Raw genomic sequence first — 72,089 nt, 5'->3', positions numbered from 1 at the left:
GTTTAGGAAAACGGAATAAATACAAACGTCACATACACTTTAGCGCACTGCCTTTGTTTATACGGGTCACGCTGTATGTTTGGAAATTGAGTCATGGATTAAATATATTCACTTGCTTTATTCTGTACTCTTAGACGCCTCCTTGCACGTACATACACGTACGCACACGCACACGCACACGCACACGCACATGCACACCCCAGCTTGTTGGTCCCTAGCTTACTAGACTGATCTTAAAATTTCAGTCGGTACACACAGACAATGATAGCAGTTTCCGGGACTTGAGGGTATTGTCCTCGATTTGTCCACCATTTATCTGCTGTGACTAATTTGACTTTTGGCTATGTTATGTAGGTTACATTTAAAGGTCATTGAAGTACTGGAAGGTTCCTGCAGCGAAGTGTGCCAGTGTGTCTGTAACACAAAAAGGCGTCAACGAAAATACACCGTGTGTGATCAATACTTAACACACATTCATTCACACCCCAAAACTTATTTTTCTATCCTGACATTAATTACTCAATGTAATAAATGAATGAAATGACATGTTCGTTGAAACACCGTTCAGTCCTTCATTAGGGCATCATTTTTACTTTCTGTGTTTCTCATCGCCCGACCGACGCTTCTAATTTTTGGGCCAATCCCCTGTTTCACATCATCAAGTTCACAGTCCGAGCGTGGTGATTCTATACTTATTTTTTTAGAAATTACTAAGACAAAAAGCTTGTGAGTCCCCTTTAAACCAGCAAAATAGAACACAGACAAGTTTATGATATTCAATGATATATTGAAAAAAACAAAAAAAGGTTACAATGAATGACAGTACAGGTTTCCGATACAATACAATTGAGTCACAAATCTAAAATATTGGGTCACAAATCTAAAAATTAACCCACCAAAGTATCGATGTTCCCATTAATAACGGATGCACTGATTGAAGATTGTTTACTTCAGTATAGACGAGTCCTCTTGAAACGTCGATGTTAGCAGACAGACGAGCGTAAATCCAAAGTAGTAGTCCCTCTTACATCTCAGCAGTCATCCCTTACATACCTCTTATAGACTTTTGTTTAGTGAAATCCACGCCAAAACACAATCATCGAAGCTCTTCTCGGCTCTTCTCTCCCGCCGGAAGCAACAACAACAACGAAGAGGAGGTAACTCTTAACTCCTTAGCTTACTCTCTTAAGGTTCCACTACACTAAATCAGTATCACATGCTCCCTGCGCGAGAGCCGTATGTAAACAAGTGAAGAGAGACAGAGACATGTGACAGCTGTGATTGGATGAAATAGTGTAAGATGTTTGTTTCTTAAAAGCACATCCAACCAGAAATTAAAACTGACCACAATTTTAAGTATATTTAGTGCTGTAGGTTACTATAGAAGTCTATGGGAAAACATTTGGTGGTGTGTAACCTTAACAGGTGAAATTACATAGCCTAAGTTCAAGATGTGACTTCAAATGCACTCTCAGCGCTTTAGACGTTTGTGACCCATAATAACTAAAAGCTAATTAATGTGACATACTTAACAAAAAACAATCTTCATAACAATACCTTGTGTTGAATGTTTGTGTTTTCTCTTTGCAAAGTCTGCAGATGAGAACCAGAGATTAATGATGACTCTAAATGCTCTAAGTCACTGAATGTTTTATTCCATACACGTTTTATCCGGTTCTGACTTCCTTTACCAAGTCTAACACAATGTCCACCCTACATAGGTACGGATTTTACCAGAATGAACCATGTATTATGAGGGAGCAATATCATGGGAAATGGTTTGAAAAGTCATGATTCAGCACTGAGGTAGCCAATATTGTGTAAACAATGAAATTAAAGCCATAATGTAACGGTGCATCTTTTCTCGGTGTAGCACGTGTATTTATCCGGTTTATCTCCAAAATGCCTACCATTAATGATGTCAATGCCACGCTGCAAATAATTTTGTGTTACCCACAGTTATTTTCATGGCAGTCTCTGGTTAATCAAAATGGTCACGTGGATAGTCATCGATGCCATCTTGAATAAAATCAATATTATCCTCAGGGATGTCATCTAGAAGGTCACCTGTTTTATCATTTATACCATCAGCCATAAACATGTTTTTCTTCGAATGGCCAGCGTGAATGGTTTCACAATGTTTCTCTTGTTCGTCAACACCATCCAGTTCGCTTTATACATACAAATGAGGTTTCTGATGATAAAAAAGTAAACTAAAGAATAGTGTCATTATCCCATTTCCAGCTTCTTTCAAGTACAAACGGTTTATCAAATTCCTGACATAGTCTGGTAACAATTCCATTAAGAATCCATTACTCTTTTAGCAACACCGTAACACTACCGTTGAATCGAAATGTCTTTGTCTTCTTTCTCACACAAATTTTCACATTTATGACTTTCAAGAAAGTTTGCAAACTTGCTTAGGGATTTAAAGAATGGATCAGAGAATTCGCAGCAGGAACCAATGTCATAGCTGATACACACTGCCTTCAGCTTACTGTTTTCGTGGTTATATGTATTCAGTCCCTCAATGTTCCATGACAATATTTTGAAAGTCGAGCTTAGGCTGTCGTTTAAGGTTTCTAAATTTATTGTCTCCATTTTTACAGCAAAGGCAAAAGTAACAGCTCTTCATTATATAAATAACCATTGTAAATATAGACAATTGGTCATATTTTCAGATTTGGTACTGGCCAATACGACATCGTATTTTGTTGGTTACCCAGCCACGTTGAATTTCTGGTAACACAATGGCTGATGCTGCAGCTAAAGTAGCACTCAAACAATCTGAGACACCACTTCTACTTCCCTATACTGATTATACAGACACTCAAGTTGGTATCAATGTAATTAAAACAGCTTAGTTACCACTTGGTGTTCTATGAAAAACGCCATCTATAATTGCTCGGTTTCGCTATTTATTCACTGGATGGCGTCTCGCAAATCATCAATATCGTTATTATTACATATTATGCGAACGCTTCGTGTTGTAACGCCCGAAGAAACACCAGTAAAATCATCCTTCGTTTTACTTTTAAGTGGGAAAAAAGCTTTGTCCCTGGCATAATAATTCTGAAACAGATGTAAATGGTGACATTATTTATGTTGCTTACTCTGTATTATTTGCATAGGGAGCGAAATGACGTTTTTCGTACGGTTAATACGGTGTCATTCCTTCATGTCTCGGGGATCGCCTCCGTGGTATAGTGGTTACGCCCGGAGAGCAGAATGTCGCGGGTTCGATTCCCCTTCCGCGTCATACCAAAAGACGTTAAAATATGGTACGTGTTGGTTCCTGCCTGGCGCTCGCCATTAATGGGTATGACAAGGACTGGTCGGCTCGGAGTCAGTATAATGTGTCTGAATGGGATATTCATGCTTAACTGCGACATGGAGCTTGCACTACAAAACCAGCTTGAGTCAGGGCTAGTACAAGCAGCCGCACATACACATACACACGCATGCACGTCGTCATATGAGCGAAATATTCTCAAGCACGACGTTAAACCCAATTTCACCTCACCTCACCTCCACGGAAGCATAGTATATGTATGACATGTGTCAACCAAGTCAGCGAGCCTGAGCACCCGACCCCGTTAGTTTGTTTAGTTTTTCGTTAAACTAAACACATTTGCACTCAAAACAGCATGTGGACTTGCTGTAATATTTTGCATTTACTGAAGATCGATACATGTGCAGCCTAATATTTAACAGGGTGTGGAGTTGTTTGCTTGTTAAGGGGGAGAACTCTTCCTGGCATCTTTGAATGACGCGCCTCGTGGAAAATTTGTCTTTTCTTGTTAATGGAGCAATGTTAAGTGTATATGATGAACACATAATCGAGTCTGGACCAGACAAGATCTGGTTAAAACTGATCTTCAGCAACCCATTTTTGTAAGAGGCAACTCACGGGACCGGGTGGTCTGGTTCTCTGACTTGGGTGGTGAACGTCATGGTATTCCAATTCCGTAGATCAAAACCCATCACTGGACTACCTGGTCCAGACTCTAATAATTACAGACCGCCGTCATATATACTCATGCCAATAATGGTTGTCTCCCCACACACACACACACCTCCAATTAAAATAATTGAAGGGGGTGACAACCATTATTGGCATGAGTATAGCTGGAACATAATGATTGTATAAAGATCTGTTTCCAAACGAAACAATGGAATGGAATGGAGTGTCATCATTAACACATTGTGACGGTTCATTATTCTAACGGTTCAGAGATTCAAACAAATTGCATACACTGAGATTACCAGGTCCACACGCGCTCACTCAATGGCTGTCTACAGCTACACACAGACACTTGTTATTGTTTGTTTGTTGTGTAACGCCGCACTCTTTCCCTACATTACTGCGGTCTGTAAATATCGTGTCTGGATCAGACAGTTTAGTCATTGACATCCTGAGAATCGATCTACGCAATTGGGATCTACGCATGTGTCAACCAGGTCAGCGAGCCTGACCACCCGAGCCTATCTTTTACGACAAGCATGGGTTGCTGAACACCATTTCTAACCCGGGTCTTCGTGGGTAACGACACAGGTGTGTCTGTCAAACCAACACTTTCAAACGGTGGTGGTTCATGTACTCGTAGTTTTGTTTTTGGTTGTTGTTGAACGTTGCACCGAGCAATATTGCGTATGGTCGTATAATTCGGAATTTGTCAACGACATTTCAAATTCCGGTACAGCGGTATTTCATATTATTATGCTGATGACATACATTCAAACAGACACGCAAATACTGTGTACAAGGATAGGCTTTATTTCATGCTTCACAATGTACATGTACATGTATATTATACTAGATAAACAAGCTCCTAACATACCAACTCATGCACATATTATCAAAGGCCAAAACTCGTTTGCAGTTGCTGGTGGCTAAGATTAATTAATAATGCACCTCCTGTTCATTAATTAGCTATCTTAATACACGACACGTTGGCTTCGGACAATTCATTGAGCACAGTGAAGGTAATTTTTTGACGCTGTTGCGTTAACGGAGAAAGAAACAAGTTATCCCTTCACCCCTTGATGTAGGTGACACATTCAAATAGAATTTGAATTTACAATAGAAATATTCTTCAATCAAAATTTAATCAATTATAATCTGCAGATTCATCATCAGAATGGTTCCACTAAATCTAGTCTCTTGAAGCATGCCGAGAGGCATTAACACCTGGGCCTCCTTTCACAAAGCACTAAGGTAATCGTAAGTCACTGAGGTAACCTTAGTGTAATGTTAACGAATGGGAGTTAAGGTTAATCTTTGTAAAGGTTGCTTCGTGAAAGGAGCCGCAGGGTCTTTCAAACAGCGGAGGAACATATGCACGAACAGTACTGAGCTACAATTCTTTCCAGGTTGGAATTAAAACAGCATGTATTAAATATACAAATATTGTAGTAGAAATATGATTTGAGGTTCATTTGGAGAAATAAATCTGAAAACAGATAAATCTAGACATTGTGTCAAATATTTCCTGTGCAATTACAAAACTGTCAAAACCAGAACTTGATACGGAAATAGACGGTAAAATCACGTGAGTTACTTCAATCGAAACGTTGAGCGGAAGAGAATTATCGTTTCAGTGTCTTTAATGTTATGTTTCCAAAGCCAGCCACTTTGAACGATGACTACTCACTTCCCCCGCTTAAACATTTCAGTCGAAATGACTGCTGCCTCGATTACATCTGATTTTACGATGGCAACATTTGGTCAAGTGCCAGTTCCAATATTTAACTGTATTACGACTGGTGGTGAAATGAATGCTATTCTGGAAGATGCTAAGAAAAACAAGTTTTAGTTTTCTGAATACAATCTATAACTATAGCTATTTCCTTTCAGTTGTATGTTGATGCCAAGAGTGAGTGATTGAGTTAGTGAGTGAGTTTAGTTTTACACCGCACTCAGCAATATTCCAGCTATATGACGGCGGTCTGTAAATAATCGAGTCTGAACCAGACAATCCAGTGATCAACAGCATGAGCATCGATCTGCGCAATTGGGATGATGCCAAGAGCAAGTACACGTGTTAGAAACGACTAGTGAGTTTTGGTCATTCGATGGAGATTTAGATCATTCAAACTTGTCACTAAATATTCATGTATCAAATGTTTCTGGCTGAAATGGCATGTTCTTGCTTTCGACCAGCGTTATTACATTCAAGCTGAATGATGTCTAAGATTAAAATTAATTAGTAATTATACTATCATATACTAATATATTAATTATATTCCAACCTAACTACTACGTTATGTAAACCTCCATTGCTGTTACAGCATGTGCTAAAGATGTGCATTTCATATGGATTAAGGAAACGGTGACTTCAGCACAGCTGTTCATTTGGGATCACAATTGTAACTGTAAATGAGACCCGACTGAGGAAACATTAACTTAAACCAAAGCGGTTTGAAACTGTTTCCTTGTCACAATTAACGGAAAAACCTACCAGTGTATGCTGCGTAGTTGTAGATGGTAATATGTTGAAGGTATAATTCTTTGACAAAATACAATGAAAGATTATTTCATGTTTAGGTTTGGAATACTGTAACATAGGGAAAATATTTGCATACTTAATATCATGATGTATAGATAAGTGATAAAACATGCACGAAACTCGTTTGATAAGCCACCCAATTATGTAATAATATATGTTGCTAATGTTCTATTTGAATGTCATAGGCTGTATAAATAGAGATTAACGTTAATATACAGGGGTAAATAGTCAAGAAGCACTTGTGAACGTGCTTTGGATCTGTTTAGGTACTGAGCACATGCAACTGCGTTGGGGTCAGTGAGAAAGCATACCCTTAAACTATCGTGACCTGGTTCGTGCACTTTACTCATGGTGCAGACGAACCGAAACTGCAAGGTTCGAACTCACAAGCGGCTACTGTTTTCAGTGGCATCTGACCGAGTACGAGTGCATGACAAAACGACTTTTTGCACATGTTTTGCACAGTGAAAAAAACACTACTGACTGTCTCTGAGTTCTAAGTTATTAGCTGCAAGACGTCATTTTAAGTTTCAGAATCATCAGATGAGTCGTCGAAACGGCACGCTCCTCTGGCAAGTAGAAGCTGAATGGTTTCTGTGTGATTCCTGCCTGAGGCAAGTCTAAGTGGTGTCAGTCCACCGTAGGTTTCAGCGTTCACATCAATGTCAGACCTCCGAAGGAGGAACTGCAAGAGGGGGATGTTATTTGTTTCTGCAGCAAAATGAAGCGCTGTCCTTCCACTCTTGCGCTCGCGACAGTTCACCTTCGCACCTCGATGCAACAGACGTTCAAGGATATCAAGATGGCTTCCAAAGGCAGCGAGATGAAGACATGTGTAGCCATCGTAGTTGGCAATATCAAGATCCTGGGGTATTCTCTGATAAGGTAGTTCGTATTTGTTACTTTTAGTTTCCTCAAACATAATAGGCGTGAGAAGATGATGTACAATATCGAGGTGTCCCTCCCGACAGGCAATATGGAGTGGCGTGTTGCCGTTCATATCTCTCGCTTCAACGCTGGAGCCTGCCGCCATTAAACGTCGTGTTGTCAAAGCATCTTTTATAATGGTAGCGATATGCAAGGGGGTCTGGAGAAGACGATTGGTTATGTTTAGCCAGTCTGGGCTAAGAGCCAGCGATATAAACCACAAAACTAACATGGATTGTTTTTGGATAATGCCCAGGTGAAGCTGGGTGTCGCCATCCAGGTCCTTGGCGTACACAACGTTCGAATTCGAACTGCAGTCACAGTCGGTACAAATATCGCTGCTATCTGAAGAACGACACTTGCCATAACAATGGACACTGTTATTAGTATTGTCATCCACGTGGCTTGTGTCGAAAAGGAAATCTTGTGAACTGATTGATTGGCTGAAATAACCATCATCCAGAGAAGGTAAGCTTCTTTCGCCTACGTCTGCCACCTTCATTTGTTTGAACGAGTTTGACAGGGAGTCGGTATCATCTGTGATCGATCGTTTCTCTTGGCTTTGTTGTACCATGTCATCCTTGCACATTTCGCAGGACAATTCGTTTCGTGAAGACTCGGTGCTCGGTTTCATTTTTTCTGGAAACAGACAAATGTAAATTGAAGCATACAACTCATACATATCAATGGACAATTAACAAACATAGAGGAATAGATTATATATTTGATAACGACTCCAACGTCGACTGAACAGACATTCATGTCACGAATTGTAAGTTCATTTTAGAAAGAAAAGGTTCCATCCATGCAGATGCCGTGTCAACTAATCTCAAGAGTGAGTATGGTTTTACGCCGTGTAAGTGTCAGTGTGTTTTTTTAGGCATATTCCAGCAATATCACGACGGGTGACACCAGAAATTGGCTTCACACATTGTGCCGATGTGACGAATTGAACCCGGGTCTTCGGCGTGACGAGCGAACGCTGTAACCAATAGCCTCCCCCACCGAAACTGAGGTGATGTGAAAAGAGGATATTGGGACAGGGCGCCTACTGCTGGCGTGGTCCCTTATTGATTGAAAAGAAACGAGGGGCGGTGGGGTAGCCTAGCGGTTAAGGCGTTCGTTCGTCAAGCCGAAGATCCGAGTTCGATTCCCCACATGGCTACAATGTGTGAAGCCCATTTCTTGTGTCAGCCGTGATATAGTGGGAATATTGCTAAAATCAGCGTAAAACCATACTCACTCACTCATTCACTCAAAATCAACGGCTTTGTATATTTGACATGTCAGTTTATTTTGCTTGAATATATTATGAAAGGCCTAACCTATATATAGACACGAAACTCGTGTGCTGAAAAGTTTCCATGACAGATATATTGTCTACATTTACTGCAGTTGTACAGGGTACTAATATCACTCACTGAGTTAGTATGGTTTTTTAGGCTTTTAGCAATATTACAGCAATATGACGGCTGAAGGTGATACGTTTAGTTCCGTCTTCGAACAGCTAGCTATTGTGTCTTTAACCTCCACTTTAGCATTATCATAAACTGTCCACTAACCAAATAATGAGAATTCGAACAATTTTTGCTTGTAGAGTCTGAGAAACTACTGCTGAAGAATGATATAATAATTGTAGAGAGAGAGAGAGATACCCGGGTGACCCATATGATTTCCGGGGAGGGCTGAATAAGAAGCATTTTATGAAACAATAACATGGAACATCGTTGACTAAGTATTATGACAGACAGACAGGCAGACAGACAGACAGACAGATAGGTATTATATATATGAATGTGTGAATATATACACACATATATTCGTGAATATCATATTTCACAGTGAACAATGTATAGAAATGAACTTATTAGAAAACACATAAACATAAATTATTATTTATAGTAAACGTAATTATTACAGGTTATGTATTCTTTCCATGTATTTCACACTGTAACTATATGAGATTAATCTAAGACCGAAATACCTACCTATGTCTTATGCCCAGTACTCAAATATAGCCTTCCGCTTGTCGCTATGAGTCAGTCTGTGAACTGACATCACGATCTAAGGTGTATTTAACATGCATATTTCGGAAATCCCATTAACAATCTCTGCGAAATTCATGAAAAAAGACCTAGCGTCATGACAAAGGGAGATAACCACTCCTTAATTCTGACCCGCATTCCGACGCGCTTCCGCTCACTAAACACAGCGTTATCTTTACTAGGTATTCACATTGTACAGTTTCTCCCGTGAAGTAATGTTTATAAATATGCCAAAGAAACGCTAAAAGGGCTACATAGCTACAGAAACTTTGATTTAGCGCTATATCTATTTCCTATTAGTCATAACATTACTGATCTATAAATAGAGCGGGGAATCCCCGTACAGCGACTTGAACGTGGACGAATTGTTTGCACGCCACAACCAGTCATATTTATTTCAGTCGGCATGCATATGTATTGTACTGAGTGCATGGGTACATGAATGTACGTTTTCATTTTGATTTAAACACGCATTAAAACATGCATGATCTTGTTATCCTCAAATGTTCCTACAAAAACGAATCCATTCGTCATCGGGAAAGTTAATGGGAACACAATGACTAGCTACGATGTGGAGTTATATATAGAATAATCAGAATGCATATAATTTCGAAGTAATCTTTTCACAATGTGGAAATAGGACTGCCACATTTCTCTTCAGGAAGGACTTGAATAACCTCAAGTCATGGTGACAGCTTGAACCGGATCGATTTCCACTAACGGGCATGCCCGTCTCCTTGGAATTTCATTCAAAAACGTATCTTCAAAAAGCTGTACTTTTGATTCAGCTGAAAACATATCGATATTATGATATGCTTGGATTGAGTGGGAATTCTCAAGGTCAAAAGTCCTTGAAGGCGTGGGGATTTCAGAGACATGTATAATATTCTGTGATATATGTGTGTGTGTGTGTGTGTGTGTGTGTGTGTGTGTGTGTGTGTGTGTGTGTGTGTGTGTGTGTGTGTGTGTGTGTGTGTGTGTGTGTGTGTGTTTAGAGGGGGGATAAATCGTAAACATCTGCGACAATTTGTTTAAATCCCCCGGGTGTATACCACAGTGTTTGTATTGTCACATGCAACGTCAACAGTATCGTGACGTGTAGCAACAACAACGTATCTACACTTAAATATGTAGCTACACGAACCCCAGGTACCCCATACATGCAGTACTCACATAGCTACAATAACGAATGTAACTACAACATCTCCATAGCTACAACAATGCCTCTATTGTTCAAGGAAGCTACAACAACTGTATTCTTACACGAACCCCAGGAACCTTGTACTTGTACACATACAGTACACATATAGCTACAATAACGGGTGTAACTACAGCATCTCCATGTCAGTACACCTTTATCGAACTACAACAGACGTTTAACGGCCCGGCCCGAGTTTTAGGCCATCCCTTGGTAGGTCATGCAACTTATAGCTACATGACCCCAAGATATTCAACTATTTGCATGCTACTATCCGGTAACTGTTCCCTGAAGAAAGTACCCAACTACCATAACTATATATGTTATCATATAAACAACGTGTGAACTCACCTGACCACCTGAAAGGGGATTTTCACGCAGTAAAGTCGGAATCTGCTAACATGCCCTGTCTGTACTCCTTTATAAAAATATCAGATTATAAATAGCGACAACTAACCATGCGTTATTAGCCGGAAATACTCTGATTCTCCTACATTTACATTCGACGAATGCTTGTTTCGCTTTAGAATGGCTCATGATTGTTTAGTGTCGTCAGCTCTACGTTGAGCGTATTCATCACGGAAGTTTATCAATAGCCATGTTATCTTATACTCCATTCACAGGCACCTATACATACACAGGCCTTTGTATATTTGAATGTTTAATTTGTCGTCAGTTATGCGTTCAGCTTGTTTTATCACGGAAGTTTATCAAAAGCTATGTTAGCTTATACTCCATTCACAGGCACCTATACATAAACACACGTTTGTATATTTGCATGTTTAATTTGTCGTCAGTTCTACGTTCAGCTGGTTTTATCACGGAAGTTTATCAAAAGCTATGTTAGCTTATACTCCCTTCACAGGCACCTATATGTGTACATATTTGTATATTTGCATACATATGTACATATACATACATGTGTAGTCAGGTTATGTGAACGAGTTCAGTGACTGAGTGACTCACGTGTGTATTTTTACACCAGGAGCACATTTGCATGTGGTCTGGGGCAGGTGCAAAGGTAAATTTACACATGTGCAAATGTGCACTGTATGTAGATGTAATATGAACGCTTGCTAAAAATGCACACGTGTGGAAAGATCACAATCCCAAAGCATTTTGCAGAAGATTTAAGAAATTGATAACACTTTATACTAAAATGTATCGACATGCATTTTATCGTGTCATCGTTCATTTGTCAGACCAATAAGTAAAGATGAACTCAATTAATGAGGCATTTCTCTTCTCATACCTCTCCGACAAGCAAACACTCTTTCCAAGATATACATACCTTAATAGTCCTATTGTTTTCATTTGAACACGTAGTATAATTTACATGTAAACACGTGTGTATATCTGCACATGCGCAAATCTACTAATGTGGCTTTAACTAATTCATGTAATGCATGAATGGAACAGAAATGTCCCTGTAATGTTCCTGTAATATTTGAACAGGATGATGAAGTATTTGTGTCAGTTAATATAAGCTTAATGATGAAGTAACTGTGTGACAACATACATTGTTAATGATGCAGTGTTTATGGGATTTCATATATGCCTAATAATGAAGCATTTGTGGGATTTCATATGTGCTTAATCATGAAGTATTACTGTGATTTCATAAACGCTTACTGATGAAGTATTATGTGATTTCATACATGCTTTATGATGAAGTATTTGTGTGATTTCGTATATGCTTAATGAAGAAGCACTTGTGGGATTCCATATGTGCTTAATGATAAAGTATTTGTGTGATTTCATAAATACTTACTGATATGGTATTTTTTTTTATTTCATACATGCTCTATGATGAAATATTTGTGTGATTTCATAAATGTTTGATGATAAATTATTTATGGTGTTTCAAATATGCCTGATCATGAAGTATTTGTGTGATATCATACACACTTTATGATACCGTATTTGTGGGATTTCATATATGCTTTAATGACGATGTTTTTATGGGATTTCATACGTGCTTTATGATGAAGTATTTGTGTGATTTCGTATATGCTTAATGAAGAAGTATTTGTGTGATTTCATAAATGTTTGATGATGAAGTATTTGCGGGATGTCATCATTCAACATTCTCTTTAAAATGAAAAATGCCTGTTATTGTTGTTTCGGTTAGCATTTATTTCACTAAGCCAGTTTGATTCTTGCAATAAGGCAATGAATAGTACACTAATGTTGGATCAATTTAGCAGAGTTAAGAAAGATCAAATCAGACGAGCCTACTGATATCTTTATCACATGAGGTCATTGCGTAATGTAGATTGAGAGCTGATTGACCTACTCGGGCATTTCACAAAGGATGGTCAGAAACTCCACTGCTGTCATGTCCAGACTACCTTCCTTTGTCATATATACGTCATAAATATATGCTGATAGACGCTGTGCGTTCCTAGCCATAAATAGTCTTCAGTACATTTACATTTGGAAGATCCTTGTTTTTATTTAGCAACATAGGACATGGATGACGATTGTCAAAATAGTTCTACTTTCAGCGTTCTTAGAAGTTAATATTGTCATGTCATATTCCGGAATCCCAGTTCGGGGCTGGAGAAAGACGGTAATTTGCCCTGATAGATTATTTATATGCTGCACGATTTGGTGAGTACTGACAATGTGAGTATGTAATTAATTGCTGCCGTGTCTGAAACCCAGGCTGTCGGTGTAATTCAAACAACTTCTCTCTCTCTCTCTCTCTCTCTCTCTCTCTCTCTCTCTCTCTCTCTCTCTCTCTCTCTCTCTCTCTCTCTCTCTCTCTCTCTCTCTCTCTCTCTCGCTCTCTCTCTCTTGACAAATGAGCCACAACAAGATTACAGAATTAAAACATTCTTTATGAATTACTCTTCATCTTGTATTTGATCAAATATCCAAAATGAAAATGTCCATTTCGTAAACAGATCCATTAAAGATAACTATAAACTTTGAGTGGTTCGGTGGTTGTTGCTTAATCCCTAAATCCCGCAGTCGATACTATTCAGGATATGCTACCGCGGTCTGTAAACAATTCAGTATATCAAAGGCATTGGTTATACGTGAGGAATGTGTGTATCTGCGTGTGTGGGTGCGTGCGTGGGTGTGGCTGCTTGTACCAGCCCGGACTAAAGCCTGTGTCATAGGGTAAGCCCCTGCTGGGTATTATATTAATTTCGATACTTAGTCACAGTATACAGAATATACAGCTAGTCCTTGTTTTGTCCACTAAACGTTGAACTCCAGGCAGGGTAACAAAAAGTGCATGTCTTTTAGTATCACCAGGGACACTCTCTTATATAGTCTCCCTGGTATCCCGCCGGCGGAAAATCGTACCACCCGCTCCGTGGACAGGCGCTTGAGTCAACTTGAACTCATTCATTCAAAACTGTTAGAATATTATAACACCCTTTTAACCTTGTTGTTCGAATGACATAAAGTTATGAGTATATAAACTGCATTATGTCACAACAATGTCTACTTGTGTGACAGGAAATAGCATTTTATCTGTTAGTGGGATTTAATATGAACAAAACAAACAAATGATATGGCAAACAGAGCCTTGGCGGGAGACCTTTACGATATACGGACGACAGAAACGTTTCCCAAGATATGAATTACGACACACGACAGAGACATCTTTAAGTTTTAGCGTGCATCGATAATTACGAGTGAGAGTGTGTGTGATTCATCGAGTGACATCACTTGATAACGGTGTTAGTAGCTACACTGAAACCTCGCTCATATTAATAACAAAAAAGGTGTATATCCATAGAACGTTCCCCATTGTTCTTTCACTGAGTAAGTCATAACCGTGAGTGAGTTAGTGAGTGAGTGTGGTTTTGAGTCGCTTTTAGTACCATTCCAGCAATGTCACGTCGAGGTCAACGAGAAATGTGTACCCACATGGGCAATAGAACCACACACCTACCCCACTGCCCCATCTGGAACTTGATGCATGTTTTTTGTTTTTTTGGTTTTACACGTATGATATGACAATATAAATAATGCTACAAAATTAAAATTAAAATTAAAATTAAATTTACTCAGCACCACCATTAATTCATCCGTTAACACACAGGACGTGTATATTACACGCACGATATGTACATCAATACATAATAATCAGAACCGTTAATTCAATCTGTTCATTTTTTTTACATAATGCTCAACTTCAAAACCACCACGAGTTAATTAACATTCAATATTTGACCACTGCTATGCATCACCCTTTCTCCTATTTGCTTGATCGTTTTTCTAATACCGGTTTGAAACTAAATGCACTTGAATGTTTGTCTGAAGTGAAAAGGTTGTGGTACTAAGGTGGTTTCAGGCATTAATTGACACTAGGACATCGTTTTGGGATTTATTCTTACAATATGTAAATTCATGATAGTTTGTTTTGTATGTTTTGATAAAATATTGGACTAGCGTCTTATTACGATGGACATTGTAAAATGATTGTATATAAGGGAATGATAAGTGTTTTAATCACAGGTCAATCGTCGCTTCTCGTAACCGGTAAGTAGTCGTATTTTACCCGCATTTTGGCGATTTAAGACTGACAGTAGGAAACTGATTTAACTGTTTTGATAAATAACATTAGTTTTAACTTTTATGTGCAACTGTTTGATGCTGAGCAATAAATTCATGATAATTGGTATAATTCTATAACAACAACGCTAAGCCTTTAATGAAGTAGTCAAATGTAAAAAATTATATATTTTGGATTACACTTTCTATCAACAGATGTGAGGGCGTGAACCCTTCCATTTTGTTTTAAATTTGTTCCCTGAGCTATTGCGATTCAGATTTCAATTCCTTCAATGTTTATATGGACAGGATGTATGTCTGAAAAAATGTGTCGGAAACAAATTCTTAGGGTCATTATTTCGTTGAAACTAATGTAATCCTCAATGTTGAAATGCATTTTCTTTCCCCAACAAAAATTTGATCTTGAGATTGAACAATTTCTCGCCCCTGTTGAACCGTTGGCGCCTATCACAAACACATATTGCATATTTGTTTTCAAATATTTTTTTGCTGTTGCTTAATATGAATGTTAAATTTGACTTTAAACCGGTTAGAACATGCAACTCGGGATTTTGGAAATTAAATTGGGATCAGAAGCATTGGTAGCTAAGTGAGTAATTATATTTTACAGAGATCAGATATGCAATGGTTCGTTCCTATATGGACCATGGTCGTGGTTCGAATCCCATATTCGTTAGCATTGCCATACTTGCTTTGTATGACAATTGCCGTGTTTATTTTTTTCAGCACATTAGTAGAAGCCTAAGACTTGTGTCTCCATGGGTTTTACTACCACCGTAAGCAGACATGCCGTTGTATAACTGAAATATTGTTAAAAAACGACATAAATACAAATAGAAGTATACATTGGGAGGATACAATACATTCTCAGAGTCGGACAGCATGATTCTTTTAGTACTTTTGAAGATCGTTTTAAACATGTACAATATTTGGGGTTTTTTGTTATGAAACCTTAAAAAATTACCTTAAAATTAAATAAATTTCGGTTGAAATAAGTCTAATAAGATATTAGCGCTTCTTCAAAATAACTTTTCAAGCACACTAATTACTCTTACTAGAAAAGTAGTTATTACCATAGAATAGCAGCTATCTCAGATCCTTCATCATTCATACTGTACTTTCATTTTCAGAACTCTACAATGGCCAAGCTTCTCGTCCTCGCCGTTCTCGTATGCATGGCCGCCATGGCCTGTGCCTCTGCCATCGGGTACCGTAGCTACGGCTACAAAAGTTACGACCCCGTTGACTACGGCTATGGATACAAGAGTTATGGTGGTCCTCTGGGAAACGGTTACGGATACAAGTACGGTGACTATGCCGGCAAAAGGGGATACGCCAGGTACAACACGTACGGAAGCTACGGCGGACATGGTTACGGGTACGATAACTACGGTGGATACTTCGGTGGACTTGGTTATTACGGAAGATGTAAGTAGATTGTCGTAACATAATATATTATTTTCTGTGTCATGTCATGTCATTCTTGGGGTCCTTGGGGTAGCCTAGTGGTTAAAGTGTTCGTCCGTCCCGGGTTCGAATTCCAACATGGGTACACTATTTGAAGCCCATTTCTGGTGTCCCCCGCCGTGAAATATTGCTAAAAGCAGACATTCACTCATTTTATTCTTGAATTACATAATCCGTTCAGTCAGTTATATTCGTATCATAGAATCTTATTTGGAAAAAGACGATAGCGTAATTTATTTCCTTTAGCACTGGTTGTCCCATTCGTCTAAGGCGCCGCAAGTTGCTCTTCAGCCATGAAAGTGGGTTGGAATCCAGTTTGGTCCCAATTATGTTTCGATTAAGTACACCGTACTCTGGGTCTCCATCCTCCATCACTTCGGACGTTTTGCTGACATTCAGCTGGCATGTTTAAAAATTGATATAACTGGAATGACATCTCGAAAGCAGGGTTAAACGAAATCATTAATTTATATATTGTGGAGCACAAGCATTACGTAAAGCTATATCCCTGACATATTTTTGTGATTTATTGAAACTTTATGACTATACAATACCTTTTCGAAAGTAACATATGTCAAATTGGATAACATGTGTTATTATATCGGAGCATGACATCAAAGAATAATCCCAAATATAACATGTTACGCACTAGTCTTTATGATCTTTTAGGACTTTTCACCTCGTTCACCCTATTTCAAGCTTTTGACATCCGACTTTAAACCGAAAACAATACCATTATAACACGTACAACTGGGAAGCAACAAAATAAAATATATTTTTTTATGCAACGTATACATATATTGTGATTGCATTGTTGTACAGGGGCGGTGGGGTAGCCCAGTGGTTAAAGCGTTCGCTCGTCATGGCGAAGACCCGGGTTCGATTCCCCCACATGGCTACAATGTGTGAAGCCCATTTCTGGTGTCTCCGGCGTGGTATTTCTGGAATATTGCTAAAAGCGGCGTAAAACCATACTCACTCACATTGTTGTATATATCAATATTTCCAAAACATTGATGTAACTACATTTTTCATTTAATGTATATGATTTGTCTGGTTTATGCATTATATTTTTCAGATTGAGCATAATGGATCCATGTGTCGTGATGGGGACGGGCTTGTGAAGCCATTACAAGAAACATCACAAGCATTACAATAAACGAGTAAGAGAACAGACATTCCGTTTGTGTTTATTATGCGTTATCATAAGCTGCAGAGCCGATGAAATTAAAGTACACACTTGAAAACTGAATTCGCAAAACATGCAAGCATTCTGGGATGAAAAAGACCGCCGAAACACTGCAAAACCTTAAGGTTCAAAACACAACTATTACACACTGATCAAACACCTAGCCATGGAATAAATATTTTGTGATTGTTTCATTTTAAATTATAAACAACATCAAATATGGGATATACAAGATTCCTTAAAAAAACAAATAATGATCATTGCTTTTGACGCAGTTACCTACAATATGTTTGCTACATTGCGTGTAAGCTTGAACTAGTTGGAAAGCCCGAAGTGGTGGATTTCGTAGGTGTTTAGCGCATTAGTGAAACTCACGAACACGGACATGATGCTATATTTTCTCGGCGAATCTGGGATCGGAAAACACGATAATCATATTCTGGAACGTAATTCTAATCTTCGGTATGCAAAGCTTATGATATTGTAGTCTAGGCCACCCGTGTAACGAAACGATCTCCAGTAAAAACTATTGGTTGATAGTGTGAACACCAAGCGCAAACTTTCATATGACGGTATTGTCATGCCGTATTTGGTATATGAATAATCATGTCAGACATCTCGAAATGGATACGTACAAATACATTATTTGTGTCTAATCAATACCCAATGTCGTTTCTTGAGATTTCATTATGAGATACCTGAGCTAACTACAACATCTCCATAGCTGCAACAATGCCTCTATTATTTAAGGAAGTTACAATAGCTCTAGTCTTACACGAACCCCAGATACCCCGTACATGCAGTACACACATAGCTACAATAGCGGATGTAACTACAACATCTCCATAGCTACAACAATGCCTCTATTATTTAAGGAAGTTACAATAGCTCTAGTCTTACACGAACCCCAGATACCCCATACATGCAGTACACACATAGCTACAATAACGGATGTAACTACAACATCTCCATAGCTACAACAATGCCTCTATTATTCAAGGAAGCTACAACAACTGTATTCTTACACGAACCCCAGGAACCCGTATTTGTAGTACACATAGCTACAATAACGGATGTAACTACAACATCTCCATAGCTACAACAATGCCTCTATTATTCAAGGAAGCTACAACAACTGTATTCTTACACGAACCCCAGGAACCCCGTATTTGTAGTACACATAGCTACAATAACGGGTGTAACTACAGCATCTCCATGTCAGTACACCTTTATCGAACTACAACACACGTTTAACGTTTTGGTAGGTCATGCAACTAAAAGCTACATGACCCCAAGATATTCAACTATTTGCATGCTACTATCCGGTAACTGTTCCCTGAAGAAAGTACCCAACTACCATAACTATATATGTTATCATTTAAACGACGTGTGAACTCACCTGACCACCGTTTGTCCTAGAAGGGGATTTTCACGCAGTAAAGTCGGAATCTGCTAACATGCCCTGTATGCATTCCTTTTTTAAAATATCAGATTATAAATAGCGACAACTAACCATGCGTTATTAGCCGGAAATACTCTGATTCTCCTACATTTACATTCGACGGATGCTTGTTTCGCTTTAGAATGGCCCATGATTGTTTAGTGTCGTCAGCTCTACGTTGAGCGTATTCATCACGGGAGTTTATCAATAGCCATGTTATCTTATACTTCATTCACAGGCACCTATACATACACAGGCCTTTGTATATTTGCATGTTTAATTTGTCGTCAGTTATGCGTTCAGCTTGTTTTATCACGGAAGTTTATCAAAAGCTATGTTACCTTATACTCCATTCACAGGCACCTATACATACACAGGCCTTTGTATATTTGCATGTTTAATTTGTCGTCAGTTCTACGTTCAGCTGGTTTTATCACGGACGTTTATCAATAGCTATGTTATCTTATACTCCATTCACAGGCACCTATACATAAACACACGTTTGTATATTTGCATGTTTAATTTGTCGTCAGTTCTACGTTCAGCTGGTTTTATCACGGAAGTTTATCAAAAGCTATGTTATCTTATACTCCATTCACAGGCACCTATACATAAACACACGTTTGTATATTTGCATGTTTAATTTGTCGTCAGTTCTACGTTCAGCTGGTTTTATCACGGAAGTTTATCAAAAGCTATGTTAGCTTATACTCCATTCACAGGCACCTATACATAAACACACGTTTGTATATTTGCATGTTTAATTTGTCGTCAGTTCTACGTTCAGCTGGTTTTATCACGGAAGTTTATCAAAAGCTATGTTAGCTTATACTCCATTCACAGGCACCTATACATAAACACACGTTTGTATATTTGCATGTTTAATTTGTCGTCAGTTCTACGTTCAGCTGGTTTTATCACGGAAGTTTATCAAAAGCTATGTTAGCTTATACTCCATTCACAGGCACCTATATGTGTACATATTTGTATATTTGTACACAGATGTACATACACTTGTAGTCATGTTATGTGAACGAGTTCAGTGACTGAGTGACTCACGTGTGTATTTTTACACCAGGAGCACATTTGCATGTGGTCTGGAGCAGGTGCAAAGGTAAATTTACACATGTGCAAATGTGCACTGTATGTAGATGTAATGTGAACGCTTGCTAAAAATGCACACGTGTGGAATGATTGCAATCCAAAGCATAATGCAGAAGATATCTAGTTAAGAAATTGATAACATTTTATACTAAAATGTATCGACATGCATTTTATCGTGTCATCGTTCATTTGTCAGACCAATAAGTAAAGATGAACTCAATTAATGAGGCATTTCTCTTCTCATACCTCTCCGATAAACAAACACTCTTTCCAAGATATACATACGGTATATACCTTAATAGTCCTATTGTTTTCATGTGAACACGTAGTATAATTTACATGTAAACACGTGTGTATATCTGCACATGCGCAAATCTACTAATGTGGCTTTAACTAATTCATGTAATGCATGAATGGAACAGAAATGTCCCTGTAATGTTCCTGTAATATTTGAACAGGATGATGAAGTATTTGTGTCAGTTAATATGTTAATGATGAAGTAACTGTTGAACAGGATGATTAATGATTTGTGTTAGATTTCATATATGCCTAATAATGAAGCATTTGTGGGATTTCATATGTGCTTAATCATGAAGTATTACTGTGATTTCATAAACGCTTACTGATGAAGTATTATGTGATTTCATACATGCTTTATGATGAAGTATTTGTGTGATTTCGTATATGCTTAATGAAGAAGCACTTGTGGGATTCCATATGTGCTTAATGATGTGTGATTTCATGTGTGCTTAATGATGAAGTATTTGTGGGATTGCATGTGTGCTTAATGATACAGTATTTGTGTGATTTCATAAATACTTACTGATAAAGTATTTTTTGGATTTAATACGTGCTCTATGATACAGTATTTGTGTGATTTCGTATATGCTTCATGAAGAAGTATTTGTGTGATTTCATAAATGTTTGATGATGAAGTATTTGTGGGATTTCATCATCAACATTCTTTTCAAAATGAAAAATGCCTGTTATTGTTGTTTCGGTTAGCATTTAATTTACTAAGTCAGTTTGATTCTCGCAATGAGGCAATGAATAGTAAACTCATATTGGATCAATTTAGCAGAGTTAAGAAAGATCAAATTAGAATCAGATACTGATATCTTTATCACATGAGGTCATTGCGTTATGTAGATTGAGAGCTGATTGACCTACTCGGGCATTTCACAAAGGATGGTCAGAAACTCCACTGCTGTCATGTCCAGACTACCTTCCTTTGTCATATATACGTCATACATATATGCTGATATACACTATGCGTTCCTAGCCATAAATAGTCTTCAGTACATTTACATTTGGAAGATCCTTGTTTTTATTTAGCAACATAGGACATGGATCACGATTGTCAAAATAGTTCTACTTTCAGCATTCTTAGAAGTTTAAAATTTTGTCATGTCATATTCCGGAATCCCAGTTCGGGGCTGGAGAAAGACGGTAAAAATTTGGCCTGAAATAGATACATGTTGCACGGTTTGGTGAATACTGGCAATGTGAGAAGGTAATTAATTGCTGCCGTGTCTGAAACCCAGGCCGTCGGTGTAATTCAAACAACCTCTCTCTCTCTGTCTCTGTCCCTCTGTCTCTCTCTGTCTCTCTCTCTCTCTGTCTCTGTCTCTCTCTCTCTCTCTCTCTCTCTCTCTCTCTCTCTCTCTCTCTCTCTCTCTCTCTCTCTTTATTATAGAATATCAAACATTCTTTATGAATTACTCTTCATCTTGTATTTTATCAAATATCTAAAATGTAAATTTCATTTCGTAAACAGATCCATTAAAGATATCTATAAACTTTGAGTGGTTCGGTGGTTGTTGCTTAATCCCTAAATCCCCCAGTCGATACTATTCAGGATATGTTACCGCGGTCTGTAAACAATTCAGTATATCAAAGGCATTGGTTATACGTGAGGAATGTGTGTATCTGCGTGTGTGGGTGCGTGCGTGGGTGTGTCTGCTTGTACCAGCCCGGACTAAAGCCTGTGTCATAGGGTAAGCCCATGCTGGGTATCCTGTTAATTTCGATACTCAGTCACAGTATACAGAATATACAGCTAGACCTTGTTTTGTCTACTAAATGTTGAACTCCAGGCAGGGTAACAAAAAGTGCCATACTTTAGCGTCTTTAAGTATCACGCCGGCGGAAAATCGTACCACCCGCTCCGTGGACAGGCGCTTGAGTCAACTTGAACTCATTCATTCAAAACTGTTAGAATATTATTACACCCTTTTAACCTTGTTGTTCGAATGACATAAAGTTATGAGTATATAAACTGCATTATGTCACAACAATGTCTACTTGTGTGACAGGAAATTGCATTTAATCTGTTAGTGGGATTTAATATGAACAAAACAAACAAATGATATGGCAAACAGAGCCTTGGCGGGAGACCTTTACGATATACGGACGACAGAAACGTTTCCCAAGATATGAATTACGATACTCACGACAGAGACATCTTTAAGTTTTAGCGTGCATCGATAATTACGAGTGAGAGTGTGTGTGATTCATCGAGTGATATCACTTGATAACGGTGTTAGTAGCTACACTGAAACCTAGCTCATATTAATAACAAAGAAGGTGTATATCCATAGAACGTTCCCCATTGTTCTTTCACTGAGTAAGTCATAACCGTGAGTGAGTTAGTGAGTGAGTGTGGTTTTGAGTCGCTTTTAGTACCATTCCAGCAATGTCACGTCGAGGTCAACGAGAAATGTGATTCAAACATTGTACCCACATGGGCAATAGAACCACACACCTACCCCACTGCCCCATCTGGAACTTGATGCATGGTTGTTGTTAATTTTGTTTTCACACGTAAATTAAAATTAAAAATAAAATTTACGCAGCACCACCATTAATTCATCCATTAACACATAGGACGTGTATATTATGCGCACGATATGTACATCAATACATAATAATCAAAACCGTTAATTCAACCTGTTCATTTTTTTACATAATGCTGAACACCAAAACATCTGAAAATTTCAGATCCACCACCTTAATTACTAACCGATGACATTTGCACATTTAACCAAACACGACAGAGCAGGATGACCGCGCCAGACACCATACAAATGTCTGACCCTTGACCGACAGCCCTGTCATTATTGCATTAAGGTGACATTAGTGTTGATCTATGCGTGTTGACGGGTTCTATTTGATCAGCTAAATATCTCCAAACCCGCCTTCTCACGTTCGATTTCCATCATTAAATAGTTACACAGTGTTGACGATACATTGATGGACGATTATGACCACCACGAGCTAATTAACATTCAATATTTGACCACTGCTATGCATCACCCTTTCTCCTATTTGCTTGATCGTTTTCCTAATACCGGTTTGAAACTAAATGCTCTTGAATGTTTGTCTGAAGTGAAAAGGTTGTGGTACTAAGGTGGTTTCAGGCATTAATTGACACTAGGACATCGTTTTGGGATTTATTCTTACAATATGTAAATTCATGATAGTTTGTTTTGTATGTTTTGATAAAATATTGGACTAGCGTCTTATTACGATGGACATTGTAAAATGACTGTATATAAGGGAATGATAAGTGTTTTAGTCACAGGTCAATCGTCGCTTCTCGTAACCGGTAAGTAGTCGTATTTTACCCGCATTTGGCGATTTAAGACTGACAGTAGGAAACTGATTTAACTGTGTTGATAAATAACATTAGTTTTAACTTTTATGTGCAACTGTTTGATGCTGAGCGATAAACTCATAACAATTGGTATAATTCTATAACAACAACGCTAAGCCTTTAATGAAGTAGTCAAATGTAACAAATTATATATTTTGGATTACACTTTCTATTAACAGATGTGAAGGTGTGAGCCCTTCCATTTTGTTTTAAATTTGTTCCCTGAGAAATTGCGATTCAGATTTCAATTCCTTCAATGTTTATATGGACAGAATGTATGTCTGAAAAAATGTGTCGGAAACAAATTCTTAGGGTCATTCTTTCGTTGATACTAATGTAATCCTCAATGTTGAAATGCATTTTCTTTCCCCAACAAAAATTTGATCTTGAGATTGAACAATTTCTCGCCCCTGTTGAACTGTTGGTGCCTATCACAAACACATATTGCATATTTGTTTTCAAATATTTTGTTGCTGTTGCTCAATATGAATGTTAGATTTGACTTTAAACCGGTTAGAACATGCAACTCGGGATTATGGAAATTAAATTGGGATCAGAAGCATTGGTAGCTAAGTGAGTAATTATATTTTACAGCGATCAGATATGCAATGGTTCGTTCCTATATGGACCATGGTCGTGGTTCGAATCCCATATTCGTTAGCATTGCGATACTTGCTTTGTAGAGGTGTGACCATACAGAAATTTCAAGATGCGATAAGTATCGCCATATCTTCGAACGATACGATTCGATACGATGCTTATCACGATATGCTATCTTTAGTTATTTTCTTTAAAAGGTGTATTTTGATACAAGTAACTTTCAAATTTTGACATAACCGTCAATTTCTAGTGAAAAATCACAATTTTAAGGTCAACGATACATATCACGATACGAAAAAAAGTATCGATATATTTATTGTCAGACAAAGTATCGCGATTATCGATACTACGATATATCGTCACAGCTCTATTGCTTTGTTTGACTATAGCAGTGTTTATTATTTTCAGCAAATTAGTAGAAGCCTAAGACTTGTGTCTCCATGGGTTTTACTACCACCGTAAGCAGACATGCCGTTGTATAACTGAAATATTGTTTAAAAACGACATAAATACAAATTGAAGTATACATTGGGAGGATACAATACATTCTCAGAGTCGGACAGCATGATTCTTTTAGTACTTTTTAAGATCGTTTTAAACATTTACAATCTTTGTTGATTTTTTGTTATGAAACCTTAAAAAATTACCTTAAATTAAATAAATTTCGGTTGAAATAAATCTAATAAGATATTAGCGCTTCTTCAAAATAACTTTTCAAGCACACTAGTTACTCTTACAAGAAAAGTAGTTATTACCATAGAATAGCAGCTATCTCATATCCTTCATCATTCATACTGTACTTTCATTTTCAGAACTCTACAATGGCCAAGCTTCTCGTCCTCGCCGTTCTCGCATGCATGGCCGCCATGGCCTGTGCCTCTGCCATCGGGTACCGTAGCTACGGCTACAAAAGTTACGACCCCGTTGACTACGGCTATGGATACAAGAGTTATGGTGGTCCTCTGGGAAACGGTTACGGATACAAGTACGGTGACTATGCCGGCAACAGGGGATACGCCAGGTACAACACGTACGGAAGCTACGGCGGACATGGTTACGGGTACGATAACTACGGTGGATACTTCGGTGGACTTGGTTATTACGGAAGATGTAAGTAGATTGTCGTAACATAATATATTATTTTCTGTGTCATGTCATGTCATTCTTGGGGTCCTTGGGGTAGCCTAGTGGTTAAAGTGTTCGTCCGTCCCGGGTTCGAATTCCAACATGGGTACAATATTTGAAGCCCATTTCTGGTGTCCCCCGCCGTGAAATATTGCTAAAAGCAGACATTCACTCATTTTATTCTTGAAATACATAATCCGTTCAGTCAGTTATATTCGTATCATAGAATCTTATTTGGAAAAAGACGATAGCGTAATTTATTTCCTTTAGCACTGGTTGTCCCATTCGTCTAAGGCGCCGCAAGTTGCTCTTCAGAGTTGCGTCACGTTGGCACGCCAGGAAGCCATGAAAGTGGGTTCGAATCCAGTTTGGTCCCAATTATGTTTCGATTATGTACACCGTACTCTGGGTCTCCATCCTCCATCACTTCGGACGTTTTGCTGACATTCAGCTGGCATGTTTTAAAATTGATATAACTGGAATGACATCTCGAAAGCAGGGTTAAACGAAATCATTAATTTATATATTGTGGAGCACAAGCATTACGTAAAGCAATATCCCTGACATATTTTTGTGATTTATTGAAACATTATGACTATACAATTACCTTTTCGAAAGTAACAAATGTCAAATGGGATAACATGTGGTATTTTATCGGAACATGACATCAAAGAAAAATCCCAAATATAACATGTTACACACTAGTCTTTATGATCTTTTATGACTTTTCACCTCGTTCACCCTATTTCAAGCTTTTGACATCCGACTTTAAACCGAAAACAATACCATTATAACACGTACAACAAGTGGGTAGCAACAAAATAAAATATTTTTTTTTATGTAACGTATACATGTATTGTGATTACATTGTTGTATAGGGGCGGTGGGGTAGCCTAGTGGTTACAGCGTTCGCTCGTCATGCCGAAGACACGAGTTCGATTCCCCACATGGCTACAATGTGTGAAGCCCATTTCTGGTGTACCCCGCCGTGGAATATTGCTTGAATATTGCTAAAAGCGGCGTAAAACCATACTCACTCACTCACATTGTTGTCTATATCATTATTTCCAAAACATCAAATTGATGTAACTATATTTTTCATTTAAAGTATATGATTTGACTGGTTTATGCATTATATTTTTCAGATTGAGCATAATGGATCCATGTGTCGTGATGGGCACGGGCTTGTGAAGCCATTACAAGAAACATCACAAGCATTACAATAAATGAGTAAGAAAACAGACATTCCGTTTGTGTTTATTATGCGTTACCATAAGCTGCAGAGCCGAAATTAAAGTACACACACTTGAAAACTGAATTCGCAAAACATGCAAGCATTCCCAAAAGTAACTGGGATGAAAAAGACCGCTGAAACACTGCAAAAACTTAAGGTCCAAATCACAACTATTACACACTGATCAAACAAATATTTCGTGATTGTTTCATTTTAAATTATAAAAAACATCAAATATGGGATATACCAGATTCCTTAAAAAAACAAATAATGATCATTGCTTTTGACGCAGTTACCTACAATATGTTTGCTACTCCATTACGTGTAAGCTTGAACTAGTTGGAAAGCCCGAAGTGGTGGATTTCGTAGGTGTTTAGCGCATTAGTGAAACTCACGAACACGGATATGATGCTATCTTTTCTCGGCGAATCTGGGATAGGAAAACACGATAATCATATTCTGGAACGTAATTCTAATCTTCGGTATGCAAAGCTTATGATATTGTAGTCTAGGCCACCCGTGTAACGAAACGATCTCCAGTATAAACTATTGGTTGATAGTGTGAACACCAAGCGCAAACTTTCATATGACGGTATTGTCATGCCGTCTTTGGTATATGAATAATCATGTCAGACATCTCGAAATGGATACGTACAAAATACATTATTTGTGTCCAATCAATACCCAATGTCGTTTCTTGAGATTTCATTATGAGGTACCTGAGCTTACTAAATCAACGGGGCGGCGGTGTAGCCTAGTGGTTAAAGCGTTCGCTCGTCACGACGAAGACCCGGGTTCGATTACCCACATGGGTACAATGTGTGAAGCCCATTTATGGTGTCCCCGCCGTGATTTTGCTGGAATATTGCTAAGGCGTAAAACTGAACTCACAACTAAATCAACAAAGAAGTAACGAAACCCGCATTGGCAGCTATGTACACACTCGCTGTCAAACTTCGAAGTTTATCATCTTTGTCTGCAAATAATCAAGTCTCGATCAGAAAAGTCGGTGACTGAATTTGGAACACCCTTCAACGCCGTTGGTAGTAACTTATGTTAATGGAGTGCATCGAATTACAGTACTAGTAATAACTGAATACCACAATACATCCTTAACTGTATATAATCATTATTAATGAGACTAAGGTAATCCGATCTTCAGCGTTCACAGAGAAAGAGCCCAGACTATGAATGCCGAGGTTTACGGAAAATGTTTTCTTCTTTTTATCTTCGTGCTATCTGATGAATAGTAACTGAAGCGGAAGCCGGTTACTCCTTGCTAAATCCGTGACCAAGATACTGTTTCAGCTGAATCACTTCTACGTTGATGGAATTCCATTGATGGAATATCCGGAAGGAAATCTGTCAGGAAGCTCACTATATATTATGATAGACTTTTAAGAACTCCTAACCCACATTCCACTATACCAGCTAATAATAACGACAAGTCACAACTCAGGTGTGACATAGTGATAGATATCGTGACAGTAGATATGTCGTTTTGCTATAACTGGCTTGATTCTAACTGCCGAGTTGTCACTGACTTCCGTGATCGACCCCATGCCGCAAGGCTGGTTGATTGGTTGGTGTTTACCGCCTCACTCAGCAATATGGCGGCGGTCTGTTAATAATCGAGCCTGATAATCCAGTGATCAACAGCATGAACATCTATCTACGCAATTGGGTACGATGACATGTGTTAACCAAGTCAGCGAGCCTGACCACCCGATCACGTTAGTCGCCTCTTAGGACAAGCATATTTAGCTGAAGACCGATTCTAACCCAGATCTTCACGGGTCCATGCCGCAAGTCCACGGACCGGTTAGTAGTTGATTTAATGACAAACTCTGCTCACAACCTTCTGTTCATTATATGTAGTTGCGTTTTAAGTTGTGTAGTCCGTGTCTGCGTTAATAACCTCAAGTCTTATGGTCTTGTATGAATGTCGCATTCCCGTTGTATTTGTGGATGTGTAACTCTCTTCGTTCACTTCACACATGTAAATCCAGCTAGGGTCCGTGCATAGAGCAAACGTACTGTAAATCCCTATGGTTCCTAGTTTGGTGATGTACCTCTACTTACTGGCGATTTATAACCCATTTTAATATCATCTTGTTGATTAATCATGTAATCTTTTAATTGGTATCAACTTCTTTTAAAATGTATCTGTGATATTCTAGTTATTATACTGTCCATCGATGAAGGGCTTCTTATTCGAAATTCAATCTATATTTGGTATTAATATTTGGCTGAAATATTGTCCTTGTGACGTAAACTTTTAACTCACTTTCTGTAGTTTTTTTACTACTTAAAGGTGCACACAATAGTTTTATATTAGTTACGTGTATCACATATGTAGCTCTAAATACTGTTTAGTTGTGGTGTCGTAAGAAGGCATTAGGCCCGGAGAGTTGTCCCTATAGGGGTCATTCGTAACTACTCGTCCCTTTCCGTAACACTCGTAACAATGTCCGGGAGAAATATTCCCCAAGCCAATCAGAATGCGCGTATGTAACGAAGAAATTGGGTTTAAATAGGTCTTTGAAATAATTTTCATTTCGGCTTGCATAATTTTTTCCCAGACACTTCAAGTATATTCTAATTATTGCATAGTCCTCCTGGGTTTCCTGAATTTTATAACCAGGATATATATTTACATTATGGCGTAGGAAAGTATTTAAGCATGTTAAACATACCCTTTGAGGTAATTTCTTTCGCGTGGATGCCATGTGTGTTTTCCAAGTAAACTAGAGTTACACGCCCTTGAAATAGTTCGGCGACTAGACTATTTCTTTCTCTCTGCGCTTTGCGCTCAGACAGAGCAACGTTCGACAAAATGGCTACGAGAGGGGTACGAGTCTACTTTCAGGTTATGGAAAGGGACGAGAAGTTACGAATGCATCGGGGCAAGATGACGTGAGTCACTTTCATTTTTCAGTTTGTCGGGTAATGACTCAGCAATGCATATTGTCAGTGAGCTATAATTACATTGCTATAAAGGTGGTTGGTTGGTTGGTTGTTGTTTAACGCCGCAAACGTTTATCTGATGTATTGCACATGGCTACAATTGGGCACGACAATTTGATCATTTAAACATGACAGGGCCAAGTTTAATATTTGTTTGTTCTTGAATGCTGCACTTATTAATATTCCAGATATTTGGAGGCGGTCTGTAAATAAACGAGTGTTGACCAGGCAATCCAGTGATCAAAAGCATAATCATCGATCTACGCAATTAGGGTGCGAGCCTGACCACCCGATCCTGCTAGCAGCCTCTTACGACAAGCGTGGGTTACTGACGATCAATTCTGACACGGATCTTCTCGGATTAAAAAATAAGTCAGAAACTTCATCCTCATGTGTTGTACACCATTCCTCTAAGAAGCACGCACCGTTCCCTAACTGAGGTTTCTGAAGACTTATTCTAATTTTATTACTGATAGCGACGTAAAATAACATTCACTCAAGCAATGTATCAGAGACGAACGGTTGTATGAAGGAAGCGTATTTATCAGCTGCCCATATAACATAACCTAAATTATGTCAAATATTGCTTAAAGTAGTTACATGTGTCTTTGTACATGGGTATATATATATCGGTATCCTTACATTTTAGGGAGAAGGTGTGGGAATTCAATTGCTTGTCACTTGTCGGTTAAGTTATTTCATGGGCGGTCCTCCCTACATGGATCCGTTGTACGAAGCCCATTTCTGGAGTCCCAGGCCGAGATATTGCAGGAATGTTGCTAAAAGCGGCGTAAAACAAGATTTACTCAGTTAGTTCCTAACACTGGAAAACCATAGTAAGACTATATTATTACCAAATGCACATTGAATTGCAGTGCCTTTGACAAACATGCCACACGCGCCTCGAAATATATTCTGTAGGTGTAAGCACAGAATTACCCAGGCTGTGTAAAATACCACTGTTACCCACTGTCAAATAGTGGTGATACCATGTTCGCGAAAAGACAAGCGTGTCCTGCTTACAACACATGCAAAGGCAAGGCAATTGCTGGCTTAAATCCCAGGGAACGTACGATGCGAGTCAGAATTGGTGAATTGCATCAGACGTAATTTTTTTTGTAATCGTGACCAAACAACTAAAATTATTTAAACACGATCACTGTGATATAGATAACAAAGACAAACTCGAAAACATCCAACATTTAATAACACACTCGTTAACCTGATTCAGGCAGAGCTAAACCCTGACGGGAAGGGCCACTCCTGCCGGTGCGTTAACTGGAGCGGCGGCTGCGGTGGCGGCAGATGCTGGGCCTACTCCTGCCCGTCTGGAAGCTGAAACATTTAAGGTTGCACTGCAACAATGATGATGATAATGATAAGATTATTGATGACTTTCAACTTCTTTGGAATAGGCCCATATACACTCTACGAAACAATCCTGACGACAAACCGATCTTGTCCTGTTTTGTAAAGACAATCAATTCATTCATCTCATTGTATTCTCTGTCCCTTTTGACAGCAATGCCATCAGCAAAATTCAGAAAAAGCATGACAAATATGGAGACTTCGAATTCGTCTGTGAAATGACTCGCGTACATCCGTTGAACACTGTCATGTACTCCCCATTGTTCTCGGTGCCCTTGGTTTGGTACCTCTTGATCTCTGGACGCAGATCAGGAGTGTGCCCGGATTCTCCACCGGGAGCACAGCCCTTCTGACACTCTGGGTTATAGAGTAGGCTGCTCGACTGTGCAGCACGTCCTTGGAGAAGTCCCATTCCCTGTCTCAGTTGGGTGTGAAAGGGACAAGAGACTTAAGCTAATGTGTTTAATCAGCATCAACACTCTTTGACGCATCTATACTGAGTCAAAAAGAAACTTCAAATTCTTTCTGCAGGGCACTATAAAAAGAACAAGAGATGGTAAGATGGTTAAATTGTTATTATTTCATTGCTGAGATCTGTGTGATGTACTCGATACACTGACAGTGCCATAATCAGTTCCATTCCAAAACATGGGTATACAGAATGTCAAGTCACAAGAATAAAAATGCGAAATTTCTCAGTTCAATATCGTGTATGGCCGCCCAGCGCATTCACCACTGCCAAACACCGTCTCCTCATCGACTGCCTGATGCTTGTGAACACGTGGTTGGGGATTCTGCGCCATTGCTCTTGCAAGGCAGCGCAAGAGCAAGCTCCTGCAAATTCTGAGGTTGGTTCCTAAGACCACGAAGCCTTCTCCCAAGTGCATCCCAAACGTGCTCTATTGGATTAAGGTCAAGGGACCTCGATGGCCAGTCCATGACGTTGATTCCAGCGTTTTGAAGGAAATTTCGTGTCAACATCGCGGTATGCGGCCGAGCATTATCATGCTGGAACTGTAGACCTGGGCCATGAGCCGCCATGAAAGGAACGAGTTCAGGGGTGAGCACCTGGTCGCGGAAAGCAGCAGCTGTGAGGTTTCCACGGATGACCAGAAGTCGGAAACGGTTGTTCCCACAGAAAGCACCCCACACCATGCAGCTTCCGCCCCCGAATCTGTCGACTTCCTGTACACAACATTGGGCATAGCGTTCACGACGTCGTCTCCAGACTCTATGCCTGCCGTCCGCGAATCTGAGGGTAAACCTAGATTCATCGCTAAAGACGACTCGATTCCAGTCTCTCTGGGTCCATCGGAGTTGACGTTGGGCCCACAGCAGACGTTGACGTTGATGAAACGGCGTCAATATTGGCCCACAATATGGACGTCGAGAATGTAGATTGGCAGCCCGCAACCGATTTTGAATGGTCTGTGAGGACAGTCGACCTCTAAACATCTCAGCCTTGGTTCGTGTAGCCGGCAGAAATCTGTCACGTAGGTTACGTAGGACGATTTGACGGTCTTCTGCTCGTGACGTCACACGTGGACGACCCGACCTTGGGCGATCAGAAGTGGTGCCAGTTTGTTGTTGACGACCTCGCAAGTCATACACAGTACGACGGCTGCATCCCATTGCTCTTGCGACGTCAATAACTGATCTTCCCGCTTGCAACATGCCAACGGCACGTTCACGTTGCACATCGTGGCATTTCAAGTACCGTTAGAACTGTGGTTCAAAAGTGTTTTTTCAATTCTTGAGGCCAATGCAAACACGTGCATATGAAGAAAACTTCGATGCGAAGATCACGCGATCGACTGCACGTGCAAAACCTGATTTGGCACTAACGTCATTTGTACGACGAATGGATGGATTTGAGTGGGTTTTGCTAACGTTTTTCTAGAGTCGAAAGATAGGGATCCCATTTCGGATACATAGATGTATCATCAGAGCAAAATTATTCATTATTTTTCAAATTACATTTTGTGAAGTTTCTTTTTTGACTCAGTATATTTGAATCTGTTGAATATATCAGTAACATCTTAAGCTACGTTGAGATACGCCAGGGGGTGTGCAGTCACATAATAAACTTACATTTTAGGGCGAATGCATGGAATACAATCGCATGCATGTCATCGGCTGTTGTTTCATGGTGATATATAGTCTAGAGGTTAGTGTTCGCTCGTTACCCTCAAGGCCCGAACTAGATTTCCAACGTTTATACAATTCGTGAGGCCCATTTCTGGTGCCTCCGCCGTGATATTGCTGGAATATAGCTAAAAAGCGTCAGTGGTCTAGTGGAAAGAGCCACAGTCAGGAGAAGTGAGTGAGTTTAGTTTAACGCCGCTTTTAGCAGTATTCCATCAATATCACGACGGTTGACACCAGAAACCTGCTTCACACATTGTACCCATGTTGGTCAGGAGAAGGGAAGGTTGGTTTCCGATCCCTGGGAGAGGATGGTATGAACGTGCCGGGCTCTCGATATTAAAGGATATGAAACAAGGGTGGTTGGGATCGGAGTCACTGTGCCACGTTAAACTACGTACCACAGTGGGCAAGTTCCAATTGGCCGATATAATTCTTAACTGGTGCTGGCATGGACATTATACGTGTGTGTTAAAGATGATCAATTATCTTGAACAAGACCTTAAACCTTACCTTATCTCAAAATTAAGACTTACTGACTGACTGAATTTGGTTTTACGCCGCTTTTAGCAATATTCCAGCAACATCACGGCGGGGGACACCAGAAATGGGCTTCACACATTGTGTCCATGTGGGGATTCGAACCCGGGTGTTGGGCGTGACGAGCCAACGCTTTAACCATTAGGCTACCCCACCGCCCCCTCAAAATTATGAATTGAAATGATGCATCGTCGGACAATATGTTTTCAGACATCGTATCATTTCGAACGGCAGTGTTCACTCGCACCGAAATCAAGGGGTGTTGCAGACAATAGAAATATTGAGACGGTCAAGTTTTAAGCTAAAGTTGTCGTTTATAAGTGAGTGAGATGATTAATCGATTCTTGTTTCAAAGTAAGGAATGTTTCGTGAATGTTCGAAACCCATAATGAGTATTTATGCCAATATTAACAACATTCCAGCAATATCATGGCGGGGGACACCACAAATGGGCTTCACACATTGTACCCACGTGGGGAAGCGAACCCGGTTCTTCGGTGTGACGAGAGAACGCTTTAACCACTAGCCTACCCCACCGCCCCACGAAATCCCATAACAGAAGGATACTTATCAAATGAGTTTCCGATATGTACACTATACCTTGTGTATCAAACACATCGTAGATGTAGCTGTCCCTTGGGTCAGCGTAGATGGGCTGGTACTGAGGCAGCACACTTGGTCTGTAATGTCCTCCCAGAACGGACCTTTGACCGTATGGGTAGTCGTACAGATCCTCTCTGTAGATCCCGGTCGGGAATACCTGACGGAGGCCTGGTTGAACAACGCCAGGGTAGGCCCGAGGATACACTCCTGGGAAACGGAGCCTTGGATGTAGGAGTTGAGGGAACAGTGTTGTTGCGTTGATGACAGGGCTTGCCACAAGGGCCAGGAGGAGAATGATGACAGCTCCGTTCATTGTGAGGTTTCTAGAAATTAAATGCATTTTCTATGACATGTTTGTTTCTTGTTTAACGCCGCACTCATCATTATTACAGCTATATGGCGAAAGTCTGTCAATAATCGTGTCTGGACAAGCCAGTCATGAGCATAAATGAGCATCGATCTACCCAATATGGATACGATGACATGGGTCAACTATTTCGGCGAGCCTGACCAACCGATCCCGCTAGTCGCCTCTCGGGTTGCTGAAGACGAAATCTAACCCTGCTTTTCATATTTTTCTATGACATGAGATGTTTACCAGTACGGCCAGAGAATACCGTGAATATACGATGCCTATATTGGTATGTAGATCGACATACTTTCGACGGCACGAAGATCACTGTTGTTTTACTAAGGTGGAAAAGACCTAATGTGTCTACTCAGATGATGATACAGCTGGAGGATACCGTGATCATGTTGACCCGTGACGATCCTGGTTAGAATTGGTCTTCAGTAACCCATGCTTGTTGTAAGAGGCGACTAACGGGATCGGGTGGTCAAGCTCGCTGACTTTGTTGACACATGTTATCGTATCCCTATTGCGTAGATCGATGCTTGTGCTGTTGATTGTCTGGTCCAGACTTGATTATTTACAGACCGCCGCCATATAGCAACAAACTAACCAACGTGATCATGTCCCTACTTAATGATATGTTGCTATTTTTGTAGATCCATATATATTGGGCTTCATGAAGAGCCCTGTTGTTTTACTGAGAAAGAAAAGACCGAATATGCCTACAAAGACCATTTCAAATGCAGCCTATCTAATAAAAATACCTATGTCTCAGAATTAGCAATACGAAGTATACTGTTTGTAATGGGTGTTATTTGCCAGTCAAAATACATTCGTTTGGCTCTTTCTTAGAATATAAAATAAAGATGAATGGATCGAAACAATGACCGTCAAAAATACGAATCTGATCTGGATGTCATTAGAGAAAATAGCATAAATAAATAAATCTGATTGATTTCAGAGAATTAATCCAACCAGAATGTCTAAACTCCCTTTACACGTTTCTCACAATGGAATTCCTTTCGGCAGGTGATACCAATGTGTATAACTATCAGTTAAGGTTGATGGTGTTCTTTTCAATTTCCCATTTTGACTTGTCACGTGGGTTCCTGTATTTTTACATATGAATAACTTACATGCCTTTGCGTGTGTTTGCAACTGATTGTATTCGCTGCGGTTGTGCAGGATTCGCACACCTTTCCCTGGTGTCATCTCTGTTTGATAGTGATTTGTAAACTCTTACTCGTGATATAGTCGGAATCTAAAATTCTGTTCTGATTTAGCAAAGATTCTTTATAGACGTTAGTTCTTGTGCTAAAGGGCTCTTCTTAAGACCGATCGATAGCTAACCATAGCATCACTCAAAACTGAGTGCGGACACTTTTCGCGACTATCTGAAACCACAAAACTGAGGAGCATCAAATCAATTAACCGCGAGAAAAATAAGCTATATATTTTTGCAGACAAAAACAAAACCCAACTTACCTCACAGTGATTCGTCTGGATGTTATATGAAGCGAGCCGTCAGTATCTGCTCTATTTTCGACAACACGCTCTGCTTTTATAGCACCCCGAAAAGTCATATAGTGACGTGTTTATCGTAAGTATTGACAGGTGGATCAACCCTAATGTTTACCTGCCAATCAGATCAACACGTTTCCCACAACAGTAGACTATTACCAGTATGATCAATCGTTTGTAAAGATGTCGTAAACATCTTATTGTCGATGTAACTTCCTGCTAAGAAAGAACATTAACTCACTTTTAACACAACATGAAGTCGATCTTGCTTTATACGTTGATGAATGTAGATGTGGTCTGTTTTTATGCTTATTGTAACATTTGAGAGAGTACAATATAGAACAAACTTTATGGATAACAACAGCAGAGTTTATACAGTACATTGGGCTGGGTGGATGAGTGCATCATAAGCGGATGGAATGAAGTATCCTTGGTCTCGGTTGATGGTGGGCTTTTGGCTTTTGATGTGGATGGCTTCGGTGAACTTGCGTTTAGTATCTACTGTATAAACTCTGCTGTATAAACATCTCATTATTATTTGTACATCATTGGCTTCCACGCCTGTCCTTTGTCTACTCTCTGGTTTCATCAGCTTTCTGCCTAGCCAATTATGTTAATTATGTTGTTTTCTTTGTTACATTGTTATATCCAGTATATATATACTTCCCCCTTCTTCATGTTCCATTATGCTTGCCAACGGTACAAGAATCTGTATCGAAATGTCGCACTCACGAATAAAAAGAAGTTGTTATCCATAAAGTGTGTTCTATATTGTACTTCCCAACTTCTAAAATGCCACTCAAAGAAGAATTTGAGAGAGTGATGGAGGTGGGTTTTACGATATATGTAGCAGTGCTTCCGTTACACCCAACATTATTTACAGTAGATCGGAGTAGCAGTTGCAGTGGAAGAAGTAGTAGTACCTACATCAATGTCTATCAGAAATAGTGGACATTGTAGTAGAGGTAGTCGTAATGGTACTGGAAGCCTTAGTAGTAGTAGTGGCAGTAGTAATGGTAGTAGCAGTAGTAGCAGCAGTAGTAGTGGTAGGAGTAGTAGAAGTCTTACTATGACTAGTAGTAGCAGTAGTAGTAAGAGTGGTAGTAGTAGTAGTAGTAGTAGTAGTAGTAGTAGTAGTAGTAGTAGTAGTAGTAGAAGTCTTAATAATAGTAGTAGTAGTGAGGTGAGGTGAGGTGAGGTGAAATTGGGTTTAACGTCGTGCTTGAGAATATTTCGCTCATATGACGACGTGCATGCGTATGTGTATGTGCGGCTGCTTGTACTAGCCCAGACTTAAGCTGGTTTTATAGTGCTAGCCCACTGATATACCATGTCGCAGTTAAGCATGAATACCCCACTCAGACACATTATACTGACTCCGAGCCGACCAGCCCTTGTTATACCCATTAATTCCGAGCGCCAGGCAGGGAACAACAAGTACCATATTTTAAGGTCTTTTGGTATGACGCGGTCAGGGATCAAACCTGCGACCTTCCGCTCTCCGGGCGGACGCTCTAACCACTACACCACGGAGGCGGTCAGTAGTAGTAGTAGTAGCAGTAGCAGTAGCAGTAGCAGTAGCAGTAGTAGTTTGTTGGGTAATGCCGCACACAGCAGTATACCAGCTACATGACATCATTCTGGAAGTAATTGAGTCTTTGCTCGTGAATCAAGTGATCAACGCCCTTTACAACAATTATCGGCCGCTGAAGAGTAGTAGTAGTAGTAGTAGAAGAAGAAGAAGAAGAAGAAAGTAGTAGTAGTAGTAGTAGTAGTAGTAGTAGTAGTAGTAGCAGTAGCAGAAGACGAAGTAGTAGTAGTAAATCAAAATATTAAATTGATTAATTATGACGCAACAAGTAGATGACGTCATATCAAACATTATGACGTCAACAGCGGCATGAGTTTTGAAAGACTGTCACAGCTGGATTGTCTTACGACTACTGAGAATGTTGACAATCAACCTCGGCACTATACAGTTTATATTTTCCGTCACATCGATGCATCCATCTATGTGTTTGCCCGATTAACCGTACGAGTTAATCAAGTGCTGGTCCCAGTTGCCTGGTCATGCATAACGCCATATCATTGCTGGAAACTCTTGTCCAGCGTTAAGCCTGTGGGTCTCTAGATCCCCTGATGAACTACTTTGCACGTTGTGACCGCCACAATATGATTCGTTGGTAGTCACGGACACACATCAAATATAAACAATAAATGTACAAATACTCATACAACGTACGCACGAAATAACTGTCACATATATTAATGTCGCCAGTGCTTCAGATTAACAGTCATCTACAGAATGATATTTCTCGCCTTGCCACATGATGAACAAGCTTTAAACTGTCACTTGCACTGTCACTGAAAACTAAACCAAGGTTGTAATGATCTTAATGAAAGATGGCAAACTGCATATCAAAATTTCACAATGTCACAAGATTTCGACGCTTGCTCGATGGTTGTGTGAACAGGTTACCACAATCAACACCTCGGGAAATCTTTCAAATCGTTTAACGATAGGCATGTGGAGAAAAGTTCACAAGACAAGGAGCACAACATCAAGCGGAAAGACCATTTTGCTTCCACGTCACCGTCACACATATCTCTCTTTGTATGGCCAATACTGGGCGTTGAGAAGCCGAAAATGGCACAATGGACAGTTCACATATGAGTTCAAATGCTATCTGGAGAGCTTTAATGGTCCGGCAAGGACGTAACGGCGTCTAGGAACAGGACCAAGCGACGCTCCCTTCGGTGTGCGGTTGAAGTGTTATGGTACGTGGTGGGATCGAAACTCATTTTTTGTTGTTCAACTCCAAACTCAGCAAAATTTCAGCCATATGGTGGCAGTCTGCAAATAATCGAGACTAAACCAGACAATCCAGTGATCAGCATGAAAATCGATCCACTCAATTGGGATATGATGACATGTGGCAACCAAGTCAGCCAGCCTGAACACCCTTTTCATTAGTCGCCTCTTACGACAAGCATGGGTTACTGAATACCAGGGTGTCACAGTGAAGCATGATTACCCTACTCAGACACATTATACTGACTCAAAGCCGACCTTGTTGTACCCATTAATGCCGAGCGCCAGGCAGGGACCAACAAGTAACATATTTTACCGTATTTTGGTATGACGCGGTCTGAATACCAGGGTGTTGTTGTACAAAACATCCTTAGCACTAAGATTACCTTAAGTCTATGTTAAGCTATTGGAGTTACGGTCACCTTAGCTCTAAGATTGCTTTGTACAACGGCACCCAGTTCCAACCCGACTCCTCACGGGTGAAAAATGTTTTGAGAATAAACTTCATGGATGAGGAGGAGCAGGGTTATGGATTGACAACTTATTTATCAAGCATGATAACGATGTCAGCATCTGCACCGAAACGTTGCACCTTTTGCAATAAAGACGTTGTCAATACATAAAACTGTATTGTTCCTCTTCATCATACCAACTTCTAAACGCAACTTAAAGAAGTTACACCTCATGAACGTTAATGGCAGGACGACCTCGGTCGATATCATGCTCTGCCCTTTCATCAAATTCAGGTATGTCAACTCACGTTGCAGCAGGGGAATGCATGCTCCCATGTCAGGTAACACAATTTAGTGGTAGTATGGTATTGGTGTACTGCCATAGCCGGCTGTTTCTCCAGATTTCCTTCTCTGAACCCAGAATCGATAATTCGAATCGATCTCGAATGGGCTAATCCTTGATTGACATTTGGTACTATGTTCCCAAGGCTGTCGTGAATCATCTAGTGTTTTCAATACGGCGACACTTTCTTTAATTATTACTGATATTCCGTATTTTGGAAGAACAAGAAACCTTAGAGCTAAGCTGTTTTGTGGTGCGCCAGTGGTAGCGTACATTTATACATGAGTTGGCAGCAATAACGGCAGAGTGAGTGAGTGAGTATGCTTTTAGCAATATTCCCGCAATTTTGGACACCAGAAATTGACTTCACACATTGTACACATGTGGGAAATCGAGCCCGGATCTTCGACGTGACGAACGATCGCTTTATTCACTAGGTTACCCCACCACTACTTATAAGGGCAGAGATCAATTGCCATGGGATATTTGTTGAACAATTAAGCCACTAGAGACTACTACTACAAAAGCAGTATGGTCACAGGTAAATCGAGACGGCTGGCCCGCATCTCTGGAACAATCTTCCATCTCACCTCAGACCACAACCAGATTTGGCTGTTTTTAAATCAAATCTAATGACTTGTCTCTTTACTATTTGAATTTAATGTAACGAACCAACGGATATAACGAAGTGACGGATATTACGAACTCTTTTTGTGTCCCTGCCACATGCAATGAATAACGGTTAAATGTGCGTGTGTGTGTGTTTGTGCGTGTGTGTGTGTGTAAACGGAAACTGTCTCGTTGTTGCTTATGTCCCTTTGATCGATTGTTTTCGTATAAAGACGATTAAAATAACACCAATCTGTTGAACATATCCTGTAAGCATCTCTGCTATTGCAGCAATTTGCCTTCATCAGTTCAGAAAGTTTGGCAGTGCTACCAATCACAGTACATATAACATTACCATAAAAATATATGTATCAGTGATATATACCGGTGCAAAAGGTGCAAACCACCATCCAACATGATGGACCTTGACTTCGATGTTTCAGCATTTCAGTTTATCAATGCATTTGATGAACTTGTTCAGTCGTCATACTATCGTGGTATTACTTGTCGCAGACAGACTGATAAGATAAAGGTTGGGGCAACTACGATGATAACTAGGTCTTTCAAGAGATTAACTAGATAATAAAATCTATTGATAACATACCTGATACGTTAAATTCTTTGGTGGATGTACTAATGTGAACCAATGTATTGATCTGTTCTGTATAGTGGTGCAACAAAACCGTATTTCAGATACATCACGGTATGTCACCTCGATGCAGTTCGAATAAAGGAGACCCGTGAAGATCCAGGTTAGAATTGATCTTCAGTACCCATGCTTGTCTTAAGAGGCGACTAACGGGATCGGATGGTCAGGCTCTCCGAGTTAGTTGACACATGTAATCGTGTCATCAGTTGCGTAGATCGGTGTTTATGCTCAGTGGATTGTCTGGTCCAGACTCGATTATGTACAGACCACCGCCATATAGCTGGAATATTGCTGAGTTCGGCGTAAAACTAAACTCACTCACTCGAATTAAAGTACAGTGCTAGCATACTGAGAATCGTAACCATTATACGAACCCATCATCACTTACTTAAGCATTCCTGCTGGACGCGACTCTTCACAGCCAATTACCACTAGACCCTTGTTTTGGATTGTGAAACTTTCCTTATAAATCATATCATCTGTCTCGCACATCCATCTACATCCAGACCCATTTACTTATTCAATACCACAATCAGATTATAGGTATCGAGTGTGTACATTAATTATTGTTCCCCTTCTACCCAAATGTCATTTATTCTATAAGTATCGTGCGATCAATGCTAAATAGGCAGAATGAATCACGCTGTTTACGAGGGGATGGTATAAAGTACGAAATGCCACTGGTGCCATCGCTTAGAAGGGACGGCTACAACTGAAGACACACAAAGGTAGGTTATCTTGGCATGTAATTTATAATCTTTGGTTCTTCTTTGTGTAAGATATCTGTGTATAATTCAAATAATCCTTAACTGCTAAGGTGGTATAAATTTACATTTGTAAGCAGATACAAAGTTAAGGCCTAGACTTAAATGTGTGTTGGAAATGTTCATTTCAATATACAAAAGTTAAAGAATGTTTTCATTAAAACAAAAAAACTTTGAAACATCAGATTATAATGTCCTATTCTCTCTTTAAACAACAATACAGTAGAATATCATAATTATTTGTTTCAATAAAGAATATTCGCGTCTCGCCAGATCAGACTATGTTGTTATGTTTTAACAGCAATACAGTAGAATATCATATTTGTTGTTATGATTTATAGATCAAGGTATATTTCAAATGTTAAGCCAGTCGGTATTTCTTGTAACGTCAGTGTTGAACAAAAGAAATACCATTCTCTATTTCCAATTAAGAAACATATTTCATGGAAGTTTTTATCTAATGCAAATATCAGTTTGTTTAGCACACTCGAGCCAGCATCAAATGCTACAATAATACAAGCAGCGTACACACACCAAACATTGTTAGAGGAAACAGTGAAAACATGTTCTGGTATGGGCTGAGTAACATTTTAAATATACAGATGAAGGAAATGGAGTTTTAATGTCTGATTCAGGCATCCTATGACCTCGAATTGGCTAAAGTCTACGTTGCCTTTATGAAAGGAGTTTCCTCAGAGTAGTATTTTTTAAACAGCTTCAAACGTCCTATGACCTCAAATTGGTCAAAGTCTGCACCACCGTTAACAAAGAATTCGTCCAGAGCCGACACGACTAAACATTGTTAAAAAAATAGATACTCAAAATGGTGATTTAATGACGTATTCAAGCTTCCTATAACCTTCAATTGGACAAAACCAACAACGCATTTAAGGAAGTGTTCTTTTCGGGTCTTTTTTAATCATACAGATAGCGTATAACCTTGGTCATCATGAGTTCTCGACTCGACGGAGGTATGATTCCTGAATCGAAAAGCACCAAGTGACATTCGTTGTGGGAGCTTATCTATTTGAGTGGTCTCTGACAAAAACCTAAACATTATTGTGTACATAATATGCTTTATGTACATGAACACTGTGAAACAATACAAGTGACTTGCGTTCCTTTCCACTTACACTTTTTCTACAAAAGTAAAATTATGTGTTCAATTAAAATAGACACGTGTCATATTACGATATGATGGAGTAAAATTTCATAAGATCTTTTGTCCCGGGAGCTTTTGTCTTGGAACTAAACCTTTGGTAGGTTGGTTTGTTGTTTAACGCCGCACTCAGCAATATTACAGCTAAATAATCGGGTCTGGACAAGACAATCCAGTGATCAACAGCATGAGCGTCGAAGGCAGAAAACGTTTGACAAACAAACACAAAGACAGTGGATTGACCATATATTATGCGTGAGTGCCAAATCTGTTTTGGGTCACATGCTGACCGCGAAGCATCCCCTATGATCCCTGTAACGATGCATGGGATAATTCCCAACATGTCCGTACAATACTATTTAACAAACTTTCACGAAGAGCGCATAAGGGGCTATAACACGGGAAATTAGCAAATGAAATCGCAATTTTGTTGTTACCCACATGTACAGTATCATGATATGTTCATTTTACGACGCATTCTTTGAGCATGTTGGTATATCATATTCAGGCTTTCTGGGCCATCGATGTTCTGTGTGAAATAAAACCAGTAACATATAATAGAAGCGACAAAAGGCTTTTCACATTCATAAGAAATCTATGCTGACTATATCATGAGCATATATTTGTTTAACCATGTTTCTTTGAACCGGATGGTTTTATAAAGCGGATATGGTTTCTATAATAAAGAACTGAACAGTCCGGATTATTGACGTTTCAGATAAATTACTTTTTAAACGCCATATCATCCATAACATACATTTATGTTGTTTTCGCGCCTGCAATCTAATTATTACCGTGCGTATCAGTTAGCATAATTGTCAAGTTGGCATATTGGCAAACTATTGGAATATCATATATTCGGTGCGTTCGAACACTATGGCTAATCGCATCGGAAATAGAAACGACAAAACCAAATTAAAAAGACACATGTCCATGCGGCGTGTAGTTCAGCACTATATGAGTCATCATGGAAGCCTTTTCGACGTAGGGCAGATTTCATTTGCCGGAACAGGGGAAGTGGGGTGCTTCCATTGCATTGATTCAAATTTAGTTTCTGAGTCCCAGTGGTGGCTCCATGTTTCATGACCTGTCACTAGACAAGAAAGAAATCCGGCTTCATCAGCAGTATAGAGATCAAGGAGCTATCGACAACTTTCAATTCTCTGATGGCGATCTTGAGCTCTGAGGGTTCTAGGTACCCATCTTGGACATACCAAGATGCTCATGAATAATGGTTTCAACCGTTACAACTGATAGTTGGAATTCCTTAGAAAGTTCAGATTTAGTTCAGTTTTATTCGTCGGTCAGACCAAATTCCTCTTTCCATAGCGGCTATGGTTTCCGGTTGGGTGGCATCTGAAGGCCTGCCTAACCTTCAGTCATTGTCTATGGACTCCCTACCCCTTTGAAACTGTAGATACCAACGGTAAACTATGGAACAGTCAGGAGCATCCTTACCCACCATTTTACACATGCGATTATGGATTTCTTTTGCTTTCCATCCCTCCTTGGTAAGGAACTTTATTACAGCGCGTTGTCTGAGAGAATCCATGACTTTGACCACCCTTAGGTGAGGTGAGGTGAAATTGGGTTTAACGTCGTGCTTGAGAATATTTCGCTCATATGACGACGTGCATGCGTGTGTATGTGTATGTGCGGCTGCTTCTACTAGCACAGACTGAAGCTGGTTTTATAGTGCTAGCCCACTGAGATACCATGCCGCAGTGAAGCATGAATGCCCCACTCAGACACATTATACTGACTCCGAGCCGACCAGTCCTTGTTGTACCCATTAATGCCGAGCGCCAGGCAGGGACCAACAAGTACCATATTTTAACGTCATTTGGTATGACGCGGTCGGGGATCGAACCCGCGACCTGCCGCTCTCTCCACCCTTAGGTGAATGAAGCCATCATATCTAACTTATTGTTGTGTCTGGAATTTGTCATCACACGTGTCAACCTGATGTTATGACTAGTGTCACACCTGCCACAAGTTGACCCGTAAAATGTTTGTGTAAACACAAATGCCCAAGTTGCAAAACTTATTGGGCGCCCCTCATAATATTGACTATCAGATTAGATGCGATGCTTATAGAATTGTTGTCACATGAAAACAAGAAGGTATTTTATTTTATAAGGACTGACAATTGTCGATCTGACAAGTCATGCAAACTAACTATGCACACTGTTGACAGAACAATTTCAACTGTCAGAGGTTTTCACTCGTGTAATTCATATCATTTGAGAAACACCAAACTCTGCGTGTATCTTGGTATTTTCATGTTTCTCTTTTGTCCAAAACCATCAGTTGAACATGACCACTACCCAAGCCGTATAATGCTATACCTTACTCCATGATATGCATAAAAACATATTGTGATAAAATATAGGAATGAAGTGTATGAACATTTATACTTTATTGTCCGAAAGTTTGTTTTTGTTGGAATTTGGTTTACACCAGATGCGGTGATAACATAACATAGTATACCATTACTATACACGGGAAAAACGCATTTTGTATTTGGACATAAGGATTTACAGAGGTATGTGGTGTGTAGTCTTTTGCATGCAGCCCAGGGTGCCGTTGTACAACGCGATCTTAGCGCTAAGGTGGCCATAACTCCCATACCTTAACATAGACTTAATAGTCTTAGTGCTAAGGTTGTTTTGTACAACGGCACCCAGGTCTCAAATCAGTTGAAGTTAGCAAACGTTGGTCACGGAGAGTGTTGGATTGGTGACCGTGTTTGGCAGCTTGACTCATGAGAGTCTCTGGGCCCCACAACGGCCACACGTTACACATGTGGCCTCACCTTAGTCAAGTAAATTTGTACAAAATTGCCTCTGTTCACCCATAAAAAGTGGGTAGCCGGTGGGATAAGTCATATGACTATTAACCTTCTAGCGCCTCACAGCTACAGGCAATAATGTCCATTGTATTGTATGCGCCTAGAGAATGCCCGTTCGGCAAGGATTTCACCTGGCCCTATTGTTTTAATAATAAAAGATTAAAAAATATACTGAATTTGTAAAGTAATAAAAGGAAAGAAATGGGTTTTAAAATAGATGAAAGCTAGACACACAATGCCCTTTGAACAGATGATTTGTAAATCAAAAGCAAGAGTAACATTGCTGATATTACAAGACCTTATTTCACATAGAAAGCAAGTGTTTGTTGACGTTTTCGGAGATTCTTTTGGCATTTGCTCTAAAATTCAATTTATCATCAATAGCAGTTCCCAGATCTTGTTACAATATACGATTAGCAATGCATTAATAACATATTGTATGACAGGTAAAACAAGTATTTATTAGACAAAATATTTTTTGTTGACACAGAAACTGCTTCTAGACAATATTTACATACGCATGGCATCAATTTCAGCATCCAAATGGTGAAGCAAGTTTTCATCCTGCTGGTCATCAGCCTGGTCATCTCCCTGACCTATTCCTACCACACAGTTGGACGACGGAGCGCCTACAGCGGCAGAAACTACTACTACGGCAACACCCCTCTCAGCAACAAAAACTTCCTTCGCTATGGTTACGGTTATGACTACAGCCCAGAGTATGTAGACGTCAACTACAACTATGGCGGCAGATATCTTTACTAAACATTATGGTAAGGGTTTAAAATTACTTTCTGGTGCTCATGAGCTTTTAAAATGTCCTTAACACTGAAATAACAGTTATTAAAGCGTTCGCTTCCCCACTTGGGTACAATGTGTGAAGCCTCAACAATCATATTGCTGAAATATTGCTAAAAGGGGCGTAAAACAATATTCACTCACTAAAATGGAGTTTGAATCAGTATAACTGCATAATTAGTATGCTAATCAAAGACTGAAGGAGACCCTCAAACTGCGAATCACTTATTGCGTGGGTGAGATTTATGCCTTGAATAGTACTTCCTTTCTACTATACCCTTTCCATATCCATAATATATCTCAACCCAAGGTAAGGTAAATATATATCATGAACATGTGTATAAAGTGATTATACAAATGTTTTCGAAAAGGTGAACGCATCCTGCCCACCGGTTTGCACCGTTAAACTCATGCAAAGGTCGTTTCACCAAAATAAAGAATTGCATTGGGCATTATTTTGTCACAAAAAGATGATTTTAAAACTTTCTTCTGTCATATGCCTATTGTAAATGTTAGGCTACTCTAATGTCCACGTGTATACACTCAGTAGGCTTTTAAATATTTTGTTTGTACTTCAGGTCCTTGGCGTCCTTTGGTGAATTCGGTGGCGTGAAGTTATGTCATATTGCCTTCTCGTGTAGCTTTATTAGAAATAAAAAGAACTCATCATACTGTTATTGTTTATGAGACTATTTCACATTTTGATACTACATAGCTTATAAGCTACACTTGAGAATCAAGTCAACACGTAGGGAGTTTATCAAGAGGCATCTCGGCTACATTCTCCCATCATCAACCCTCATTTGTCATGATCGGTTATTGGAAGTGAAGTGAGCTTGTCAGAGTTATTGCTCGGCCTAATACCCGTGCGATATCTGTCATCATATATGTGACATGTCGGATACCAGTTCTCGACAGCTGACGGACATGTCGTGAAAAAGTCTCCAGGAATTCAGTCTACCAAATTTATGTATTTCTATTAAAACGACATGATAGCATTGAGGTTTTGAGTGTACCAAACTTATGTCTCACTATTTAAACAGACAGTATTATGGTTTTGAGGCTACCAAACTTATGTCTCTCTATTTAAACAAACAGTATTAAGGTTTTGAGGCTATGTCCCTCCATTTAAAATATATTCTTTTTTCAATTTTGTGGAAAAGCATAGTTCCATACATTACCACTGGAAAACACAACCAAATCTCCGACTCGTGACACGTCTGAGGTACAGGTAGTACTTCGATTACTGTGTAATATTGTAACTCCTTTAATACTTAAACAAGTACGGATCATAGTGGTGTACAAAGAATGGCTGTTTTTATTTTCACAGTACAGCTTTGTGGTGTAGCAATTTACGCAGAGTCAGACAGAGACTCCCAGGAGAAGGCGGTGGCATGTGGTGCTGTGTATAGAGCATAAGCAACGTTGGGCGCGGAGAGTTATTGCATCCGTGACCGTGTTTGGCAGCTTGACTATTGAGACATGTGCTCTCACCTTAGGCAAGTGAGTTGAAAATTGCCTCTGTTCCCTCAGGAGAAAATGGGACCCGGTGGGATAAGTCATGTAACAAGTAATCTTCTAGCGCCTCACAGGCAGCTTGGATTATTGGGGGTTATAATATTCAGATTGTTTGGGTGCTTCGAGCATGCATTGTGCATGGAGAAATGCGCATGATAAATGGACTAATATTATTACTATCATAGAAAGCGGAGAAGTCAGGCTGCCACTTGGGCACCATATAGGCTAAATTGGCTGGTCAGTGTTCGTCCTTCTGTGTCGTTGGCTTGCCTTCTGCTGTGCTGGTGTCTCCGCGCTCTTAAGCTTCTTGCTGTCTGTCGGCTCTCTCTTTGCTTGCCCATAGGGTCTGCCTTTAAAGGCAGATGAACGGCTAACAATCTCCAAAGATTCATATAGACATAATCTCGTTAGATTCATATTTTGACTAGCTTGACATATCTCTGACAAATAGCTTTACAACACATCAACAAAGACCTTTGTCAAGTATCAGACTGTCATGCTCCCTGAATTGATATAAGATTCTAAGAATATCGTAGTCTGAAAAGTGACTGACAGGGATTAATGGTAAATCCTAGTGAACAAAAGAGTTTGTCAATATCACGCACTCATACTGTTGATGACTGGAATGCCTGGCCCAGACTCGATTATTCACAGACCGCCACCATATAGCTGGAATATTGCTACGTGCGGCATAACACTAAACTCACTCACTCTCTTAATATCCAAGGGACATTTCGTAATTAACTGAGATATGTTCGACTGCTTTCAAAGCCGAATGTTAGGACTCTTACTTAAAATGCACATATTCCATAGCGTCATTCGTGGTTTTCCGATTAAAAATAACTGAGAGAACCATCGTTCCTTCTTACTTTCTCTGGGGCGTTGGGGTAGCCTATTGGGTTCGAATCCCCACATGGGTACAATTTCTGATGTCCCTTGCCGTGATATTGCTGGAATATTGCTAAAAGCGGCGTAAAACCAAACTCAGTCAGTCAGTCAGTCAGTCTAACTTTCTCTGCGAATCAAAAATCTGCGAAAATGTATTCATTTTTATCTCAAACACTTGCAGGCTAAATAACCTTCGTTTGTTGTTTCAGTTTCTAATTTCTTCATCAGTCATGCAGGCGTAAATCTGAGAAAACTAATAACTGCCGATGTTGTAATGTTGTGAGGGTTATACGTTTACGCTGGTTTCTGGAGCAAAGGACAAAGCATGCCTTTTCTTATCATAGTCACTAATTTGTCAAAAGTATCTACATCTGATGATTAGTGAGAAGCGACAAATACCTCATCAAGATTGGTACCCACGTGTGTTGCTTGTACTGCCTGCCTTTCTGTCGGTTCCTCGTCACACGACTACGGCAACGTCCGTAAAATGGTCGGCCACCCTGACTTCAGTTATTTCCTTGACTGCTATCATGCCGGTACGAGTTGCCTCCCCTTAACCACTTTGAAATCGATTTACAGCTCATGCTCGTCTCGCGACACATTCTACGTTTCATTTTAATGTTGTAACTGCAACATTTCCACATGACCATGATCATACACAAACACGCACGCCCACACATTTTACACAAACTAAAATGATACTTTAACATAACAAGGCGACATAAAATAAATTTCTTGTTTCTCATCACTTTTTTAAAAAAAGATGATGATTAGGTAGGGCGGATTTTACTTTTATTTTTCCCCCTTATTTCCCATTCAGTGTTAGTCGAAAACTTGGAATGCCGGAAGCTGATACGGATTTGGGAAGTTGACCGGCTTTATACACGCAACTTTACCAATGCCAAAACATTTAAATCAGATTAGGGTCGGGCGGTCATGAGAAACGAGAAATTATTTTTATGTGGCCTGACATGCTTTTGTAACATGAAACATAAATTAGCTTGTTTCATGAAGGGATTCATGGTCAACATATGCATTTCGTCATGTGCTTCGCATTCAGTGCAAACCTCTCTCGGTTGAGGGGATCGGGGAGTCATTCAGAGTTACCTCCCTTGCATTTCATTGAATGCCGTCCCCACTTGAAAAATAGACCCTTTCATCGGGATTCTTCAGCAGCCGGATGAAAGGTTTCATCTGACTCGCAAATGATTTGCAATTCCGTGTCGCAACAAAGCCGCACCACAACAGTCGAACTGTATATCACCAACGGTCTGGTTTAATCAAGGACGACTATACTGTGGTGTAAATGCATCTTGAAAATCGCATATTACTCGGTTATTATTATTTTCCATATCTGAGTGAGTAGGGTACGTTTTACGCCGCTTTTAGTAATATTCCAGCAATATCACGGCGGAAAACACCAGAAATGGGATTCACACATTGCACCCATGTGGGGAATCGAACCCGGATCTTCGGCGTGACGAGCGAACACTTTAACCACTAGGGTTCCCTCAACCCGTCCATAAGTAACGGAAGCAAATATACAGACTCTCGAATCTGAAACTTAACAAATCTTTTTCCGCGATCTTGGGCTTGACGAGCCAGAGGTTATCTTCGAGGTTAATTAACCGCTCCTAGCAAATATTGGAATTAGTGTCCATCAGACACATTCGCTTTTAAAAAACAACAACTTTAATATGTGTTGATATGCATACATCATCGTTGTATTGAATACAGTTGGCAGTTAGATGTCAGCTTGTACCAGTATTCCTGCATGTCGTTAGTAAAACAAAGTCAATGTCGTCAAAACATAATCTGTATGAGAGAGATACAAAATCTGCATGCCGATAGAAATTAATGTTTTTAGTATCGTTAGAAAAAAATAGTTTATATGCTACCAAAGAAATTAACTAGAATGTAGCTTGACAATTACATGTAAAGGCATAACATATGCAAATATATAGTCAGAGAAATTTATTAGTATATATATAGTCAGAGACCAACAAAAATCTTCCGACATGCCTGGATTGGTACAAGTGACCTGTAACGACAATCAACAAGAGCAATAACGACAGTCAACATTTGGACCCTCACAACCACAGTTGCAGGGTTCACATGACCGCCCACGTGTCTGGACATGATTGTGACAGGTTCCCCATGCAGTCCACTCGCTCCATGACCCCAGCTCCTCCTTCCATGGGGTCAGGTCAACCGTGTCCAGTGAGCTACAGGGCACTCTGAAAGGAAGAAAAAATATTTAGCAAGTAGTCTTAAACTTGTCAGATGGGTACACAAATTACGCGATTGAGACTACCAATTGTCAGATCACTGTCAATCACTGTTTTGCGATTAGTTGACTGACTCTGAGAGCCTGGGTTCGAATATGAGATGTGACTCAAACAAAAACGAAAGTACTAAAATGTGTAATTTGCTCTGAAACTCAAAGATAGGTTATATAACTTGTTATCTTGTCTTCACGTTGTCTACTCGATTTGTAATTCGGGTATGTACTCAAGGGTTTGTACAAGCTTGGACTGACTTGTTGACATTATTTGTCAAACTACTACAAAAAACGGATGGTCCAATATATATTAGACTACCGGGAACGGATACCTGTATATTCTGTCACAGAAACAGAACTTTAAATAGATTCGATATTCGAAATGTTCGTTGTTTTCTTCAAAGTTTTGAGTTTTTCCAACAGGACAACATCTTTCCAATGATTCTTTTCTCGTAATTTGTATTACTTTCTCGAATTTTCCAGCTTCTAAAACATACTTGAAGAAAAGAGAAATTGTTTGTGAAATTACGAGAAATAGTCGGTGTGTTGACATGACTATGACTATTGGTAAACACAACATTTTCGTCAGTGCAATTTAAGGGCAACTCAAAATAAAAACATTACAGCAGTTCATGGTATCTTACATGTCCGCCATTTTCTCAAACATGAGCTTATAACAAAGGGATATAACTCTCCTTAACTAAGTGACATTGTGACTTAAATAAGAGCAAAATATGCATCTCAGACTAAACTAAAGTTTACATCCTAAAACCCCCATTAAAACTTAAAATTTTACAAATTAACAAGTTGCATCATTCGAATACTGGACACCGGTTTCGTGAACACATCAGCCAAATTGCACTCACTTAGTACATACACCAGCTCAGCTGACCCATACTGAACTTCTGCCCTAACAAAATGGTACTCGATATCAGTATGTTTAGATCCTTGCTGACTGACAGAGTTCTTGGCAAGTGAGATTGGCTCCTGATTGTCAACATTCAGGAGTACAGTTGCACATACATACTGATTGCTCTTAGGTATAGTTGTCTGGGGAACTTCCCTTCCTGAGTTGCAGCACTCAAAGCCATGTACGCTGTTTCACATGTTGATAGCACTACAGTTTGCTGTTTCTTGCTCTTCCAGGAAATCAGTGGTGCGTCACCCATATCCAGTCATACTATGTCGGTCATCTGACGTCCCCCCTTTGATTCTATGGACATCATCACATGCCACAATGGTATCATCCACCCAACCAGTCATGATGACTGGATACCCATTAGCCCTTTTAAAGTAAACACATGGATCCGCCAAGGACTGATTGAAACCGGCTTCTGTTAGGTGGTCACGTAAACAGGAGTGTTCCAATTCCTGCCACTCTGTTTTAAACCTCAGATGGATTTCTAAATCTACACACTAGTTTCTCACGGTTTTGTCAACTTTCTCAAATCCATCTTGTTGTTCCATGTAGATTTCACAATCTATTGGAGCATTCAAGTAAGCAGTTTTTACATCCATTTGGTGGACGGTCATGTGATTTGCGACTGCCAGTTGCATTAACATACGGATGGATGTCAATTAAGCCGTGTGAGCAAATGTCTCCGTGTATTCTTGGTCCTTTACCTGCGAGTCGCCCTTGGCCACATATCTGGCCTTGTACTTCTGTGGGTTGGACATCGGCCACAACTGTCGTTCTATCTCCAGGGAGAGTTGTCAATTCAAACGTGTCATCTTTTATGCGGGCGCACATCTCCTCCTCCATTGTTTCTTGTCATTTGCCAGCGTCTGGGGACTTCACTGCCTTCACGTAAGATGTGGGAACATCATCAGTATGAAATTGTGATTCTGCCACATAGCAGAGTATGAAACTCAAGAAACATTCATCCAGACCACAGGGCTGCATAGATGTAAAACTTGCCAGCCCTGACCAAAACTTACCTGCCCGCAAATAATTTAGGTTCGACAATCGACGTAGTTTATCATCCAATTGGAATACATTTGTTTTTAGGACCGACCGTTCTAATTTTTTTCCCATTCCAACACTGACAACTCGAACCTAAAACGTACCGCCTCGTCATATAAAATGTTTATCTTTTAATCAGTCGTGGCCACAAATCCAAAGGACGCGAGAAATTGTTATAAGAATTACAATAAATGAGAATCAAGAACATTATTTAGATAATTTTGTCTTTATTAAGTTTTTCATATGCAGTTTTTGCAGTGTATCTCTTTCTACCAAATTTTGTATCATGTGTGCGTCTCCTACAAAAACCACACCATCTATTAATTCTGACACTGTTTGATGTTATCTCACTCCCATTTTTGTCCTCACTTTTGCACTGGTATGGTTTGTGACCCACTTTTCCACATGTAAAACACCTTATTTTCAGAACACTGTCATCGCCATGTGCTATCCGAACCTTTACAGTTTCTTCATAATTTCGCAAAGAAGTCTTAAAATTAAGGAATGTCATAGCTGTTTCTCTTTGAGTTACAACGGTTGAGAATGTCTTGTTATTTGCTGGTGACCCTTTCCGAACAATGTCAACTATCAATGATTACTTCATCAGCCCTCTTCAATGAATTTGCTGCTTACTCAGCCCTTATTACATAATCAGTAACACTTTTTTCTGGTCCCGTTTTCAATATAGTCAGTTTTGTATACAGTGATATTATCCTGGGCCCCCCTTGCCCCACATAAAGTTTTTGAATGCTTTTCTACCATCATTTTTAGCATCTCTTATGATTAGACACAAACGTTTATCGTCTAAACATTGCACAAGCTCTGCAAACACATTCGCATTCTTCCCATCATCTGGTGGATTTGCATTATCCCCAGGTTCAATCACATCCAACAACTTTCTTAATCTCAAATACCCATGAAATTTAACCTCCCAAAGTTCATATTTTGATTCATTTCCAACAAAAGCAACGCGTTCTCTGGGCCTATAACCCATTGACATGATGACTATGGCTTTTGATAAACACAATCGTTTCTTCAGTTTCAGTGCAATGTAATGCAAACTCAAAATAAAAACATTCCAGCAGTTCATGGTATCTTACATGTCCGCCATGTTCTCAAACATATGCTTTTAAGAAAGGGATGTAACTCTCAAAAGCACATAAAATCTCAGACTAAACTTAAGTTTACATCCTAACTTGGTGTAACGAGATAAAACTTCGAAATTTCAAGAAAAAGGAATCGAAGTTACGTATTATATTCGAAGTTCTCAACAGCACATCGAATATAATACAAGATAAGTTATATTCCGTAGACACATATGCACGTATCTCAAACAACCGACTAAAGGAAAGCTCCCTCTCAAATCTATCTTGAGTTCATATTTATAAACTGAGAAAAACAAATTGTTAATGACCTCAGGATAACTTACTTTACGCCCTTGATGAAAGCGTTAACCTGTATGGTGACAGTGTCGGTGTTGTCACAGAATATTCGAGACAAACTTGCCTTGCGGATTTCTGCCAACTGATCTGTAAAATAGATTGCCTTCCTGTAACAGATCCTGCATGTTACGTTGTAACGGTGTCTTGATTAATTCGTTTCCTGTAGTTTTGAATTTGCGCAGCTTTGAATATTCCATATGCTTGAAAACGTCGCCATTGTGAAAATAAAGAAGTTGATCATCCATAAAGTTTTGTCATCTTATAAATATATATATATATATATATATAGAGAGAGAGAGAGAGAGAGAGTGTGTGTGTGTGTGTGTGTGTGTGTGTGTGTGTCAATGCGTATGTCTGTATGCGACTGAATCTACTTACTTGAAAATGAATTGAATCAAAATGCAAACATTTTCAAATGGTATACAGATCACTATTAGGTTTCTAGTCTGAAAACGGTCACTTCAAATGTATGTTGTAAACACACCCCATAATCCTGTATGGAACATGGAAGCATAATCTCCCTTGCCCGACAGATTTTATATATTCCGGAAAATAACTGATAAATGTGGTAGAACCTAACCGGGAGAGAATCTAACGTAGTCATTATCTTCCTCAAACCAGTATCTGTCTCCTTCCTTGAGAGCCTGGAACTGTTGCCCCAGAAGGCATGCGAACGTTGGTCCTACAAGCCCTCCCGATACATGCTCTTCACTTATAGCCCCAGAGAATAGGTCGATGTCGTGAACGTCGCTGAAAAATATACGTCATGATGATTTGATCTAGTGGTATGTTATGAGAATATATATTCTAGCACGACATTGTATGATACTCCATTCTGATTGGCTGAGAGCTCATCAAAACCGTACTGAAATGGCAGTTTAAGACCGCTAATTAAAGTGACCGATTCACCGTGTATGAATACAATGAACTCGTTGACCCTTTTGTTTGTAAACAAACATGTCGGACGTCGGCGATTTGAAGTAAAAAGCGAATGGTTTGAAGAAGAAGCTGGAAAATTCGTCAGCAGCGCAAAAGCGGCAGTATTCTAGATCCAGCGGGCATGACGTCGACAACACACGTCGGCCCACACGTCCTAACCTGACCGCTGCCCGTCTCGGGAGGAATGCCCAGTCCTTCCACTTCAACTGTCCATGTATCCCACATAAAACGTGGCATGTCAGGTCTTTTCCAAATTGGGAATAGTAGGGTGGTTATCAACAATTATTTCCGTGAATAAAGTTAGCGGCGACTAAACTTAGTGAGTTAACGGCTTGAATTGGGGCGAGTCGATTGTCATACAGTAGGGGAGATCAATAATTCGCTTGAGAAAAATCAAATAACTGTACATGCTCACAGTATAAACTGTATTTTCTTTTATTTATGTATGCTACTTGTTACAAATACAAGCATACTGGTTGTTGAAAATGTCTTACTTTGCTCATTACACAACCTGTCCCTCAACGGGACGATTCCAAGCGATTTCCAGCAAAAAAGGCCCCTTCACGCCTTGTGTTCTTGCGCGCCAAACAGTTTGGTTTTTAGCAGTCGTGCTAGAATGAAGATAAAGCTACTCTGTTTTCAATTTTGCAGTCCTTTATCGTTGATTTAAGACCGCTAACTGTTCGGTTTCTAAATTTAATTTAGCGGTCTTAATCAACGATAAAGGACCGCAAAATTGAAAACAGATTAGCCCTATCTTCTAAATGAAGTCATCGGATGAACTTCGACAACCAGAGCATCTTTCAAGTCAAAAAGAATGTTAGGTAAAATATCCCCGTATTATATTATGCTCTGTAAATAGTCGACTCTGAGTGAATGAGTGGGTAAGTTGGGTTTCCAGTATTCTAAGTATTCCTGTCAGCTTAGCGTGGTAGGAACTAATACAGATCTCAGACGTTTACCATGTTGGTGACACCAATGAGCACGGGTATGACGCTGACAAATCTAGAAACATAACTGGGGCAAACCGTTACTCGAACCAACAATCATTGGTTTCTGGGGCGTCAAAGGGTCGCAACTCTGTAAAACGACTGCACTACCCGTGCCCCTAATCTAATGTCAACCAAGCTTAACCAACATGGTCGGCTAACTTCGACCAGGATGCTGTTGTACGAAACAACCTTAGCGATAAGAGAACCGTAGGTCTATGCTAAGGTATGGGAGTTGTATCGCATTCGAGACCTGTGACTTGGCTGCTCGGTTGAGACCGAGAATACGTGGCTTGCAGCTGTTGACTGTATTGATTAGTTTAACATACTTACGGTTCTCTCAAGTAAATACTTGGTCCCTCCGTATTCCATATTAAGTAATTATTTTCGGTTGTGTTGAAAATTTGATTTCTACGTATTTTCCTACAACTTCAGTGTCATTTAAAGGTTGCTTTAATATTGCTTGAAAGTCGATGTCTGCGGTGTTGAAAACCGTTAGTCCGATTCTCTATACTAAAGAACTAAGAAAACGTTTCTTACTCGTAGGCCATCCTCAACTTGTTCACTGTGGCGTTAGAATGGGTCGTATTTATCAGATCGTCAAAATTACCAGCAACTGGCATTCCACAGAACGTCCTCCAAACTGTGTAAGGGGGTAAGCCATGATCTCTTCCTCTCTGGATATTAAGAGCTGCAACGTCCAAACTCCTGTTCCCATCAGGGAAAAGGTTGTCGGTCAACTCTTGCGATATCTTGCAGTCTACAGACTGTACACATTCTGTAACCAAACCTCTTATAAAGCCACCAATGGTTCGATTGTCCTCGCTGATAATAAGATGGGTATTGTCGAACGCTTCACTCAGAGGTGTTTGCCCGAGGTTGTCATAGTCTGGACTGTAACTTGCAAGGAATGACCCGACCATTGAGTGTCCCATCCTGAAGGCTGCTGTTGCAAAGACGTTCCTGATGCTTGCGTCGGTTGTGTTATCGTAGACGTTGGAGTATCCTACTGGCACGAGACTCAAGTTGTGCGGGTCCATCTGATCTCCGCTGATGACAGGCAAGAAGTCGCCATACGTGATTTTCTTTAAGAGAAAGTTTATATATAGATTTCATTATTAATATGTAAACATGTCAAGCCAATCACACATAAATCGTATAAGATTATCATTTATGTATGGATATAGCGATGATAGCACGCGGTTTGTATATATAAAGACGCGGAAAGTGTGATTCCTTTCTTGACGTTTTAAACAGTATTCATATTATTCATCGGCGTGTTAGATTTGTGTGCAATGAAAACCTGAATTGAGATAGGCCTTTGACGTTACCCAATTGGGTGTATCCCGCGAGTTAGTTTACCTTTACGCGGCACTAATCCAGCAATAATCCAGCTGTATGGACATATCTCATTCTCTGACGCTGTCAAAAACTGTCCTTTGTTGGCTCCATATACCTTAATCTCTTGAGTTGCGTGGCCAGTATCTCACCAGTAGCCATATGCCCTAACGCGTTCTTCGCTGAAGACATCACTGTCAGGAATCGATTCCCTTGTTACCCTGAGTCTGCGTGTTCTTGGGCTTGCCTGATTGATCTGTCTCAGGTAAGTTACAGCAACCCGAGGGCATCCAAAAGTGGTTAGCTCCCATCCGCATCGTACTCTCTCATTGTTCACTCGTGAAGATCCGGGTTAGACTTGATTCTCAGTAACCCATGCTTGTCGTAGGAGGCGACTAACGGGATCGGGTGATCAGACTCGCTGACTTGGTTGACACATGTTATCGTATCTCAATTGCGTAGATCGATGCTCATGCCATTGATCACTGGATTGTCTGGTCCAGACTCGATTATTTACAGACCGGCGCCATATTTCTGGAATATTGATAAATGTGGCGTAAAACTAAACTCACTCTGTCACTCAATATGCCACATGTGTCTATAAGATATGGCAATATGCTCGGTTGACACGCATCAGTGTTCCGTCCAGCAGTTCAAAACAATCCGCAAAATCAATATTTGCATTGAGATTATGTCCAACATCCTGGGCTCTTTGAAGAAAACCGTGCAATACCTTCTTTTCTTCATGAGCCTTCAAAAGAAGGTCGACCCGTGAAGGTCCGGGTTAGAATGAGCCTTCAGTAACTCATGCTTGTCGTAAGAGGCGACTAACGGGATCCGGTGATCAGACTCGCTGACTTGGTTGACACATGTTATCGTATCTCAATTGCGTAGATCGATGCTCATGCCATTGATCACTGGATTGTCTGGTCCAGACTCGATTATTTACAGACCGGCGCCATATTTCTGGAATATTGATAAATGCGGCGTAAAACTAAACTCACTCTGTCACTCAATATGCCCCAATCTGTCTATAAGATATGGCAATATGCTCGGTTGACACGCATCAGTGTTCCGTCCAGCAGTTCAAAACAATCCGCAAAATCAATATTTGCATTGAGTTTATGTCCAACATCCTGGGCTCTTTGAAGAAAACCGTGCAATACCTTCTTTTCTTCATGAGCCTTCAAAAGAAGGTCGACCCGTGAAGGTCCGGGTTAGAATGAGCCTTCAGTAACTCATGCCTGTCGTAAGAGGCGACTAACGGGATCGGGTGGTCAGGCTCGCTGACTTGGGTGACACATGTCATCGGTTCCCAATTGCGCAGATCGATGCTCATGCTGTTGATCACTGGATTGTCTGATCCAGACTCGATTATTTACAGACCGGCGCCATATAGCTGGAATATTGCTGAGTGCGGCGTAAAACTAAACTCATTCACTCACTCAAAAGAAGATCACCACACAAACGTCCACTGTGAATTAATCTTTCAAGAGTAGCCTCTGCGTTAATGAAACCACGGCCGCGCAATATAACTGTAAACATAAGTGCTTATGGGAAGAAGAGAGTGATGGGCTTTTTTGTCTGACATTATTCTTCATGTAAGGGTGTCAATACCCCGAATGTCGTGTTTCGTCCAATTATCATTAGTTTTGTTTTTGTTATTACTACTACTACCATAGACTCTTAGCCAGATGTCTGGTTTACCCTTCCTCGAAAGTATACATGGGTCTCTATCTATACGTTAATGTGTTCATTAAGAGCAACTGAATTTGTCTCGGACAGACATTACTGTGTTTTATGAACAGTATTGTTTTAATGCAGTAAAACTGTACCTGTGCATATGCTCCAACTATCTTCCTGGCTTCCTGGAAGAGTCTTTCATCTCCCCAGTGACAGTTCAGTTCCTTTAGTCTGCTGGCTAAACGGTTGTGTTCCCTCACGAAGATAGTGTGCATACTCTGAAGTCCAGGATTCTCATTCGCCCGATGGTCACCTAAGAAAATAGAACAATGTTATAATGTCGACTAACTCTGATTTATTAGACACACGGTCTTCAACACATTATCTCAGGAGGGGAATCGAGCCTGGGTCTCCGGCGTCAGGAGCTACTACCAGGAACTACCAGGGTATACCGTCACCCTTGGAGGTTAACGGTTGCTAAATGGACATAACGCTCATGTCTCGCCCAACATGTCTCCTATTTGCATACTTTAATAGTGCCAGAAATTTTCATTATGTTTTGAGATGTATCCAGTTTGCCAGTTGGCTTATTGATTTCAGAAAGTGGGCCTATCTGAACATGGGCTAACATGTTTCTTGATTTTTAACAATTATATGATCCCACTATTTGAGCTGTGCCTGAGAAACAGTTACGTGATCATGCTCACTCACGAAACCAAGAAAGCAAATGAGACGTTTGACATCGGGATGTCTTTAGTCTTTGTTCAAAATACAAATCACCAGTCACAGTGTATGACTAAGTGAGTGAGTGAGTTTAGTTTTACGCCGCTTTTAGCAATATTCCAGCAATGTGGGAACACCACAAATTGGATTCACACATTATACTCATGTTGAGAATCGAACCCGGGTGTTCAGCGTGACGAGCGAACGCTTTATCCACAAGACTACCCCAGCGCTCGTGTATGACTGACATGGTAATAACTTAAGTGTTGTTTATAACATTGTTATTGTTGTTTCAACTATATCTCGTTCTAAGTCACCTCGAACCAACTCAACGTTATTTGCATAAAATCTTGCTCAATGACTTTTCAGTTTGCGGAAGTAAGGACAACAGCGTGTATTCTGCAGTCCTGCGGCCTAGATGCATATCTGTCAAGCTCAAGGAAAGAAACCTTTCAAAATTTCCCTCTACACCACAGGACCAGTGAGAGGTCAATAATTAGTGGTCCTGTCTGTAAAAAAATATCCTAGATTTCGGGAAGAAATGCACTGGCCACCAGGGCCACCGCAAACTTATCATTTAGTTGTCCTACTAGCCAGGGACCACAGACCCAGCGTAAATTTCGCACATTGCTTCAAGCTGACGTGCCATGACAGAGATATAGTTCACCCACTGCCTTCCTGTACTAACCAGCGAGGAAGCAATAATCTGGTGTAGTCTGAGTCCTGCAAGCTCCTTCATTCTCCAAGTCAGGTGGCAGAAAGTCGTTGGCTGCAGTTCTAAGTTTCCCTGATAGCAGAGAAGTTCTTCAATGAGTCGAGTCTCAAAATAAACATATAAGGACACAGGTTTGTTATCTGTTTTCTGTCGTTATACTAGTTTAAATATCTTCTCATGATGTTTTGTTTGTATGTCTGCATATTTTATAGACATAATTGTTCCTGGGATTTATACACAAACTGCTTTCTGTTTCACTTGCAAGGTTGAGCCAAACATATTTTAAAATATGAATATGTCAAATGAAAGATTTTGATTTAAATTAATTAATTTTAAATCAAAGCCTGAACATTTGGGAGGAGAAAAAATGAATGTGATACGGTCTGCCTACCGTCAACAAATGTCCGTAGTGAGTTCTGTTCGTCCTGTGACGACCCGTACACCTGTGAAGCGTCTACGTAGGCTGTAATCTGGTTCAGCTGCTCCACGGGGGCTGGAACATAGTAAATGATACATGACGGACCCCAGGTACACGCCGTTTTACAAACTATATAGCATCCAGTCGTCTCAACATGGTCGTGATCAGATAAAGATGCTACTATTGCTATATGGTGTGGACAAGCAGTAGGTATGATTATATCTGTTATATGGCCTTTGTTTGAAACAGTAGTGTAATCAGAGATAAATATCACACACGCACACACGCAAGCACGCACACACACCAGGTATGCTAGTTCACTGCTAGTCGGATATTTTCACCCTTCACATCAGTTATTGCTAAGCTAAAGATTAGGTAGTATCAGCCTTCAGTTCAGGCATCGGTGTCCTTGGTATTCTTACACTCCGGTTGACAATGCCATGTTGATGCCCTGCTACTTAAATATTCTTTCCCACCCTTCAGTGTACATACCCGTACCCTCAACCCAAAAGCCATGCAATGTTTGATGCCACTTCAATCCAGTCAGACAAGCTATGGCAGAATTTCATACCTGATTTACAGTTGGCGTTCTCGATTTGCACCGACCGTACAAAATTCATGCAACCATAATCAAATCGCCTGTCTCCCGCTTCGATGTCAATAGCAAAGCACTGGGGTCTGTCGAAAACAGGTACTTGATATCAGATACAGATACAGGTTTTAGGAGTGAGGTGAGGTGAGGTGAAATTTGGTCTAACGTCGTGCTTGAGAATAGTTCGCTCATATGACGACGTGCATGCGTGTGTATGTGTATGTGCGGCTGCTTGTACTAGCCCAGACTTAAGCTGGTTTTGTAGTGCTAGCCCACTGAGATACCATGCGGCAGTGAAGCATGAATACCCCACTCAGACACATCATACTGACTCCGAGCCGACCAGTCCTTGTTGTACCCAACAAGTACCATATTTAAACGTCTTTTGGTATGACGCGGTCGGGGATCGAACCCGCGACCTTCCGCTCTCCGGGCGGACGCTCTAACCACTACACCACGGAGGCGGTCGTTTTAGGAGTGCCATCCCAGAGAACAATATACATTTGTGAGATATTAATGTCTGTTTTAAAATGGAGACTACAAACTTATATACAATTAAGACAAAACAGATGATCGACGAGTATAAATGTCAATACAGGTCTAGAGTTGACGACACTAAAAGTTTTTCACTGGCCACGAGGGGGACATGGGTTGATGCACCCCCTGTGTTTGTTTATGTTGCCTGAGACCGAAGGGTACATCAACCCATGGGCCCCGACTGACCAGTGAACAACGTATTTATCTAACCGAACACCTCAATGTTAATATTGAACTGTTTGAAGCACGGGCATTGGATCATGAAAAAGGAGTACCAGAGTTAGGCAATTAGCCAATACCGACAACGACAGACGACAGAAAAACAAATTTAGAGTTATCTCCCTTCCCTCGCTTTGCATTCGCAAAATATCGGTAATTTCCGTACATCATTCGTGACTCAATTAATCGAGATATAGAATGACTAACACGAAGTACCAAAATTCTCACAGTTATATATTACCATCTGGTCACATATAAATTTTACTCGCTTGAAAGCGGGGTACATTGAAAATAATAGAAGAGCGCTCAGCCAATCAGAAAACGACATTTATGTGTGAGGTAAGATAAACGCTCTTACGAACATATTATGCAACAATGTTTTTGTCTGTAGAACATAACACAAAAAACATGTTTGATACTTTGCATTGCACGCAGAAACACCACAAACTTTCAGTTGTCATCCTTGATTTTGACACCTTCAATCTTCTGCTTACCATACGGGTGTGAGATACCTGAATACATTTATCTTCCGTTTGTGAACTGGCAATGCGGAAAACTCGGGTTGTCAGAGATAAGTGGCCAGTACAGTACGTTCAACCTTTCACATTCTACGATCAACAGTCTATAGAATGTGTACAGGAAATCCAAAATATTCAAGGTTCATCTTCTTCGGGGCGTTCCAGGTCGACGACAAGCGTACAGGATCGATTGATGCAGGCTATATGCAAACGTTTCTTAAGTTACTGGACTACGAGGGACGAGTCAGAAATGATCTCCATGCAGCGAGTCCCATGTTAGATGGCAACACGTTCTTCCTTACAAACTGTCATATTTCCAACAGGTCGACGTCGATGAAACTGGGGCACTCGTTGCTGGGATATTTCTGAGTGTGACGTTAAACAACCCAAAAGAAGATTTTCTCAGTCGTACACATTGGTTTCTTTTAATATTCCAGATATATCACGATTGAGTAAAACCATTCACATTGGTATCTTATGACAAGACATAGAGAGCAGGGGCCTTGTGTAAACCTTCCCACGACAGCTTATAAACGTATTGAACATTTTAATTAAATTTCTTATTATTTCAAAGTTTCAGAATGAAAACCATTTACCTTTTATCTAAATCTTCTTGCGTTATGTTGGCATCTTCGAAAAGGCCTACACAACAAGCCACCGTTGATCCATGTTCGGCTGGAAAACAAAATATTGTGTAGTGCCGAACTAGAGAACATACACACGTGAAAAGTGTAGCTCTTACAGATCAATTTTAAACGCTATCGAAATCACTGACAACAGTTGTATAAACATTGCACACATAACACTGTAACAAAAGTCATCACCATCAAATATATATATACAGTCAGACCTCGTTAATACGAACACTTTGGTTTTGTACATCCGTTGTTTGTCTCCTTTTGAGCGCCTATCAACCATCATTTTGTTTCTATTGCACAGTTCTATGTATCTCAACGGTCAGGGTGTGGGCCTTAGGATTGCATCAGTAATATACCGCAACACCCATCTTAAACCATGTCTTCTAAACTGTCATATTTTCATGTCATTCCCACTCCCGCTCCCGTTCCCACCCTCACACCCAACTTCAAGGGTTTGACACATTTGATCGAATCTATCTATCCCGGCACCCCTTATCCCTGTCACTCTTTCATGACCCGCCTATCTTTCCCTGACTATACATACGGCAGCTGGAACAGAGCTCGATTCAATTTTGAATATTGATGAAGTAATAATATGACAGAGATCGTTTGCAACCAAAGTTAGGCCACCATACTAGGAACCGTCGGGACTTACAAAACCTCAGTCCCCCAGCTTGATTTATTCCATACCTTCAGTTCTAGTGGTTGTACGCAAGGTTAGCCTTATATTTAAATCTACATACATACGACGATTTAAAAACTGTGGAAGACCTAAGTGTTCTTTGAATGATGTTGACTTACATACCCTCTCGGGGCAATACTGAGTCTAGGTCAGCCAGATCAGTGGTTGTTAGCAGGAACACGGATGTCAAACATTTCCCACATCCTATTTGCAACAGATTGAGTTCATTGAGCAACATTCTCTCTCTGTTTCTCCTGCATTACAATTGAAAGGCTGTAACATGTACTTTGAACTTACATCCAGGATGCGTCAGCTCTTGAATGGGTGTGCTGGTGATGTCGTGGTCCAGGAACTGACCCCACTGCATCAGCATGACTGTGAAAAGGGGATGAAGGTCTTCTGCTGATGAAGGAGGGTGGACGGTGGTGCTGACTGTACGAGTACTGGGCAGTTCCACTCCTGACGTGCTGTTCTGTCTTGGGCTAGACACAGCTATTCTCAAAGTAAATAGTATCATATTCACATGTAACTTCACAGAAGTGAACATAGTCTATCATACAGATCCCGAAACAAATATGTGGTCAATGTAGCCCATGGAAGTCTGGAATATGTGACAAGTGTGGATTACCACGGTTTCAGAAAATGAAGAAAGTCTCTGGGCACCTTTTTTATATTTTATTTTAATTTACAAAGTATGTTCTTTTCAGAGACTAGCTGTTGGTCTAAAGTGTACCATCGCACACTTTAAGCACCAGTTCAAATGGCATCCCGTTAGCTATTGTAAAATAATGTTCATTTCAAAGACCAACTGTCAGTTTAAAGTGAACCTCTGACAGGCAAAGCACCATGCCATATGACACCCCTTTAGTGATAGGAAATGAATGGTACACATTTAACGTACCGTCATCATATACCGGAGGCAGGTAGCGTCTCATAGGAATAAACGACCTTCCCCACGAGGTGTATACGAGGTTGTTGCAATGTCCATCGGCTGTCCGGTAGGGAGATTTCTCGTTGCACGTGTATTCACGATCACAGAGGACCTCGGGTCCAAATCCTTCCTCCAAGATAGACGATGGTACTTCTCCTAGTGTCCTGACACTGTAATTACAAACAACAGATGCATTTCCATAATTTTAAGAAAGGACTCCAAAAAGTAATTTAAACTGTATCTATGCATAAACGTAACTTATAGCAACAAACGCTATGCATAATCATAAGAAATCACAAGAGGTGTTGATACCAGGTGTTCCCGTAAAGGTGAGACCTTACTGCACCATCGGTGGCACCCATCACAAACACATGCAAAGACAAATCAATATGTCCCTTTGATAAACACGGGAGCATATGATACAAGTCAACTAGATTAAAAGGGCGTTGTGTAAAGTTTAATACTGGGAATGGACATTTGATCAGGAGGGCACGATGAAGGACGACACAGACAATAGAATATAGTGGCACATGAGCGGCTGAACACATATCGCACACAATACCACAGCCATCAGATTTTGATAAATGGGAATGTGTCCTCAACAACTGCATGTTAGGAGTTCTATCGACAATTATTTGAATTTCTTAATGTGTCTATAGGATGTGTACGAGTTGAGGAAGCTTTTTGCTGAAATCTGAATATGAGCAAGGTTTTCTAGAGAAGTGATTTTCTCTGGAGACGTAAACAAACAAAGTACAAGTACGAAATAACAATTTTTGCATTTTTCTCTTGCGGTTCGGGGAAAATTTCCCGTTTCACTCCAATTACCAACCATATATCAAGTTCGTGGGGTGAAGCATGAAAAAGGTTAAAAAATGGCTATACATATGTTTCAAACTTTTTCACTGTGAATTAGCAGTGGACCAGATAGGTACCTTAATCGTATTATCTGGCCAAACATTGATCAAACATCAGTAACACCCGAGAATCTGAAAACATTTAATGCTAATCCCCCACCCCTTCCTTTACGGGCATTAATTATCAATAACACCTGTAACACATAAATCTGAAAACACACAATGTTTATCTCCCAAATGCCCAGGACAAATATACTTACTGTTCCAATATAAGCCTTGATACGATTACGTTGAGTCGATGGTCAGCTCCTCGACGACTGCTATCCAGAAACGTGAACGTAATTGAACTGTGCTGTTGTGTGGTAGAGCCAAGCTGATTTGCTGCTTGATCTATAACACCAATTATACATATAATCGATTTGACGTGAAACACTAAATATATTAATATGATTGATCGATACAGTACTCCTCAAGCTAGAAGCATACCTGAAAACATTTTTAAGAGAAAATCGACATTTAAAAAGAATTCAAAGTCATCGAACAGACAATATATTGTCATTTTCCTTAAGACCCATGTTATACGGTTGTTTTTTCTTGTTTTAGTGATTTAATAAACGTTAAAAAAATTACCCACCTTATGAAATATAATTGTACATTTGAAAGACATATAACACATATTGCGTAAATAGAGTAACAGTGATTTGCGAAGAAGCATTCTTTCATGTGGATTCGATATGCATTAACTTTCTATGAACACATTTGGAAACGGTAACTTATACGGAGGATCATCAACCTTATATGTCCCAAATAATTCTGTTTTGTAGTTAGGACACTTAAAGCTACCACATGGTTAAAAACCCGAACATTTTTCTTAAACGTTAACACTCATTCAGTTATTGGCCTTGTAAGTCATGTAAGAAGTGAAACTGTTACTTTGAGGACAGTATCTAAAAAACGTATCGAAAACATACCACTGAGCTGATTTTATATGTATATTTTCAGTTTCTGTATGATATTGTGCAGAACAAATACTTCAACGTGTTGTATTTTAAAAACAAAAATTAACTTGATTTTTAAATTAGAAAACAAATTTGCATAAGACACAACTGCTGAAAGGCAACTTACAATCAAGAGACATGTCTCTGACATCTTGTGTTTCAATATAGACAAATTCGCTCTTTTCAGCACAAATTCACATATCGAACAAGGATGCATATGATTGCAAATGAATCACTCAACTCAAGTTTAATGGAACCAGATTATTTTTAAAACTTTTTATTTAGATAATGATGGTTGACAAAACATCAAATTAAACATTCTTTCAGTTTACAAAACCCATCCGCGTACTTTCGTTTGCTCCTCAGTATATAAAGTGGGGCGTTTGAGGCAGAAATTGTGCACTTTTGGTACAAGCACCAAATTTACTTGGAACACTTATATATTGAATAAATCCGACCTTTTCTGAATATATATGCAATATATGCTCAATATATCATAATTATCTCGTCATATTCAGCATTTGTATCAGGATTAACTGGAACAGTGATGTACATATTCCCAATTTATTACGCAATCTGGTGGTGAGGAAACTCCACGATGGCTTACATTCCAAGTATACCAAGGAGTATTCGTCCCTATACACATGACGTGACATCACAACCGATGAAGACAACCGGTAGTTCCAATTTCATGTGCAGCTATATATATTGTGTGTTTGCCAACGTGTAATCATATCAATACTTCATCAACTGGTGTCTGATGGATGTTTGTTATCGTTATGTGAACAACGTTAACATCTGTGTCATCAGTTCTAATCGTCACTTTTTTGTGACCATTGTGTAAAGCAGCAGATAGGTGCAATTCAAGATGGGTGTTGGCTTATTCATGTGAGCACTCCTCCAGTCTTCTGTCGGCTGTTTCAGGAGACGTTACAACTCTTTTCTCAAGGTGCTGTAAAATAGTTTTCCTTCTAAATCTATTGAAGTCACCTGTTCAGCTGGCAATGCAAAAAGCTCAATTTTGTTCTTATTAACTCGCAAGAAGCTTCACCAGTTACTTGGAACAATTCATGATGGTTTGACTCTTCCTCTTTGACTTGCAACGTTGTTCTCTGTTGAATGCTTTTAGGTTGTCTCATAGTTAGGTGGCACGTCTGTCTACGGGTTAATGATACCACAAATATATAGCAAAAAATGCATCCTGGATATACTCTTGAAATGTTACTGATGTTCTTGGGTGAAGCATTTTCACAATCATATCAATTGTCACTGCAGAAACGTTTGGAGTAGCATCTGGTGGTTCCGCTTGTAGAGCTTTAAGTTGTACAAGAGGGTCTGTTTTGTTCCAGATCTAATTTCTCCCATCTTTGACAATGAAAGAGGTCACTGCTGATTCTCGTGCTTGAAGAAATATTTATGGTTTCCTTCTCACGTACTATGTACAACCTGGGAAACAGAGCACAACCGCCCTTACCTGATGCAACATGAGTCATCTGAGGAGCCTTGAGAATTGTAGCAGCTTATCCTTCTTTATGGTTCCTCTATTGATTTTTTTCCTGTCCAACGAACCTTACAAAACGCTCATATTGCTCTCTGCCTGCTATCTAAGCATGTCCCTGGTATCTACTCTCAGCAGATCACCACTGTCCTCACATATCCCTAGCTGACAGTTTTCCAAGGAGTTTTGTATCTTGAAGTTCTGTTTCACAGTTTCTTACTTTAACATCAACATTAAAGGTAGATGCTTTATGAAGTGTTGCAGTTCTACCAGTGTCATCACAAAACATACATACGTCAATGTGGTCTTGTGAAAACGTTTGATCAGAAAAGACACTGGTCAGCACAGGATAAGTGTCACTACTTCCCTCATTCTTTCGTTTCTTTGCTCTGTGAAATCTCAAATTACTTACTTTGTTTCGACGTGATTTGTGTCACGATCAATACTTGATGTATTCTCAATCCCACAGTCGGGGTGCTGAATACTAACATTAAATGGTAGTACATTAATCTTGCAGAACTGAAATAGGCGTTTTGCGACGTATTTGTACCCAGCACCAACATCTTTTCTTTTGGATTCAGCAGGACAATACAGTGGTTCTTTACTAGCATTTGGACACAAAATTCATTGCTTCCAATCTATGGGATCACTGCACAGAAATAATTGTTTTGACATAGCCACTAGTGTTCACTGTCTATATCTTAAAAACTTTAACCTGTGAATAGACATAAACAGACTTTGTTTATCTTTATATGACATAGCAATACTTTGGTGCTATGAAATACGAAATAGATTTATTATAATTATAGAAAACATTTGCATTCATGTTTTCACTTCAGGTCTCAATGCAAGAGTAAAATGAGTGACCAGGAATATAGCAAATAAGAGAAAAAGATTTCATAGCGTAATTTTCAAACTATTATTAAATATTTATATCACAGCGTTCTCAAAATGCTTCAATTTGGCTAAATTAAACACTCAATACATGTACTCTGCCAAAGAATTGTGAGTATGAAAATGTGTGTTTGTTTAAAGAAGACAAATGTGGAACACCTTAATTGTGCTTAGATTTTGTTTCTGTGTTCAGATATCCAAATTACTGATGTTTGATGGTTTGTATTTTTATACTTACCGTTAAAGTATATCCAACACATGAATAATCTCAAAAAGGTAGCGTCTGCTATCAGCAGCCATCTTAGGTTGTTCAAGGGAGATAACTCTAATATTACTTGCAAAAGAGCTCATGTAGCAATCTTAAAAGACCATCACACAGACATACACATATGTGTATATATCAACAGCATATGTCTTAGAAAAATCATAGCTGCAAAACAACAAAATATTGTTTAACATAATTCAGTGGATCAATGTATTCATCATGTTACGTTGTGTTAATTATTTTAAAAAAAAATACTTAATACTTTGAATGTAAAAGGAACATAATTTTGGGACTGAAAGTAACACGCAACATTGAATAGTTTTAATCCCAAATTGAATTGAACTGAAAAAATAATACCGATTTTGTGTAAAATTATTTACACACTTCTTAGAAAATGTAATTTTGGCGGACATCTTGGATTTTTATCAGCACCAGAGGAATTACATACATCACTGTTACGAAAAATCCTGAATAAAATATTGAATATGACAAGATAATCATGATAGTCCATGGGCTGATATAGGTGACCCTCCCCCCCTGGGGGAATTTTGAAGACTATATTTTTTTGAAAGCTTATCATATGTACATTCAAATTCCAGGTGTTTGCAGGCTGGGTGCGGGGGATGTTTCCCGCAGTGACCCCCCAAAGGGGGTCAGGGTGGGAAAAATTTGGGAAAATTAGTTTTTGCTTTTTTCACAAAATACATTCTAGTAACTGCTTTCTATCAGGAACTATAAAAATATTTAAGGTTTATTGATTAGTTACAGGTACAGGAAGACATTTACTTTGAAATATGCATTGCGTCTAAGGGAAAAATTAAACTTTATAGCTGTTTTTCTACACTTTCTAGTGGGCAATTGTTTTAAGAAGGTATTCTTGTTTCAATAGCTCTAAAATGATCAAAATTAATGTTACAGCTATACTTAAAGCATGAAAAGACTTTGAGAAGGTTTATTGTAGTCTGGGTGCTGGGGATTTTTCATGCCCTGACCTCACAAGAGGTGGGTCAGGGGGTAAAAATTTGGAAAAATTAGTTTCTTTCTTTTTTTCACAAAATACATTTTAATAAATGCCTTTTATAAGGAACAATGAAAATATCTAACATTTATTATTTAGTTAGAGGCACAGGATGACTTTAAATTTGAAAAATGCATTGTGTCTAAGGGGGAAATCAGACTTGAATGCTGTTTTTCTACACTGTCTAGCTGGCAGTTTGTTAAAGAACGTATTATTTCTTCAATTGCTCTAAAATGATCAAAATTAATGTTACAGCTATACTTAAGGCATGGTGGTTTATTCTCACTTTGGCTTTTTATAACATTTATAACATTGAGTTACCATTACTACCATTCTTCACGTTTTGCATGTTGATGCTCAGCATCCTTCTGCTGCACAAGTTGTGATATGATCAGATGATACAGATGTGTTGATTCTGCTTCTGAAGGTTGTTCAAACAGTGAAAACTTTCTGTTCTATTTGACAAAGGCACTGGTGACAAACGAAGACTTCTGGATGTACAAAGTATCATCAGTCTGAAAGGGACCACTCTGTGCAATGTCCAGCCAGCCCTTCATGCATTTACAGGATGTGATACCACCA

The 72,089-nt window shown here is 39.6% G+C and overlaps 5 protein-coding genes and 2 long non-coding RNA genes across 7 annotated transcripts; 3 read left to right on the top strand and 4 right to left on the bottom strand.

The window, feature by feature from the left end:
• Positions 1-4,761: 4,761 nt before the first annotated feature.
• On the bottom strand, positions 4,762-11,102 carry LOC124279488 (NF-kappa-B inhibitor alpha-like). Its single transcript, XM_046715309.1, has 2 exons — positions 11,031-11,102; positions 4,762-8,074 (listed from the first exon to the last, which is right to left on the bottom strand). Exon 2 carries the CDS (start codon positions 8,068-8,070, stop codon positions 7,033-7,035), a length of 1,038 nt encoding a protein of 345 aa, XP_046571265.1. The 5' UTR covers positions 8,071-8,074; positions 11,031-11,102; the 3' UTR covers positions 4,762-7,032.
• Positions 11,103-16,339: 5,237 nt separating this feature from the next.
• On the top strand, positions 16,340-17,856 carry LOC124279464 (neuropeptide-like protein 31). The gene is made up of 2 exons (XM_046715286.1): positions 16,340-16,643; positions 17,761-17,856. Exons 1-2 carry the CDS (start codon positions 16,355-16,357, stop codon positions 17,763-17,765), a joined length of 294 nt encoding a protein of 97 aa, XP_046571242.1. The 5' UTR covers positions 16,340-16,354; the 3' UTR covers positions 17,766-17,856.
• Positions 17,857-23,998: 6,142 nt separating this feature from the next.
• On the top strand, positions 23,999-27,037 carry LOC124279463 (neuropeptide-like protein 31). Its single transcript, XM_046715285.1, has 3 exons — positions 23,999-24,023; positions 25,484-25,781; positions 26,942-27,037. The coding sequence occupies exons 2-3, from the start codon at positions 25,493-25,495 to the stop codon at positions 26,944-26,946; spliced, it is 294 nt and encodes a 97-aa protein (XP_046571241.1). The 5' UTR covers positions 23,999-24,023; positions 25,484-25,492; the 3' UTR covers positions 26,947-27,037.
• A 4,148-nt stretch (positions 27,038-31,185) lies between these two features.
• On the bottom strand, positions 31,186-34,972 carry LOC124279467. The gene is made up of 2 exons (XM_046715287.1): positions 34,651-34,972; positions 31,186-31,332 (listed from the first exon to the last, which is right to left on the bottom strand). Exons 1-2 carry the CDS (start codon positions 34,964-34,966, stop codon positions 31,235-31,237), a joined length of 414 nt encoding a protein of 137 aa, XP_046571243.1. The 5' UTR covers positions 34,967-34,972; the 3' UTR covers positions 31,186-31,234.
• A 4,612-nt stretch (positions 34,973-39,584) lies between these two features.
• LOC124279462 lies at positions 39,585-53,628 on the bottom strand. The gene is made up of 3 exons (XR_006899380.1): positions 53,503-53,628; positions 42,719-42,723; positions 39,585-39,596 (listed from the first exon to the last, which is right to left on the bottom strand). It is a non-coding gene; the product is annotated as an uncharacterized LOC124279462 (long non-coding RNA).
• On the top strand, positions 42,093-47,635 carry LOC124279461. The gene is made up of 3 exons (XR_006899379.1): positions 42,093-42,119; positions 46,702-46,938; positions 47,542-47,635. It is a non-coding gene; the product is annotated as an uncharacterized LOC124279461 (long non-coding RNA).
• Positions 53,629-55,630: 2,002 nt separating the features above from the next.
• On the bottom strand, positions 55,631-67,972 carry LOC124279470 (peroxidasin-like). Its single transcript, XM_046715290.1, has 9 exons — positions 67,960-67,972; positions 67,095-67,224; positions 65,948-66,147; positions 65,344-65,538; positions 61,834-61,935; positions 61,416-61,514; positions 60,157-60,317; positions 57,524-58,068; positions 55,631-55,805 (listed from the first exon to the last, which is right to left on the bottom strand). Exons 1-9 carry the CDS (start codon positions 67,970-67,972, stop codon positions 55,631-55,633), a joined length of 1,620 nt encoding a protein of 539 aa, XP_046571246.1.
• Between the last annotated feature and the right edge of the window lie 4,117 nt (positions 67,973-72,089).

This window comes from Haliotis rubra, unplaced genomic scaffold (genome assembly GCF_003918875.1).
Source record: "Haliotis rubra isolate DU_JTF1 unplaced genomic scaffold, ASM391887v1 Scf250, whole genome shotgun sequence".
Taxonomy (NCBI): Eukaryota; Metazoa; Mollusca; class Gastropoda; order Lepetellida; family Haliotidae; genus Haliotis; species Haliotis rubra.
This window is presented reverse-complemented; position numbering and strand designations above follow the sequence as displayed.

Bases quoted from the DNA above. Each gene is read 5' to 3' on its own strand.
- LOC124279470 (XM_046715290.1), bottom strand. The intron at 65,539-65,947 runs GTACGTTAAATG...CTTTGAGAATAG, and splicing joins GCCTCCGGTATATGATGACG to CTGTGTCTAGCCCAAGACAG. The intron at 60,318-61,415 runs GTTAGTACAGGA...CTATTTTCTTAG, and splicing joins AGATTATTGCTTCCTCGCTG to GTGACCATCGGGCGAATGAG.
- LOC124279464 (XM_046715286.1), top strand. From the start codon at position 16,355: ATGGCCAAGCTTCTCGTCCTCGCCGTTCTCGTATGCATGGCCGCCATG.
- LOC124279488 (XM_046715309.1), bottom strand. From the start codon at position 8,070: ATGAAACCGAGCACCGAGTCTTCACGAAACGAATTGTCCTGCGAAATG.
- LOC124279467 (XM_046715287.1), bottom strand. From the start codon at position 34,966: ATGAACGGAGCTGTCATCATTCTCCTCCTGGCCCTTGTGGCAAGCCCT. The intron at 31,333-34,650 runs GTATAGTGTACA...TAAATGTTTCAG, and splicing joins CGATGTGTTTGATACACAAG to CTTCCAGACGGGCAGGAGTA.
- LOC124279463 (XM_046715285.1), top strand. From the start codon at position 25,493: ATGGCCAAGCTTCTCGTCCTCGCCGTTCTCGCATGCATGGCCGCCATG.